The sequence below is a fragment of the Aegilops tauschii genome, chromosome 6 (genome assembly GCF_002575655.3).
Source record: "Aegilops tauschii subsp. strangulata cultivar AL8/78 chromosome 6, Aet v6.0, whole genome shotgun sequence".
Lineage (NCBI taxonomy): Eukaryota > Viridiplantae > Streptophyta > Magnoliopsida > Poales > Poaceae > Aegilops > Aegilops tauschii.
The window spans coordinates 316507356-316579444 of NC_053040.3; positions in this window are offsets into that span (position 1 = coordinate 316507356).

Below are 72089 nucleotides of genomic sequence, written 5' to 3' on the forward strand. Positions count from 1 at the left end.
CCCTCATAAAGGCTTTATAAAGTAGGACAAAAACTCCTCGGCTGCTGGCCGAGGAGGTTGAAGCCGATGGTCGGTCAACAAAGTTTTGTACAATGCGGATCCGAGCATTAATGATGTAAAGTACTTGGATACATAGAGTCATTACACATAATTTGTGATTTTACTATGGATATCGATCCTTAATTCGGCCTCCCGTGCCCGCATTAAGGCTCGGGGGCTACTAGGCTTCAGGCTTATTATTTAAAAAATATTAAAAGGGCACATCGATCCCCTGATCTGGTGTTGCCACCCAACAAGTGTCTCGGGGGCTACTGCATTGACAATCCAATGCAGAAAATTTAAAGTGCAATATAGTTTTCGAGGAGATTATTATCCTCAGGTTTGTCGGCCGCACCCAACCTGAGTCTCAAGGACTTTGCACACCGCGTTTCGATTCCGAAGTATGCTACCGAGCTGGGAATTGATCCTCAGGCTGATTTTATGAATTGACCTGAGTCTCAGGGGCTACTAGGGTCAGCGGTTTGATTTTTTTCCTTGAGGTGCATCCCGGATATTAGGCCAACACGCACCTTGAGGGCTACTGGCTATACATCTCAGCAGAGATTACATTGCACAATTCGAGATTAAATTCATAAAAATCAGCCCATGGTCGAGGTGGTGTACTACCTCAGATATAGTCCGACGTTGGTGCTCGACTACAATAGACACCCCGGAAGCAGTCCGGCATAAAGCTCAGACGCCAGTGGTTGGCTCCGTAGAGGGCATTTCTGGCATTAAGCTTGGCTAAACTCCTTCGACCTTTTTGAGCCAAGGTGATCTATGACACCTCGGATATAGTCCGGCGTTGGAGCTCGGATAGTCTCCGGTGTTGGAGTTTGGATTCAGTCCGGCGTTGGAGCTCGGCTACAGTCCGACGTTGGTGCTCGGCTGCAAAATATACCTCAAATGTAGTTCGGCGTTGGAGGTCGGATGCAAGAGGACACCGCCGCACGGGGACAACTTCAAACCCGAGGTGGGCGTGAAAATAACAAGGCATTGATAAAGGCCGGAAACTTAAAGGGACTCCTCGGATACCCGACGTGTAAACTCTTCGGATGCACTTTGGCGATCCTCAAGATCGAAGATGGGAAGATTTGTTGAACCAGTTTTCAAGACCAACGACCAAAGACGAAGAACAGTTCGGAAGAATCGAGGAGCGTCCCCAACTTGAAGACCGGTTCAGGGGGCTACTGACGGTGTCCTGGACTAGGGGGTACTCACCACGTCGTCTCCCAATCAGTTAGATTGGGTCGAGGACCCCATGGCCGCATATTCGTGGGCCAGTTCGGACAACCCCTGCCGCATACAAGGAAGACTCCACAAGACTTGGCGCCCAAGACAAGGACTCTCCTAAACCCTAGGCCTCCGGTGTCTTATATAAAACGAGGCCAGGCTAGTCAATAGACAATCTCATTCATTACTACAATCTCGTGGTAGATACGTGTACTCTGTACTACACCCATATGAATACAATCAAAAGCGGCATGTAGGGTATTATCTCATCAAGAGAGCCTGAAGCTGGGTAAAACCCCGTGTCCATGTTACCATCGCTCCAAGACGCCTAGCTTAGGACCCCTACTACGAGATCCACCGGTTTTGACACCGACAACAACCGAGGTCGAGGCCCTGAAAGAGGCCCTGGCCGAAGCCGAGGGGAAGGCTGTCAAGGAGCAGGCCACCCATAAGAAGCTCAAGGCCCGTGTCAACGAGATTCAACAAGAGCTCCAGGACGCGGTGAGGAAGTGCGAGACCTTGGAGCGCGACGCGTCGGTTCGAGAGACCGAACTCACCAAGGCTCGTCAGAGCGCGGAGACGTCCCAGAATGAGGCCCAGGGCGCCCTCCAGGAGATCCATGAGGCCAGGAAGATCGCGACGGGTAAGGCATTTAGTATGCAAAGCAAGTGTATGAAGAAGAAGTATTTCTTACTAACCCGGATTCGGAGTTCTCCAGGAGCCTACGCAGATTTGCCGCGCAGTGTGTCCGACGCCGCGGAGTTCTTTCGAGCCGAAGAAGGGAGCTCCACGGAGAATTGTTCTGGTCACAGTATCTTGCGCCAGAGCATCCCGTGCCCTTCACCGATCAGCTGAAATAGCTGGTGAAGTTGCATAGGGTGGCTGAACTAGCCATGAAGGATTTGACAATCCGGCTATGGCCAGCCGAAGCTATGCCCGACAGCTACTTTGGACTCGTGAAGCGGCTGGTGAACGCCTGTCCTAGGCTGGACGTCGTCAAGCGATCGGCCTGTATTGAAGGTGCGCGCATGGCCTTGGCCCGTTGCAAGATGTGGTGGGCGAAGATGGACGCCGTCGAGCTGACCAGGGGGCCGCCAGAGGGCAAGGAGCACCGCGCACCCAAGCGCTATTTTGCGGATGTCCTAGAGGGGTCTCGCATTGTGGCAACGCAGTGTGGGCAAGACATTTTTTTCGAATGAATATATTCGTGTTGTCTTTGCCTTGTATGATGAAACAAAGTTGGTTTGTAATATAATGCTTGTTATCTTTTAATTTTTTCCTCCTGTGCAGCCGTCTTGTATGAAATCTGAGGGTTGGCCAGTCGTCGGCTTCTGCCCCCACGTAGGTAGTACGGAGGTGTTCGGGATGGAATCTAAACAATCTTGATCCAATTATATGGTCCTTGAAGGAGTTGTTTAGCGCAACAAACTAGGCAATCAGACTATGCGGCTTAAACGCCCTCACCTAGCCATAGGAGTTTTATAATAAAACTTGGGCGCAGCCCCTGGTATCCAAACCAGAGTGCTATGAGCGTCTAATCGGGAACTACCGATCCTTCGTGTAATGCGGAAAAAATCTCCAACGATTTGCAACCTCCGAACAGCTGACCGGCTCTCGCCGTATCATGACAGTCAGTTTTCGGCTTTCTCTACTGAGGTGCTCCTTTGGATAAACCAGGGCACAATCGCAGTAGTTCTCCCTTTACTACCTTAGCCGATATAGCGAAACGTAAGGTAGCAAGCACAGGAGCCGGGCAACCCAACTATTGACCAAAGACATGATTCGGAGGCAATGCATATAATGCTAAATTCGGGGTGCCGAACTGTACTGTAAAAGTGTTCAGACTTTTGTTGCCATGTTGTGGGGTGCTATGAAGCCCCTGGCAAGGTGGAACACACCGAGTGTATGGGTGTTATCCGATAGAATTACCAGGAAGAAAAAGGCAAAAAGAAAGAAAGAGGAAGAACCAGTGGTAAGCTAAAGCCGTGGAAATTTAGGCCGCAAACTGTTTCTATTATAATTTCATTGGTGCGTTAAAGCGCGTTCATACAAGTGGTGCAATAAGCAGAAAGGCTATTTACTATGACTTCACCAAGAGAGAGCTGCGTATGGGTCCTGAAAAACAGGTAGAGTGATCGTTTAACGAATACCACCTAGAGAAGTCCCCCATATGTCCGCGGCTCTCCCGTGCCGAGCTTGTATAATACCATCCGACAGGGTCAACTGACCGCTCTTATTCTTGCCGTCTTGGTGTGCTTGTCCTTCGAGAGGATCCATGATCAGGCCATTGGATGGGATCTGCGGGATTGAGACCTGAATGGAAAAAGTAAAAGTGAAAGTATGTGTGTATCCGGTGCCGGTTGAGCTGCACTGTGGATCACAAGCTAGCTGTGCCTCAGTCGATGCCCATGGAATTTCGAGTGCGTAGTTATGTACGCACGGAGCGAATGCCACCGCTTGATCGGGACAGAGACGGAGGCCGGATTGCTAATCGAGCTCCTGACGAGCCGAGCGGTCCTGCTGCGGGGTAGTTCGGACCCTCTTAACGGTGTCCGTGGGCTTGACAGCCGCATTAGGGTTCTGCTTGAGAAGGCCGCTCTGTACTTCTGCTGCTAAGGCAGCTGTGTGCTCTTCTGTACGGAGGGAGCATTCCGTATTTCCGTTAACCGTGATGACGCCGCGTGGACCAGGCATCTTGAGCTTAAGATAAGCATAGTGTGGCACTGCATTGAATCGAGCGAATGCGGTTCATCCCAGCAGTGCGTGATAGCCGCTGCGAAAGGGGACGATGTCAAACATTAACTCCTCACTTCGGAAATTGTCCGGAGACCCGAAGACAACTTCCAGCGTGATTGAGCCCGTACAGCGGGCCTCGACACCTGGTATGACTCCTTTGAAGGTAGTCTTTGTGGGCTTGATCCGTGATGGATTGATGCCCATTTTTCACACTGTATCCTGATAAAGCAGGTTGAGGCTGCTACCTCCGTCCATAAGGACGCGCGTCAGGTGAAATCCGTCAATGATTGGGTCGAGGACTAGTGCGGCTGAACCACCATGACAGATACTAGTCGGGTGATCCCAACAATCAAAGGTGATCGGGAATGACGACCATGGATTGAATTTTGGGGCGACTGGCTCTATCGCATAGACGTCCCTTAGTGCGCGCTTGCGTTCCCTTTTAGGGATGTGTGTGGCATATATCATGTTTACTGTTTTGACTTGGGGGGGGGGGCTTCTTCTGCCCCCCTGTGTTCGGTTGCCGGGGCTCCTCGTCGTCGTCCTCGCTTTGTGATCCCTTTTCCCTGTTCTCGGCGTTTAATTTGCCGGCCTGTTTAAAAACCCAACAATCTCTGTTGGTGTGATTAGCTGGTTTTTCTGGGGTCCCATGTATCTAGCACGGGCGATTGAGTATGCGGTCTAGGCTGGATGGTCCCTGATTATTTCTCTTGTACAGTTTCTTCCGCTGGCTAGACTTGGAGCCGCTGAAACCGGTGTTGACTGTAGTGTCGTCAGTATTATCACTATTGCTTCGGTGTTTGTGTCTGTTATGTCGGAGCTTGCCGTTACTGTTCTTAACCTCAGAGGGGCCTGCCTCGCTGGCTGTGTTTTTGCTACGAGCCAACCAACTATCCTCACTCGCGCAAAAGCGGGTCATGAGTGCCGTGAGGGCTGCCATAGATTTTGGCTTTTCTTGGCTGAGGTGGCGGGCGAGCCATTCGTCGCGGATGCTATGTTTAAAGGCCGCTAGGGCTTCGGCATCCGAACAGTCGATGATCTGGTTCTTTCTAGTTAGGAACCTAGTCCAGAACTTCCCGGCTAACTCCCCGGGCTGTTGAACTATGTGACTTAAGTCATCGGCATCTGGTGGCCGAACATATGTACCTTGGAAGTTGTCGAGGAAAGCTTCTTCTAGGTCCTCCCAGCTGCCAATAGAATTCTCGGGCAGACTGTTTAGCCAGTGCCGGGCTGGTCCTTTAAGTTTTAGTGGGAGGTATTTGATGGCATGAAGATCATCCCCGCGGGCCATGTGGATGTGGAGAATAAAATCCTCGATCCATACCGCGGGATCGGTTGTTCCATCGTATGATTCGATGTTTACGAGTTTAAACCCTTCTGGGAATTCGTGGTCCATTACTTCATCAGTGAAGCAAAGAGGGTGTGTGGCGCCTCTATATCGGGCCGCATCGCGACGTAGCTCTGATGGAGTCCGTCTGCGGTTTTCGGCCCGGGCGTGACTAGGTTTGTCACGCCCGAATAGATAGCTGTCCTCGCGCGTTAAGGCACGTCCTCGCCATCCGTAGATCGATCTTGTATGTTCTGCTCTACTGTCCAGGTCTTCACGGAGGTCCTATGTATAGCCCCGAGCTGTCTTATCCCTGCCTTTACGGTGGGGTGGGAAAGTCTGGTTTTCGGCTCGTGTTGCTGTTTTATCCCGACCACGCGGTGGCCGATCAACCGCATTGCGTGATGCTGGTGCATGGTCTGGCGCCTCATCGTCGATCTGAGGTAGTAATCTGCGCTTCGGGTAACTTTTGGCTGGGCGTTTAAGGCTGTATTCCTCGGCTGCTAGGACATCGGTCCATCTGTCATTGAGCAGGTCTTGATCAGCTTGAAGCTGCTGCTGCTTCTTTTTCAGGATCCTCGCAATGGCTATTAGCTGAAGCTTAAAGCGCTCCTGCTCCAGAGGCTCCTCAGGCACGATGAAGTATTCATTGCCAAGGCTCACCTCCTCCTCGGAGGGTGGACGGTAACTACCGTCCTCCGAGTCTTCTTCTATGGCCTGTTCGTCAGGGCTGACATGCCCTGATTCCCAATTGTCTTGTTAGGCAGTTTGTTCATCGGGTTCTTCTGTGTCTTCGGCACCATCCGGAGTGTTGTCGTCTCCTGTGTCGGTGTTGCTGTCCCTGCTGCGGTGGGATTTAGAGCGGCGCCGCTGACGCCGGAGCTTTGGTTTGTGTTTTAGGAGGATCCTCCTTTGCTGGGTTTTCCTTGTCATCGCCGCTATTATTTTTCGGCGTATCTACCATGTATACGTCATATGATGAAGTGGCCGTCCATCGTCTAGTGAACGGCGGGTTTTGGGCCTCCTCGTCTCCGGCATCATTGTCCATACCTTCGATGTCTTCGGAGTCATAGTCAAGCGTGTCGGTTAAGTCTTCGACAGTGGCTATGAAGTGGGTGGTGGGTGGGAAGCGATCATCAGCCTCCAGCTTGAACCGGACATAATTCGGCTGTGAATCCCCTGCCAAGGACAGATTTCTTAATGAATTTAGCACATCGCCCAAGGGCGAATGCTGGAAGATGTCTGCGGCGCTAAACTCAAAGATCGATAAGCGATCAAGTTCGGCGTCCGCGGATGCACATGGCTCGGAATTTATGACCAGGGACGAGTCCGGAGTTCCGGTGACAAAGACGTCGTGTGACTTTAGGTCTATGTTTGGCTCCAACGCCGTGGAATTTGTGGCCTCCGCGGTGGGGTTGAGCCTCCCGTCCTTTGATGGCGCAGTATGCTCCGGATCTAGGGCCAGAGCGGTTACAGGAGCTATCTCCTGGATGCGGTCTGACGATAGATTTAGGTCATGTTCATCAAGGTGACCAGGAGCGGTTGCCGCGGTCTCGAATTCGGCGAAGATCAAATCTCCACGGATGTCCACGACGTAGTTCAAGCTCCCAAATCTAACCTGATGGCCAGGGGCGTAGCTATCAATCTGCTCCAGATGGCCAAGCGAGTTAGCCCGCAGTGCGAAGCCGCCGAACACGAAGATCTGCCCGGGGAGGAAGGTTCCTCCTTGGACAGCGTCATTGTTGACGATTAAAGGGGCCATCGAAACCTTTTCGGGGACGGCACAGTGGAACTCTCAATGAAAGCACCAATGTCAGTGTCAAAACCGGCGGATCTCGGGTAAGGGGTCCCGAACTGTGCGTCTAAGTTAGATGGTAACAGGAGACAGGGGACACGTTGTTTACCCAGGTTTGGGCCCTCTCTATGGAGGTAATACCCTACTTCCTGCTTGATTGATCTTGATGAATATGAGTATTACAAGAGTTGATCTACCACGAGATCGTAATGGCTAAACCCTAAAAGCCTAGCCTGTATGACTATGGTAATGAGTCTCTCTCCGGACTAAGTCCTCCGGTTTATATAGACACCGGGAGGATCTAGGGTTACACAAGGTCGGTTACAAAGAAAGGAATCTACATATTCGGCCGCCAAGCTTGCCTTCCACGCCAAGGTGAGTCCTATCCGGACACGGGTACAGTCTTCGGTCTTGATATCTTCACAGCCCATCAGTCCGGCCCATGGCTAACAGGCCGGACGCCCGAGGACCCCTTAGTCCAGGACTCCCTCACCCCCTGCACCTATTCCTACACACACACACACTTCTTCCTCCAAAAAAATCACCAACCAACTCAAGCACAAGTTCTAGCTCATCTTGTTGCCATTTTCTATCTCCTTGCTCAAAGCTCCACTCACAAAACTACTTTGGGGGATTGTTCTTCGGTATGTGACTCCTCCAATGGTCCAATTAGTTTTTGTTCTAGTGCTTTATTCATTGCAAATTTTTTTGCTGCTTAGGTGACTCTGTTCTTGAGCTTGCATGTCAAATTTATATGGTCCCAAGTAGTCCTAATGCATGATATAGTCTCTAGGCACTTGTGGGAGTAGTTGCTATCAATTTTGTTGAGTTTAGTTCACTTTTATTTTAAGTCACTAAAAATTTCAGAAATTTTCAGAAAATGATGAAGAGATTTTTGAGGGGCTCTTCGAGCCGAAGCTCGAAGGATAAGCAAACTGAAGAGAATAAGAAGCCTAAGTATAATCTTCCTCGCACCGCGGAAGTTCGTCCTGTGAATGGCCTTGTGATGAATTCTTGAGAGCAGCCGGGATTCACGATGATTTTTATTATTTGGCTGAGAATGCGGGCCTCACCGACTTCCTCGCGACCAGCGCGAACAGTATCTCCTACTCACTAATATTTTTGTACAAAATTTTCATTTCCATGCTAGGAGATCACCACCTTCGGTGGATTTTTATTTATATGATGAGTATAAGGAGATGTCCCTTTATGATTTTTGTGAGGTTTGCAAGTTACCCTTCGCGGGCAGCATAGAGGAACCACATCATAATGATGTGGAAGGGTTTATTGATATGATTGCTGTAGGGGAAACGAGGAAAGTTTCCGATGCAAGAATCACTAGCATACACTTTCCTGTTCTACGCTACTTTGCAATATTTGCTAGTAGATGTTTAATTGGTCGCGGGAACTGTGGAAACCTTAGTGCCCCTGGTATTGTTATTTTGTGCCATGCCTTGTTTCGTGATAACACTTTTAGTCTAGGCGCTATTGTTGCCAAGCGGTTAAATCTGAACCGTACGAAGGGTCCCATCTTGGGAGGTATCTTCGCCTCGCGCATCGCTGCACACTTTAACATACCTATTAGGCATTATGAGAAAGAAGAAAAGTTGCCGCCTCCTGTTTTTCTAGACTATAAGAGTATGGTAGCACATGATTTTATTGTTAAGAATAAGAAAAAGATGCTTAACTATAGACTGATATTTGATAAAAATTACTTTGAGACTATTACTTTGCCTGCTCCTTCTTTGTTCAACTTATCTTCAGGCAAGTACCTTGTTCTGCTGGAGGCCATTCATGCCTACCGGAACCTAACACCAGCTCCAGAGCCCGAGCCAGAGCCACCACTTGATCCTCACCGTCAGTCTGTTTATCAGTGGGATTCGGAGGAGATCGCCAACCAGTGGCACCCCGAGGATCCTTCTCAGTACACCGGAGAGAGTAGCTGTGATCCATGGACATAGACCAACTTAGGCCAAAAGCCTAAGCTTGGGGGAGTACGTATTTCTCACCGACATTACATTCATGTTCACACACTCATGCTAGTTGTCGGTGCTCATACTTTTTCATTGTACTATCCATGCTAGATTATTTTCTTTTTCTCGCTTTCTTCTTGTGTGTTTGAAAAACCTTAAGAAAAACCAAAAAAATAGTTGTAGCCTTTAGCTAGTTTACTTTCCATGTCTGTAGTAGTAATAATTAAAAGAAAACCCAAAAAGATTTCTCGTTCTTCTTTTGCTTGTTGGGAGCTTTCCCGTGTAAATAGTTTTATTTCCTTTCTTTTCTTTGGGGGTCGAGAGGAGAAGACCATAATGAAAATGTTGAAGTGGCTCTTATTTGCATTATTGTTGATTTAACCAAGAGCCCATGTTACCTTGTCTTCTCCTTTGTATCAGATGCTTGCAGGTTCCAGCTTAGTCCAATGCACGTGCACTATTATTATTTTCCACATTGTTCAGTCGTGCAAGTGAAAGGCAATAATGACGATATATGATGGACTGATTGAGATGAGAGAAGCTGGTATGAACTCGACCTCTCTTGTTTTTGTAAATATGATTAGTTCATCTTTCCTGATTCAGCCTATTATGAATGAAACGTGTTTGCAATGACAATTAGAGATTATAGTTGCTTATGCCATGCTTAATTTGCTAGGAGTTTATAATGGTTTACCTTGCGTGCCAACATGCTATTAAAATGGTTGTGATGTGGTATGATAGGGTGGTATCCTCCTTTGAACGATTTGAGTGGCTTGACTTGGCACATGTTCACACATGTAGTTGAAACAAAATCAACATAGCCTCCACGATATTTATGTTCATGGTGGATTATATCCTACTCATGCTTGCACTCAATGTTTATTAATTTTAATGCATGTTCATGACTGTTGTCGCTCTCTAGTTGGTCGCTTCCCAGTCTTTTTCTAGCCTTCACTTGTACTAAGCGGGAATACTGCTTGTGCATCCACTCCCATAAACCCCAAAGTTATTCCATATGAGTCCACCATACCTTCCTATATGCAGTATCTACCTGCCGTTCCAAGTAAATTTGTATGTGCCAAACTCTAAACCTTCAAATGAAATTCTGTTTTGTATGCTCAAATAGCTCATGTATCAACTAGGGCTGTTTGTATCTTCCATGCTAGGCGGGTTATTCTCAAGAGGAGTGGATTCCGCTCCTCACTCAGGAGAAAATGGCTGGTCACCGGGATGCCTAGTCCCATGCTCAAATCAAATCAAAATAATTGCAAACAAAACTCCCCCAGGACTGTTGTTAGTTGGAGGCACCCGTTGTTTCGGGCAAGCCATGGATTGATGCTTGTTGGTGGTGGGGGAGTATAAACTTTACCATTCTGTTTGGGAACCGCCTATAATGTGTGTAGCATGGAAGATATTGAGATCTCTCGGTTGTTATGTTGACAATGAAAGTATGCCACTCAAAATATTATTTATCTCTATTTCAAAAATTGAGCTCTGGCACCTCTACAAATCCCTGCTTCCCTCTGCGAAGGGCATATCTATTTACTTTTATGTTTAGTCATCCTCCTCTTATTAAAAAGCACCAGCTGGAGAGCACCGCTGTCATTTGCATCCATTACTATTAATTTATATTGAGTATGACTGGATCTCTTTTACCATGAATTACAATGTTTAGTCAGTCCTTGATCTTCAGAGGTGCTCTGCATTTAAGGGCTAGCGAGATACCATCTTGTTATATCATATTATGATTGTTTTGAGAAAGTGTTGTCATCCGAGATTTATTATTATTGCTCGCTAGTTGATTATGCCATTGATATGAGTAAACATGAGACCTAATTGTTATTGTGAATATGGTTAGTTCATAATCTTTGCTGAAAACTTGAATGCTGCCTTTACATATTTACAACAACAAGAGCAAACAGAGTTTGTAAAAGTTTTTCTTTATCACTTTCAGTTTGTCAACTGAATTGTTTGAGGACAAGCAAAGGTTTAAGCTTGGGGGACTTGATACATCTCCATCGTATCTACTTTTCCAAACACTTTTGCACTTGTTTTGGACTCTAACTTGCATGATTTGAATGGAACTAACCCGGACTAACATTGTTTTCAGCAGAATTTCCATGGTGTTATTTTTGTGCAGAAATAGAAGTTCTCGGAATGACCTGAAACTACACGGAGAATATTTTTGGAATTAATAAAAAATACTGGCGAAAAAATCAAGGCCAGGGGCCCACACCCTGTCCCCGAGGGTGGGGGCACGCCTACCCCCCGGGCGCGCCCCCTGCCTCGTGGGCCCCCCTATTTGCTCCACCGACCTCAACTCCAACTCTATATATTCACACTCGGGAAGAAAAAATCAGAGAGAAGGATTCATCACGTTTTACGATACGGAGCCGCCGCCAAGCCCTAATCTCTCTCGGGAGGGCTGATTTGGAGTCCGTTCGGGGCTCCGGAGAGGGGAATCCGTCGCGGTCGTCATCATCAACCTTCCTCCATCACCAATTCCACTATGTTCTGAGATTGATGTTGCTATGACTTTGCTATACTTAATGCTTGTCACTAGGGCCCAAGTGCCATGATTTCAGATCTGAACCTATTATGTTTTCATGAATATATGTGAGTTCTTGATCCTATCTTGCAAGTCTATAGTCACCTATCATGTGCTATGATCCGTTAACCCCGAAGTGACAATAATCGGGATACTTACCGGTGATGACCGTAGTTTGAGGAGTTCATGTATTCACTAAGTGTTAATGCTTTGGTCCGGTACTCTATTAAAAGGAGGCCTTAATATCCCTTAGTTTCCAATAGGACCCCGCTGCCACAGGAGGGTGATACGTCTCCATCGTATCTACTTTTCCAAACACTTTTGCCCTTGTTTTGGACTCTAACTTGCATGATTTGAATGGAACTAACCTAGACTGACGCTGTTTTAAGCAGAATTGCCATGGTGTTATTTATGTGCAGAAACAAAAGTTCTCAGAATGACCTGAAACTCCACAAAACTTATTTTTGGAAAATAATAAAAATACTGGAAGAAGAATCCACGTCAGGGGGCCTCCACCTGTCCACGAGGGTGGGGGGCGCGCCTGCCCCCTAGGCGCGCCCCCTCCCTCATGGGCCCCCTGTTGCTCCACCGACCTCAACTCCAACTCCATATATTTGTGTTCGGGGAGAAAAATAATCAGGGAGAAGGATTCATCACGTTTTACGATACGGAGCCGCCGCCAAGCCCTAAAACCTCTCGGGAGGGCTGATCTGGAGTCCGTTCGGGGCTCCGGAGAGGGGAATCCGTCGCCATCGTCATCATCAACCATCCTCCATCACCAATTTCATGATGCTCACCGCCGTGTGTGAGTGATTCCATCGTAGGCTTGCTGGACGGTGATGGGTTGGATGAGATTTATCATGTAATCGAGTTAGTTTTGTTAGGGTTTGATCCCTAGTATCCAGTATGTTCTGAGATTGATGTTGCTATGACTTTGCTATGCTTAATGCTTGTCACTAGGGCCCGAGTGCCATGATTTCAGATCTGAACCTATGATGTTTTCATGAATGTTTGTGAGTTCTTGATCCTATCTTGCACGTTTATAGTCACCTACTATGTGTTATGATCCGGCAACCCCGAAGTGACAATAATCGGGACCACTCCCGGTGATGACCATAATTTGAGGAGTTCATGTATTCACTATGTGTTAATGCTTTGGTCCGGTACTCTATTAAAAGGAGGCTTTAATATCCCTTAGTTTCCATTAGGACCCGCTGCCACGGGAGGGTAGGACAAAAGATGTCATGCAAGTTCTTTTCCATAAGCACGTAGACTATATTCAGAATACATGCCTACATTACATTGATGAATTGGAGCTAGTTCTGTCTCACCCTATGTTATGACTGTTACATGATGAACCGCATCCGGCATAATTCTCCATCACCGATCCAATGCCTACAAGCTTTTCATATATTGTTCTCCGCTTATTTACTTTTCCGTTGCTACTGTTACAATCACTACAAAACCCCAAAAATATTACTTTTGCTACCGTCACCGTTACTTCCATACTACTTTGCTACTAAATACTTTGCTGCGAATACTAAGTTATCCAGGTGTGGTTGAATTGACAACTCAACTGCTAATACTTGAGAATATTCTTTGGCTCCCCTTGTGTCGAATCAATAAATTTGGGTTGTATACTCTACCCTCGAAAACTGTTGCGATCCCCTATACTTGTGGGTTATCAAGACTATTTTCTGGCGCCGTTATCGGGGAGCATCGCTCTATTCTTTGAGTCACTTGGGAATTATATCTGCTGGTCACTATGAAGAACTTGAAAGACGCGAAAACAAAAATTTATCCCTCAACTACGAGGGGAGGTAAGGAACTGCCATCTAGCTCTGCACTTGATTCACCTTCTGTTTTGAGTAAGCTTGCGACACCTAAACCCGCTTCTGCTATTAATTCTGATATGTCGCATGTTATTGATGATGCCACTTCTGCTATGCATGATACTTATGATGAAACTACTTCTATGCTTGATACTACTGTGCCACTTGGTGAATTTCTTGACGAACAACTTGCTAGGGTTAGAGAGAATGGAATTATTGAAACTGATAATATTGAAGATAGTGATGATGAAGACTCCCCCCTAATAAATATAGTAATTACCTGTTGTTCCTGAGGGTTATGTTATGGATGAAGAAGCTGCTAGAGCTATTTTAGCTTGCAATGATAGATATGATCTTAAGAAGTTATTAGCTAAATGGAAGCAACAATCTCTTAATGCTAGAATGAAACCTAACCCTGCTTTTGCTACTTCACCTATCTGTGTTACTGATAAGGATTATGAATTCTCTATTGATCCTGATATAATTACTTTGGTTGAATCTAATCCTTTTTATGGCTATGAATCTTAAACCGTAGTGGCACATCTTACTAAATTAAATGATATAGCCACCCTGTTCACTAATGATGAGAGAACTCGCTACCTTTATATCCTTAACATATTTCCGTTCTCATTAAAGGGTGATGCTAAGATATGGTTTAATTCTCTTGATCCTGGTTGTGTGCGTAGTCCCGGGGATATGATTTATTACTTCTCTGCTAAATATTTCCCTGCTCATAAGAAACAAGCTACTTTAAGGGATATATATATATATATATATATATATATATATATAATTTTGTGCAAATTGAGGAAGAGAGTCTCCCACAAGCTTGGGGGAGGCTTCTCCGATTACTTAATGCTTTGCCTGATCATCCTCTAAAGAAACATGAAATACTTGATATCTTTTATAATGGACTAACCTATGCTTCCAGAGATTACCTGGATAGTTGTGCTGGTTCTATTTTCAAGGAAAGAACACCGGATGAAGCTGAGATTCTATTGAATAATATGTTGACAAATGAAAATAATTGGACACTTCCTGAGTCAACTCCTGAGCCTATTCCTAAACCTACTCCGAAGAAGAGAGGTGTTCTATTTCTCAGTCCTGAAGATATGCAAGAGGCAAATAAATCTATGAAAGAAAAAGGTATTAAAGCTGAAGATGTTAAGAATTTACCTCCTATTGAAGAAATACATGGTCTTAATTTACCGCCTGTTGAAGAAACATATGATCTTAATTCATCACCTATTGAAGAAACTCATGGTCTTGATAACCCGACACAGGTAGTAAAGGTAAATTCTCTCTATAGATATGATAAAGCTGAAATCCCTCATTATAAGTTTGCTAGCCAATGTTTGGATGAATTTGATAACTTTATGGTTAAGCAAGAAGACTTCAATGCTTATTTTGGTAGACAATTAAAACAAAATGCTTATATGATTGAACACTTGGGTGATTATATGTCTAGAGTTAAAGGTGAACTTAAACTCATTAGTAAACATGCTTCTATGGTTACCACTCAAGTAGAACAAGTACTTAAGGCTCAGAATGACTTGCTCAATGAATTAAATAGTAAGAATAATGATTATGTTGTTAGAGTGGCTACAAGAACCGGTAAAATGACTCAGGAACCTTTGTATCCTGAAGGCCACCCTAAGAGAATTGAGCAAGATTCTCAGAGAAATAATATAGATGCACCTAGTCCTTCTAAAAAGAAGAAAAAGAAAAATTATAGGACTTTGCATGCTTCTAGTGAACCTATTGCTGAAACACCTAAGAATCCAAATGATATTTCTATTTCTGATGCTAAAACACAATCTGGTAATGAACATGAACCAAGTGAAAATGTTAATGATAATGTTCATGATGATGCTCAACCTAGCAATGATAATGATGTAGAAATTGAACCTGCAGTTGATCTTGATAACCCACAATAAAAGAATCAACGTTATGATAAGAGAGACTTTGTTGCTAGGAAACATGGTAAAGAAAGAGAACCTTGGGTTCAGAAACCCATGCCTTTTCCTCCCAAACCATCCAAGAAAAAGATGATGAGGATTTTGAGCGCTTTGCTGAAATGATTAGACCTATCTTTTTGCGTATGCGTTTGACTGATATGCTCAAAATGAATCCTTATGCTAAGTATATGAAAGAAATTGTTACTAATAAAAGAAAGATACCGGAAGCTGAAATTTCCACCATGCTTGCTAATTATACTTTTAAGGGTGGAATACCAAAGAAACTAGGAGATCCAGGGGAACCCACTATACCATGCTCCATTAAAAGAAACTATGTTAAAACTACCTTATGTGATCTTGGAGTCGGTGTTAGTGTTATGCCTCTCTCTTTATATTGTAGACTTGATTTGAATAAGTTGACACCTACTGAAATATCTTTGCAAATGGCTGATAAATCAACTGCTATACCTGTCGGTATTTGTGAGGATGTGCCTGTTGTGGTTGCAAACGTTACTATTTTGACGGACTTTGTTATTCTTGATATTCCCGAGGACAATAGTATGTCTATTATTCTTGGAAGACCTTTTTTGAATACTGCAGGGGCTGTTATTGATTGCAACAAAGGCAATGTCACTTTTCATGTTAATGGTAATGAGCATACGGTACACTTTCCGAGGAAACAACCTCAAGTCCACAGTATCAATTCTATTGGAAAAACTCCATCGATTATTATTGGAGGTTTTGAATTTCCTCTTCCTACTGTCAAGAAGAAATATGATATTCTTATGATTGGGGATGTGCATATCCCCATTGAGGTAACATAGTGTCATTCGAAATTTCTCCGGTTTCATGCGATTCGGAATGAGTATGTTAACAAAACCTGACCAACCTTGTTAGTGGATTCCTTTTGATGAGCATGAGATGGATGAAACTAGAAGGCACAACCTTCTGTATCCTCCTTTTACCTTCTGTTATTTATTTGAAATAAAGTAAAAATAGCACTTTCGTGTCTGTTTTCTGAATTATCCGTGCAATATAAAAATACCCCAAAAATAAAGGTTCTCCAAATGCCCTGAAAATGGAATATGATTTTTTCTGCAATATTTGAGAATATCTGGCACTGAGAACACAGCAGGGGGAGCAAGCACCTGGCCATGAGGGTCCAGGGCGCGTCCACCCCTACAGGGCGCGCCCCCTGCCTCATGGGCCCATGGTGGCTCCCCTCCACTTATTCCTGCACCCACACACTTCTTCTTCCTCCCAAAAAAATCACCATCTAGCTCAAGCACGAGTTCTAGCTCATTTTGCTGCGATTTTCGATCTCCTTGTTCAAAGCACCTCTCGCAAAACTGCTTTGGGAGATTGTTCCTTGGTATGTGACTCCTCCATTGGTCCAATTAGTTTTTGTTCTAGTGCTTTATTCATTGCAAATTTGTGCTGCCTAGGTAATCATGTTCTTGTGCTTGCATGTCAAATTTATACGGTTCCAAGTAGTTCTAATGCTTGATATAGTCTCTAGGCACTTGTAGGAGTAGTTGCTATCAATTTTGTTGAGCTTGGTTCACTTTTAGTCGAAGTTACTAAAAATTTCAGAAATTTTTCAGAGGAAGAAATATGCTTAGGAAAATGTACCAAGGTGGTCCTTCAAGGAAGCAAGGACCCAGGCTCGGAATGCGCGATGCCGATGATGAGCCACCAAGGAACGCTCCAGTGCGGCCTTGTGAATGGCCTTCAGAAGGCTTTATGGATCGAGCGAGAATCAAGGAAGAATTTAACGCGTATTTGCGTAACGCTGATCTTGTAAGCTTCGAGGGAGAAAAGTGCCGCCAGTACCACTATCTCACTAGTTCATTTGTGAGGAGGTTTGAATATTCATCTTCACGTAATTCTCAAACTGTCCTATTTGATCTCTATGAAAAATCTTACACTATGGACTTAGAGGATTTCACCAATGCTTGCAAACTTCCACAATGGGGTAGTACTAGTGAACCTTGCAAATCTGAATTTAGAGAATTTCTTGCTAGTATAACTGTGGGAGAATCTAGAGACATAGCACAAGCTACCATAGGGAGCATTCATTTTCCTGCTATACATTATTTTGCTCTCTTCATAGGTAGGTGCATAAATGGTAAGGATGAAGCATGTCATATGTGTGTCCCTGACCTCAGTATTCTTAGGAGTCTGTGTTAGGAGACAAATCTTATAATTTGGGAGCCATTGTTGCGCGTAGGTTGCATCACAATAGATTTAATGGAGATTTCTCTGGTGGAATTTATGCAACCCGCTTAGCTGATTTTCTTGGTGTAACCATACGCGATGATGATATTGAACTGCCTCCTACTTATCTAGACTTTAATGTTATGGTTCATCATCAGGTTGTCGAGAGGAATGAACCACCTCTCCAGTACAGACTAATCTTTGACAGGCATCACGCCGTCAATATTGTTCTTCCTGCCCCTACTCTCTTTGACTTTCAGGAAAAAGGGAGACATTACATAACCAGAGAGGAGGCGGAGGAGTATAGGAGGAGGGCCGAGATAGCTCGCCTCCAAGCTGCAGCACACGATGCAATGACCGCTGCATCTCAGTACGACCCCAACTACAACTTTGGATATCCGCCAGGCCAGCCGTGGCAATAAACCAACTTAGTCCAAAAGCCTAAGCTTGGGGGAGTACGTATTTCTCAGCGACGTTACATTTCATGTTCACACACTCATTGCTAGATGTCGGTGCTCATACTCTTTCTCTGTAATATCCATGCTAGTTTATTTTCCTTTTTTATGCTTTCTTCTTGTGTGTTTGAAAAACCTTAAGAAAAACAAAAAAAATAGTAATAGCTTTTAGTTAGTTTACTTTTCTTGCTGTAGTAGTAATAATTAAAAAGAAAACCCAAAAAGATTTCCCGTTCTTCTTTTGCTTGTTGGGAGCTTTCCCGTGTAAATAGCTTTATTTCTTTTCTTTTCTTTGGGGGTCGATAGGAGAAGACCATGATTAAATTGTTGACGTGGCTCTTATATGCATTATTGTTGATTTAACCAAGAGCCCATATTGCCTTGTCTTCTCCTGTTTATTGAATGCTCGCAGATTCCAGCTTAGTCCAATGCACGTGCACTCTTATTATTTTCACATCGTTCGGTCGTGCAAGTGAAAGGCAATTATGACGATATATGATGGACTGTTTGAGATGAGAGAAGCTGGTATGAACTCGACCTCTCTTGTTTTTGTAAATATGATTAGTTCATCGTTCCTGATTCAGCCTATTATGAATAAACATGTTTGCAATGACAATTAGAGATCATAGTTGCTTATGCCATGCTTGATTAGCTATGAGTTATAATGGTTTACCTTGCGTGCCAACATGCTATTAAAATGATTGTGATGTGGTATAGTGGGGTGGTATCCTCCTTTGAATGATTTAAGTGACTCGACTTGGCACATGTTCACACATGTAGTTGAAACAAATCAACATAGCCTTCACGATATTTATGTTCATGGTGGATTATATCCTACTCATGCTTGCACTGAATGTTTATTAATTTTAATGCATGTTCATGACTGTTGTCGCTCTCTAGTTGGTCGCTTCCCAGTCTTTTGCTAGCCTTCACTTGTACTAAGCGGGAATACTGCTTGTGCATCCAATCCCTTAAACCCCAAAGTTATGCCATATGAGTCCACTATACCTTCCTATATGCGGTATCTACCTGCCGTTCCAAGTAAATTTGTATGTGCCAAACTCTAAACCTTCAAATGAAATTCTATTTTGTATGCTCGAATAGCTCATGTATCAACTAGGGCTGTTTGTATCTTCCATGCTAGGCGGGTTATTCTCAAGAGGAGTGGACTCCGCTCCTCACTCACGAGAAAATGGCTGGTCACCGGGATGCCCAGTCCCATGCTTTATGCAAACTAAATCAAAATAATTGCAAACAAAACTCCCCCTGGGACTGTTGCTAGTTGGAGGCACTCGTTGTTTCGAGCAAGCCATGGATTGATGCTTGTTGGTGGAGGGGGAGTATAAACTTTACCATTCTGTTTGGGAACCGCCTATAATGTGTGTAGCATGGAAGATATCGCCATCTCTCGATATGTTGACAATGAAAGTATGCCGCTCAAAATACTATTTATCTCTGCTTTAAAATTGAGCTCTGGCACCTCTACAAATCCCTGCTTCCCTCTGCGAAGGGCCTATCTATTTACTTTCATGTTGAGTCATCACCCTCTTATTAAAAAGCACTAGCTGGAGAGCGCTGCTGTCATTTGCATTCATTACTATTAATTTATGTTGGGTATGACTATGACTGGATCTCTTATACCATGAATTACAATGTCTAGTCAGTCCTTGATCTTTAAAGGTGCTTTGCATTTATGTTTTGCGGTTTTAGAAAGGGCTAGCAAGATACCATCCTGTTATATCATATTATGATTGTTTTGAGAAAGTGTTGTCATCCGAGATTTATTATTATTGCTCGCTAGTTGATTATGCCATTGATATGAGTAAACATGAGACATAAGAGTTATTGTGAATGTGCTTAGTCATAATCTTTGCTGAAAACTTGAATGCTGGCTTTACATATTTACAACAACAAGAGCAAACAGAGTTTATAAAAGTTTTTCCTTATCACTTTCAGTTTATCAACTGAATTGCTTGAGGACAAGCAAAGGTTTAAACTTGGGGGAGTTGATACATCTCCGTCGTATCTACTTTTCCAAACACTTTTGCCCTTGTTTTGGACTCTAACTTGCATGATTTGAATGGAACTAACCCGGACTGACGCTGTTTTCTGCAGAATTGCCATGGTGTTATTTATGTGCAGAAACAAAAGTTCTCGGAATGACCTGAAACTCCACGGAACTTATTTTTGGAAAATAATAAAAATACTGGAAGAAGAATCCACGTCAGGGGGGGCCTCCACCTGTCCACGAGGGTGGGGGCGCGCCTGCCCCCCTAGGCATGTCCCCCTGCCTCGTGGGCCCCCTGTTGCTCCACCGACCTCAACTCCAACTCCATATATTCGTGTTCGGGGAGAAAAAAATCAGGGAGAAGGATTCATCGCGTTTTACGATACGGAGCCGCCGCCAAGCCCTAAAACCTCTCGGGAGCGCTGATCTGGAGTCCGTTCGGGGCTCCGGAGAGGGGAATCCGTCGCCATCATCTTCATTAACCATCCTCCATCACCAATTTCATGATGCTCACCGCCGTGCGTGAGTAATTCCATCGTAGGCTTGCTGGACAGTGATGGGTTGGATGAGATTTATCATGTAATCGAGTTAGTTTTGTTAGGGTTTGATCCCTAGTATCCACTATGTTCTGAGATTGATGTTGCTATGACTTTGCTATGCTTAATGCTTGTCACTAGGGCCCGAGTGCCATGATTTCAGATCTAAAATTATGATTTCATGAATATATGTGAGTTCTTGATCCTATCTTGCAAGTCTATAGTCACCTACTATGTGTTATGATCCAGCAACCCCGAAGTGACAATAATCGGGACCACTCCCGGTGATGACCGTAGTTTGAGGAGTTCATGTATTCACTATGTGTTAATGCTTTGGTCCGGTACTCTATTAAAAGGAGGCCTTAATATCCCTTAGTTTCCATTAGGACCCCGCTGCCACGGGAGGGTAGGACAAAAGATATCATGCAAGTTCTTTTCCATAAGCACGTATGACTATATTCGGAATACATGCCTACATTACATTCATGAATTGGAGCTAGTTCTATGTCACCCTATGTTATGACTGTTACATGATGAACCACATCCGGCATAATTCTCCACCGATCCAATGCCTATGAGCTTTTCACATATTGTTCTCCGCTTATTTACTTTTCCGTTGCTACTATTACAATCACTACAAAAACCCAAAAATATTACTTTTGCTACCGTTACCGTTACTTCCATACTACTTTGCTACTAAATACTTTACTGCAGATACTAAGTTATCCAGGTGTGGTTGAATTGATAACTCAACTTCTAATACTTGAGAATATTCTTTGGCTCCCCTTGTGTCGAATCAATAAATTTGGGTTGAATACTCAACCCTCGAAAACTGTTGTGATCCCCTATACTTGTGGGTTATCAGAGGATAGGACAAAAGATGCCATGCAAGTTCTTTTCCATAAGCACGTATGACTATATTCGGAATACATGCCTACATTACATTGATGAATTGGAGCTAGTTCTGTGTCATCCTATGTTATAACTATTGCATGAGGAATCGCATCCGACATAATTATCCATCACCGATCCAATGCCTACGAGCTTTTCACATATTGTTCTCCGCTTAGTTACTTTTCCGTTGGCACTGTTACAATTACTACAAAACTGCTACTGTTACTTTTGCCACCTTACCGCTACTTCCATACTACTTTGCTACTAAATACTTTGCTGCAGATACTAAGTTATCCAGGTGTGGTTGAATTGAAAACTCAACTGCTAATACTTGAGAATATTCTTTGGTCCCCCTTGTGTCGAATCAATAAATTTGGGTTGAATACTCTACCCTCGAAAACTGTTGCGACCCCCTATACTTGTGGGTTATCAATTATGCTTATGATATGCAAAGGCCCAAGCTTGGGGATGCTATGTTTGATGAGAATGACATGTTTGAGAATTTATTTGCTACAATTAATGTTTGTCCCAAGCTTTGGGGTGCTATGCTTGATGAAGATGATATTTTTAGTTCCCCAAGTTTTGAAGTGCAAATTTATTATGATGATAGCATGCCTCCTACTTATGATGATTGCAATATTTATGAAAGTGGGTTTGGAAGAGTGTCAACTTTAGATAATAATTATCCCACTATTTTGAGGGTGTTGAATCTTATTATAATGATAAAAGTGAATTTGGAGAGGTCATGACTTTATTTAGTAATGATTCCACTATCTTGGAAGAGGTTTCAATTGATTTTGATGAGAAGAAAGTTGCTACTTATGATGATTATTGTGATGACACTTATGAAAGTAGTGATGATTATATTTATAAAACTTGTCATGATTATGATTACCCTTTTTCTGAACATTACTCCTTTAATGTGGAAACAATTCATAGTATTCGAGTCTCTTATGATACTCCCACTATGCCGAATGAGAAGAATTTTTCTTATGTGGTGAGTAGTAAAATTTCTATGCTTGTAGATCATGGAAAGAATGATTTATGTGATGGTTATATTGTTGAATTAATTCATGATGCTACTGAAAATTATAATGAGGGAGGAATATATGCTTGTAGGAGTTGCAATAATATCAAGTTTCCTCTCTATGTGTTGAAAATCTTGAAGTTATGTTTGTTTTGCTTTCCTACGCTAGTTGATTCTTGTTCCCATAAGTTGTTTGCTCACAAAATCCCTATGCATAGGAAGTGGGTTAGACTTAAATGCGCTTGCCACATATGTTTCATGATGCTCTCTTTGCGTTTCAATTCTTTACTTTTATGCGAGCATCACTGAAATCATCATGCCTAGCTAGAAAGGCATTGAAGAAAAGCGCTTGTTGGGAGAACACCCAATATTTACCCCTGCTGTTTTTGCATTTTCACATGATTAAGCTACTTCATTAATCATGTTTTATAACTTTTGTTTCAATAAAGTGCCGAGTAAAGCCTTTAGGATAGCGTGGATGATAGTTGATTCAATTCTGTCCAAAAACAGAAACTTTTGCGCCCAGTCACAAAATTGTTAAAAATCACTGGAGCGTCGAATAATTCTGAATTTTATACAGTATATTGATATACAAATTTTCTCTATTGTCCTAAGTTTTCAGAATTTTTGGAGTTACAGAAGTATGATCTCAATTCAGATCTTTACAGTCTGTTTTGTTTTTGACAGATTCTGTTTTCGATGCATAGTTTGCTTGTTTTCTAGTTTCTATGGCTTATATTGCTTAATATAAATTGTAGAAATGATAGGGTACAGTAGGAATCATGTGAGAAAAATTATGAATCTTGTCTTGACAGTACCAAAGTGAATGATTTGTTTTATTATACTAACGGAGCTCACGAGTTTTCTGTTAAGTTTTGTGTTGTGAAGTTTTCAAGTTTTGGGTGAAGTTTCGATGGACTACGGAATAAGGAGTAGCAAGAGCCTAAGATTGGGGATGCCCAAGGCACCCCAAGGTAATATTCAAGGACAACCAAGCATCTAAGCTTGGGGATGCCCCGGATGGCATCCCTCTTTCGTCTTCGTTCATCGGTAACCTTACTTGGAGTTTTTTTATTCACCACATCATATGTGTTTTGCTTGGAGCGTAATTTTATTTTGTTTTGTTTTGCTTGCTGTTTGAATAAAGTACTTAAGATCTTAAATTTTATTTATGAGAAGGAGTCTTCACATAGTTACATAATTATTCGGCTACTCATTGATCTTCACTTATATCTTTTGGAGTAGTTTGTCATTTGCTCTAGTGCTTCACTTATATCTTTTTAGAGAACGGAGGTAGTTTTATTTTGAAGAAATTGTTGAACTCTCATGCTTCACTTATATCATTTTGAGAGTCTCTCTAAACAACGCGGTAATTTGCTTTGTTTATGAGTTTAGTCCTAATATGATAGGCATCCAAGAGGGATATAATAAAAACTTTCATATAAAGTTCATTTAATACTATGAGAAGTTTGATTCCTTATGATTGTTTTGAGATATAAAGATGGTGATATTAGAGTCATGCTAGTGAGTAGTTGTGAATTTGAGAAATACTTGTGTTAAGGTTTGTGATTCCTGTAGCATGCACGTATGGTGAACCGTTATGTAACGAAGTTGGAGCTTGAGGTATTTTTTGATTGTCTTCCTTATGAGTGGCGGTCGGGGACGAGCGATGGTATTTTCCTACCAATCTATCCCCCTAGGAGCATGCGCGTAGTACTTCGTTTCGATAACTAATAGGTTTTTGCAATAAGTATGTGAGTTCTTTATGACTAATGTTGAGTATGCACTCTCACCCTTCCACCATTGCTAGCCTCTCTAGTACCATGCAACTTTCGCCGGTACCATACACCCACCATATACCTTCCTCAAAACAGCCACCATACCTACCTATCATGGCATTTCCATAGCCATTCCGAGATATATTGCCATGCAACTTTCCACCGTTCCGTTTTACTATGACACGTTCCATCATTGTCATATTGCTTTGCATGATCATGTAGTTAACATCTTATTTGTGGCAAAGCCACCGTTCACAATTCTTTCATACATGTCACTCTTGATTCATTGCACATCCCAGTACACCGCCGGAGGCATTCATATAGAGTCATATTTTGTTCTAAGTATCGAGTTGTAATTCTTGAGTTGTAAGTAAATAAAAGTGTGATGATCTTCATTATTAGAGTATTGTCCCATGTGAGGAAATTAAAAAATAGAGAAAAGGCCAAAAAAAGAGAAGGCACAAAAAAAGAGAACAAAAAAGAGAAAAGGAGAGAAGGGGCAATGTTACTATCCTTTTTCCACACTTGTGCTTCAAAGTAGCACCATGATCTTCATGATAGAGAGTCTCCTATGTTGACATTTTCATATACTAGTGGGGATATTTCATTATAGAACTTGACTTGTATATTCCAACGATGGGCTTCCTCAAAATGCCCTAGGTCTTCATGACCAAGCAAGTTGGATGCACACCCGCTTAGTTTCTTTTTGAGCTTTCATAAACTTATAGCTCTAGTGCATCCATTGCATGGCAATCCCTACCACTCACATTGATATCTATTGATGGGCATCTCCATAGCCCGTTGATACGCCTAGTTGATGTGAGACTATCTCCTTGTTTTTGTCTTCTCCACAACCACCTTCTATTCCACCTATAGTGTTATGTCCATGGCTCACACTCATGTATTGCGTGAAAGTTGAAAAAGTTTGAGAACATCAAAAGTATGAAACAATTGCCTGGCTTGTCATCGGGGTTGTGCATGATTTGAATATTTTGTGTGATGAAGATGGAGCATAGCCAAACTATATGATTTTGTAGGGATAAGCTTTCTTTGGCCATGTTATTTTGAGAAGACATAATTTCCTTGTTAGTATGCTTGAAGTATTATTGTTTTCATGTCAACATTGAACTTTTGTTTTGAATCTTATAGATCTGAACATTCATGCCACAATAAAGAAAATTACATGGATGAATATGTTAGGTAGCATTCCACATCAAAAATTCTGTTTTTATCATTTACCTACTCGAGGACTAGCAGGAATTAAGCTTGGGGTGCTTGATACGTCTCCAACGTATCTATAATTTTTGATTGTTCCATGCTATTATATTATCTATCTTGGATGTTTTATATGCATTTATATGCTATTTTATATGATTTTTGGGACTAACCTATTAACCTAGAGTGTTGTGCCATTTTCTGTTTTTTCCTTGTTTTTGAGTTTCGCAGAAAAGGAATAGCAAACGGAGTCCAATTGACCTAAAAATTTACGGAGAATATTTTTGGGAAACATAAAAAATATTGGAACGAAAAGATAGCGGAGAAGAGTCCTGAGGCCACCACAAGGGTGGAGGGCGTGCCCCCCTAGGGCGTGCCCCTCCTTGTCATTGCTTCGTGGGCCCCCTTGGCTTGTCCCCGACGCCAACACCTCTATAAATCCCAAAACCTCCAGAATATAGCCTAGATCGGGTGTTCCGCTGCCGCAAGCCTCTGTAGCCACTAATAACCAATTGGGAGCCCGTTCCGGCACCCTTCCGGAGGTGGAAACCATCACCGGTGGCCACCTTCATCATCCCGGCGGTCTCCATGATGAGGAGGGAGTAGTTCACCCTCAGGGCTGAGGGTATGTACCAGTAGCTATGTGTTTGATCTCTCTCTCTCTCTCTCTCTCTCGTGTTCTTGATTTGGCACGATCTTGATGTACCGCGAGCTTTGTTACTATAGTTGAATCATATGGTGTTTCTCCCCCTCTACCTTCTTATGATGAATTGAGTTTTACCTTTGAGGTTTCACTATTATCGGATTGAATACTATTATGGATTTGAGAACACTTGATGTATGTCTTGCATGGGATACCCGTGGTGACAATGGGGTATTCTATTGATCCACTTGATGTATGTTTTGGCACTCAACTCGCGGATTCCCGAGGTGACATTGGGGTAATCTATGCATAGGGGTTGATGCATGTTTTTGTCCTTGTTTCTCCGGTAGGAATATTGGGGCACTCTTTGAGGTTCTTTATGTTGGATTGAATATTATGAATCCGAAGTTGTTTGATGCATATCATATAATTGACCCACGGATACTTGTGGTGACATTGGAGTATCTAGGTGACATTAGGGTTGATTGATGTGTGTCATATGGTGTTATTTTACTACGAACTCTAGGGCTGTTTGTGACACTTATAGGAATAGCTCAATGGATTGGTCGGAAAGAATAACTTTGATGTGGTTTCGTACCCTACAAGCAATTTCATCTTATGTTCTCCGCGATAGGAACTTTGGAGTGATTCTTTGTTGCATGTTGAGGGATTGCCATATGATCTAATTATGTTATCATTATTGAGAGAACTTGCACTAGTGAAAGTATGAACCCTAGGCCTTGTTTCGAAGCATTGCAATACCGTTTTTGCTCACTTTTACTACTTCTCACCTTGCTATTTTTATATTTTCAGATTAAAAAAACCTATATCTACCATCCATATTGCACTTGTATCACCATCTCTTCGTCGAACTAGTGCACCTATACAATTTACCATTGTATTGGGTGTGTTGGGGACACAAGAGACTCTTTGTTATTTGGTTGCAGGGTTGTTTGAGAGAGACCATCTTCATCCGATGCCTCCCATGGATTGATAAACCTTAGGTCATCCACTTCAGGGAAATTTGCTACTGTCCTACAAAACCATGCACTTGGAGGCCCAACAACGTCTACAAGGATAAAGTTGCATAGTAGACATCAGTCACTTTGCTTGCAAGGCTTCTTATGATGTGCATTACCGAGAGGGCCCAGAGATACCTCTCCGATACTCGGAGTGACAAATCCTAATCTCGATCTATGCCAACCCAACAAACACCTTCAGAGATACATGTAGAGCATCTTTATAATCACCCAATTACGTTGTGACGTTTGATAGCACACAAGGCATTCCTTCGGTATCCAGGAGTTGCATAATCTCATAGTCGAAGGAATATGTATTTGACATGAAGAAAGCAATAGAAATAAAACTGAACGATCATAATGCTAAGCTAATGGATGGGTCTTGTCCATCACATCATTCTCCTAATGATGTGATCCCGTTATCAAATGACAACTCATGTCCATGGTTAGGAAACCTTAACCATCTTTGATTAACGAGCTAGTCAAGTAGAGGCTCACTAGGGACACGGTGTTTGTCTATGTATTCACACATGTATTTAGGTTTCCGAACAATACAATTCTAGCATGAATAATAAACCTTTATCACGAATAAGGAAATATAAAATAACAACTTTATTATTGCCTCTAGGGCATATTTCCTTCAGTGACTAGATGAAATTCCCGTGTGTCCTCAAGAACACTTTGCTTATTACAAGAGACCATTCCGGCCTGTCCTTTGCTACAAAAAGGATTGGGCTACCTTGCTGAGCTATTGTTACCATTACTATTACTTTCTCATTACATATTAAATTGCTATCAAACTATTTGTTACCGACAATTTCAGTGCCTGCAGAAAATACCAAGATGAAAACCGCTTGTCATTTCCTTCTGCTCCTCATTGGGTTCGACACTCTTACTTATAGAAAGGACTATGATAGATCCCCTATACTTGTGGGTCATCAAGGCTCTTTTCTGGCGCCATTGTCGGGGAGTGAAGCATTGTTGGTAAGTGGAATTTGGTAAGGGAACATTTATATTACGTGCTGAAATTTACTGTCACTTGTTACTATGGAAAATAATCCTTTGCGGGGTTTGTTCGGGGTATCTGCACCTCGACCGGAAGCATAAAGAGTTTCTCCTCAACCTACTGCACCTACTGAAAATATTTATTATGAGATTCCTTCAGATATGATAGAGAAACTGCTAGCTAATCCTATTGGGAAACGTAGCATGCAATTTCAAAAAAAATCCTACGCTCTCGCAAGATCTATTTAGGAGATGCATAGCAACGAGAGGGGAAGAGTGTGTCTATGTACCCTCGTAGACCGAAAGCGGAAGCGTTTGACAATGTGGTTGATGTAGTCGAACTTCTTCTAGCTCCGACCGATCAAGTATTGAACGTATGACAACTCTGAGTTCTACACACGTTCAGCGCGATGACGTCCCTCGCCTTCTTGATCCAGCAAGGTGTCAAGGAAGTAGATGAGTTCCGTCAACACGACGATGTGGTGACGGTGATGGTAAAGTGATTCTCGTAGGGCTTTGCTACCTCTTGAGCTTGCGTTGGTTTTTCCCTTGAAGAGGAAAGGGTGATGCCGCAAACTAGAGTAAGTATTTCCCTCAGCTTTTGAGAACCAAGGTATCAATCCAGTAGGAGACAACGCGCAAGCCACCGAATACATGCACAAACAAACACCAACTTGCATCCAACGCGATAAAGGGGTTGTCAATCCCTTCACGATTATTTGCAAAGTGAGATCTGATATAGATGGATACACGGTAAAGTAATATTTTTGGTATTTTTGGTTTATGGAACGGAAAGTAACAGATTGCAAAGAAGGTAAATATGAAACTAGAATTGTAGATCGGAAACTTATATGATGGAAAATAGACCCGGGGGCCATAGGTTTCACTAGAGGCTTCTCTCAAGATAGAAGTTATTACGATGGGTGAATAAATTACTGCCGAGCAATTGATAGAAAAGCGCAAAGTTATGACGATATCTAAGGCAATGATCATGAATATAGGCATCACGTCCGTATCAAGTAGACCGACTTCTGCCTGCATCTACTACCATGACTCCACACATCGACCGAATCCTACCTGCATCTAGAGTATTAAGTTTATAAGAACAGAGTAGCGCATTAAGTAAGATGACATGATGTAGTGGGATAAACTCAAGCAATATGATGAAGACCCCATCTTGTTATCCTCGATGGCAACAATACAATACCCGTGGTTCCGCTTCTGTCACTAGGATTGAGCATCGCTAGATTGAACCCAAAGATAAGCACTTCTCCCATTGCAAGAAAAACCAATCTAGTTGGTGAGGAAGTCCTGGACTAAGGGGTCCTCGGGCGTCTGGCCTGTTAACCATGGGCCGGACCGATGGGCTGTGAAGATACGAAGACCGAAGACTGCACCCGTGTCCGGATAGGACTCTCCTTGGCGTGGAAGGCAAGCTTGGCGACCAATTATGAAGATTCCTCCCTCTGTAACCGACCTCGTGTAACCCTAGATCTCTCCGATGTCTATATAAACCAGAGAGCTTAGTCCGGATAGAGATAGACTCATTACCATAGTCATACAGGCTAGACTTCTAGGGTTTAGCCATTACGATCTCGCGGTAGATCAACTCTTGTAATACTCATATTCATCAAGATCAATCAAGCAGGAAGTAGGGTATTACCTCCATAGAGAGGGCCCGAACCTGGGTAAACATCGTGTCCCCTATCTCCTGTTACCATCGACCTTAGACGCACAGTTCGGGACCCCCTACCCGAGATCCGCCGGTTTTGACACCGACATTGGTGCTTTCATTGAGAGTTCCACTGTGCCGTCCCCGAAAAGGTTTCGATGGCCCCTTTAATCGTCAACAATGATGCTGTCCAAGGAGGAACCTTCCTCCCCAGACAGATCTTCGTGTTCGGCGGCTTCGCACTGCGGGCTAACTCGCTTGGCCATCTGGAGCAGATCGATAGCTATGCCCCTGGCCATCAGGTCAGATTTGGGAACTTGAGCTACGTCGCGGACATCCGTGGAGACTTGATCTTCACCGGATTCGAGACCGCGGTGACCGTTCCTGGTCACCTCGACGAACATGACCTAAATCTGTCGTCGGACCGCTTTCAGGAGATAGCTCCTGTAACTGCTCCGGCCTTAGGTCCGGAGCATACTGCGCCATCCAAGGACGAGAAGCTCAACCCCGCCACGGAGGCCACGGATCCCGCGGCGTTGGAGCCACGCATGGACCTAAACTCATGGGACATCTTCGTTACCGGAACTCCGGACTCGTCTCCGGTCATAAGTTCCGAACCATATGAGCCCGCAGACGCCGAACTTGATCGTTTATTGATCTTCGAATTTTGCGCCGCAGACATCTTTCAGCATTCACCTTTGGGCGATGTGCTAAACTCATTAAAAAACCTGTCCTTGGCAGGGGACTCCCAGCCGAACTATGTTCGGTTCGAGCTAGGGGCTGATGATGGAGAATCTTGCTTCCCACCCGCCACCCACTTTATAGCCACAGTCGAAGATTTAACCGACACGCTTGATTACGGTTCCGAAGACATCGACGGTATGGACGACGATACCGACGAGGAGTAGGGCCAAAATCCGCCATTTACTGGACGATGGACGGCCACTTCCTCATACGACATATACATGGTAGATACGCCCAAAAATAACAGTGGCGACGACAAGGAAAACCCAGCGAAGGAGGACCCTCCTGAGGCACAACCAAAACGCTGGCGTCAACGACACCGCTCTAAATCGCACCGCAGCAGAGATAGCAACACCGGCACAGGAAACGACAACACTCCGGATGGTGCCAAAGATACAGAGGAACCTAATGAACAAACTGCCGAACGAGACAATAGGGAAGATAGGCAAGTCATCCCTGACGAACAGGCCAGGGAAGAAGACTCGGAGGACGGTAGTTACCATCCGCCCTCTGAGGAGGAGGTGAGCCTCGGCAATGAAGACTTCATCGTGCCTGAGGAACCTCTCGAGCAGGAGCGCTTTAAGCTTCAGTGTAACATCCCAAATTTTCAATTTGGAATGTTATACATTAGATCATCATTGCATATCATATTTTATTTCATTTTGGCTAGATCCTAGAAATTCTACGCAACTCAAGGACCCACCGGAGAGAGAGTTGGGGATTTCGTTATTTTTAAAATTTGGGTTTTCTCAAATTTTGAAAATAGGATCATTTGGTTTTACTTATTTTATCTTCAAATTATTCCAATTATAGAAATATGAGAGAGGGAATAAAATGACTTTCCCAAAATAAAGGAATAATGAGGATTTAATAAAAAAATCAAATAAGATTTCATTTTGGAGTTTTTCGCTATTTTATTTGGATAGGAAAAAATGCGCGTTTTTCAAAATTGCACTTGGCCCCAACTAAATGTTCATCTTGTCCAGCTTGATTTTAGAAGTCGGGGAAACTTTATTTCGGAATTTTTGGAGTTCGTTTAGTATTTCTTTTGTTTATTTTTCTGCGCGTATTTATTAAAAAAACGAAACCGACTATGGGCTGTGTTTGTCCAGGACTCCCCTGGCCGGGTCCTTTATAAGTCGCGGCCCGACCCCCGCCGTTGGCCCAAGTCGCCCGCCGCCCCCGAACCCTAACCCTAGCCGACCCCGCCGCCGACGTCGCCCGCCCCGTCGCCCGACGCCCGCCGTCGCCCCGCCGCCCGACGCCGTCCGACGCCGACCCCGCCGCCCGTCGTCCCGCCGCCGCCCGACGCCGACCCCGCCGGAGCCCGCCGCAGCCGCCGCCCTCGCCGAGGTAGCCGCCGGAGTTGTCGTCGCCGCCGCCGGTTTTCTCTAGAAAGCCGCCCGGTTTTTTTAGATCGGTTTTTTTCTCGGTTTAATTAATTAGCGAGCGTTCGCCCGTTCCTTCGTTTTAACGAACGTGTTCATCGTTTAGTTACAGTTAACGAACATTCGTTCGATAAACTGTTCGTCAGTTTTTCTCTTTCTCGGATTTTCCGCGATTATTCCAGATCGCGATTTCTGATCCGATTTTCGTTCTAGTATATCTTTTCGCTCGTTTATCGGAATCAGGCGATTCAAGCGCCTAGAGTTTTGTCTCGAAATTCTCTTTCCGTTTAACAAACTCAAACAAGTTTTTGCTACTATAAAATTTGACTTAGATCCAGATTAGTAAAAACGAAGCTTGTTTCTTTCGTGATTTGACTTTCGTTGCTTCGTTTGATTTGATTCTTTTTGCAAACCGGAGTTCTTAAGTTGAACTTTCTGGTTAGATATTTTATTTGAGTTTTACCTGTGCATTAGTTCAGTGCTTACTTATGCTTGTTTGTTTGCGATAGAGTACCCGGAGTGCGCCGCTTGCTACTTCGAATCTCTAGGTTTCACGGATCATCAGCAAGGCAAGTAACACTTTGATCATACCTCTTTACTACCCAGTTTTATTGCATTAGACCAATCCTCAAACATTGCATGATTAGGATCTAATTAAATTGTGGGTATTGGGAAGTAGATGAGGTAGTACCTATTACCTGTTTTGTTATCAAACCCCGGGAGTTACTTCTACGTTTGCTCATATTGCTATGCTATGCTAGTAGACGTGGATTGGGTGAGTGTATCCATGACAGATGTGAGATTGTTAATTTAATGGTTTACTTAAGGTGGCAACATAAACACACATCTGGGTGGATTGAGGCACCTGGGTATTCCAGTGATTGCCTGTTTTCTTTTGGACCGCCACCCAGGCTCAAAGGGATCATGAGATTATTCATGCTAGAAACTTCCGTGTGCAGCCACAAGCTATTATGGGCTCTAGCATAGTTGAATAAGTTGTGTGAACTCTTACAGTGGTAGACTAGCAGATGTAGGGGAAAGTAGGTGTAACTGTCTACCCGTTCGTAAGGTGCAAACACTTCTGAAAGACTATGTCTCGGTCATCCGTCACTCAAACACCATGTAGTGCGAGTAATCCAATGGAGGAGATCGAGTCTTGTGGGGAAAAGTGCACAAACCTCTGCAGAGTGTATAAACTAATCATGGTTAGCTGTGTCCCCGGTTATGGACATCTTGAGTATCTAGTACTTGGATTATCATGTGAATCTCATCATGTTACTCAAATTAATTTTGTTGGGTTAAGGATGATACTTAATTGGGATTGAGATGCCGTCAACCATTCTCAATGTTTAACAACCACCATGATAGTTAAATAAAATTTATTCCTTTGCTGTAGGGAAAATTGGCTTTTCGCAAAGCTGTAACCATAGAGCTTAAACACCAGCCAAATATGCATGTAGTATAGTTTTATTCTGTTCATTACTCTCTATGTGTTTTTTTGCCAGCATATTCCATGTGCTGACCCGTTTTCGGGCTGCAACATTTCATGTTGCGGACTTTTCAGACGACGAGTAAGGTGCCTTAGGTCGTGGTCTTATACTCAGTGATGCCGTTCGAGTTGATGGACTCACTTATCTTCCAAGTCTTCCGCTGTTATCGTTTTAGATGGCCTTAAGCCATATTTGTCATGCTTATTTCTCTTTTGAGATACTAGATGTAATAAGTGTGTGATTGCTACTGTGTTATAAATCCTCCAAGTACTGTGCGTGTCAGCATTACTGATCCAGGGATGACACTGGTGCATGGTAGATCAGAATGTTTGAGGTCTGGTCGCTACAAAGGTGGTATCAGAGCACACGCTGACTGTAGGACACGACCACTAAGCTTAAACCCTAGAACACTACTCTCTTCTCATTTCTGACTCCTCTCCATTTTCTACTCTTTTAGGAATGGCAGATGCAAGGAACAAGTTCATGCAACCGGATGAAGATACACCTTTTGGAAGACACTTGAAGGAAGTCACTAAGTACCTGAACATCGGAATACCAAGCTTCACCGGGACCTACAACGCCACACTACCAGAAGAAGAGCGGTGGAAGATTCAAGTTCAAGTTCCAGGAAGGACGTTTACGCCAGTCACTGAGCCTATAGAGTTTTCCTTTGATGCACCAACCTGGAGTTTAGGGAAGAGCATGGCAGCCCACATCACTATGGGACGCATTGGAGAAGTCTACCACAGGGAGCTTAAGGATACTATTTATCAGATTTGTGGGCGCTGAGATGAGCAATGGGAGATGATCAACACCAAGAAGGATGGATCAATTGCAGCTTTCATCCAGGAGCAAAACCAACACATTCGTCGCCAGGAGAACCAGATGTGCGCAAACATGATAGATCTGAAGAAGGCATTGACCAAGATCACGGAGTTGGAGGAAGAACTCAAGTCTACGCGTGAGGATTATATGGAGGAAATCGTCGCATTGGTGGAGAAGAATGACGACCTGATAAAGAAGATCGGAGTATTCATGGGAGACCCAACACCAGGAGGAGAAGATGATGATTGCTCTTGCCCGGATAACTACATCATCATCGACGACACCGACTCAGACCCCAGTGAAGATGATTTTGTTGATGAAGCTGGAGCAGATATCATGGAGTCTTCGACCGATCAAAATTTCTAGTAGACCACCATAATCAGTAGTAGTATTTCCCCATGTATATAGTATAGTCCGAGCACTTTGTAACGATAGTTAGATCGATTGTATGCCTTGTTTGAATTGATTGAGTGATATTGATTGTGTTTGTCTCATGAGCATATGGGTTGTGTTTTCTCTCTAGACCTCATTCTATTCTAAATTCTCATCTTTTCTAACCTATCAGATGCCTCCGAGACGCGACACCGGATTTGTTTTCCCACCGGAGATCACTCAGTTGATTCAGCAGCAGAATGCCCTGATGCAGGTGTTAGTACAGAACCAAGGCAACAACAACAACAGCAACAACAACCCACCACCACCACTTGTTGATCACTTAACCCGTTTCTTGAGACTGAATCCGCCGGTGTTTTCCAGCAGCACCGAGCCGATTGTTGCAGATGATTGGCTCCGCAAAGTTGGAAGGGAGTTGACCACTGCAGGATGCACAGATGCGGAGAGAGTGCGTTTTGCCGCACATCAGCTTGATGGACCCGCAGCATCATGGTGGGAGAATTACACAGCCACACACCCTGTTGACACTGTCACATGGGACCAGTTTCAGCAAGCTTTCCGTACTGCCCATGTTTCAGCAGGAGCTATGGCTATGAAGAAGCGTGAGTTTCGCAACCTACGCCAAGGAGGACGCACCGTAGGCCAGTATGTGGAGGACTTTAGTAAGTTAGCACGTTATGCTCCAGATGACATTGCTACAGATGCAGCCAAGCAGGAGAAGTTTCTGGAAGGACTGAATGATGAGCTGAGTATGCAGTTGATGGTAGCAACCTTCACCAACTACCAGGAGTTGGTAGATAGAGCTCTCATGATTGAAGGGAAGCAGCAGCAGATTGAAAGCCGCAAGAGGAAGTATGGACAAGGGAAGTACAATTCTGGAGCTCATCAGAAGCCACGTTTTACCCCAAATTCGGGAGGATCTTTTCAGCATACCCATGGAGCAGGAGGTTCGCACAACCATACTGGACCCAAGAATGGTAATGGGAATGGAGGAAGCAACGGACAGAACCGTAATAACCCATCTACCCCAGTTAAGAGAGATCTGAGCCAAGTCACTTGCTACAAGTGCCAGGAGACTGGACATTATACTAATGAATGTCCCGAAGCTAAAAATGGAAATGGCAATGGAAGCTCTGGGAAGAAGCCTAACCCTTTCAATAAAGGACATGTGAACCACGTTTACGTGGAGGAGGTTGAAGCACAGCCTGATGCAGTAATAGGTAAGTTTTTGGTTAAGTCATTTACTGCACTCGTTCTTTTTGATACTGGTGCATCGCATTCATACATATCAAGGGGATTCATGGATAAGTATAAACTGCCCACCAAAGTTCTTAGAACACCTATGTTAGTGAGTTCACCAGGAGCAGAGTATATGGCAAGCCAAGGATGTTTTCAGATGCCATTGTCCATAGGTAGGCATGTTTTCCCCTCAGACTTGATAATCTTGGAGTCGCAAGGTTTGGATGTGATTTTGCGTATGGATTGACTATCGATGTGCGGAGGAAACATCGATTGCGCCAGTAAAACAATTTCGCTTACCACCCCTGAAGGAAGAAGGATTAAGTATGTAACCCGGCATGTGCCGAAGAGGACTCAAGTAAATTCCTTATTAGGAGTTGTACAGGAGGAAGTACCAGTGGTGAAGGATTACCCAGATGTATTTCCAGAGGAGTTGCCAGGCATGCCACCGGATAGAGACATTGAGTTTTTGATTGAGCTTTTGCTAGGCACAGGGCCAATATCAAAGAGACCGTACAGGAGGCCTGCAAAGGATTTAGAAGAAATTAAGAAGAAGATTAAGGAGTTACTGGATAAAGGCTATATTCGCCCAAGTTTTCACCTTGGGGATCACCCGTACTTCTAGTGGAGAAGAAAGATGGATCGTTGAGGATGGTTGTTGATTATCGTGGATTGAATGAAGTGACCATCGAAAATAAGTACCCACTGCCGATGATCAATGATCTGCTTGACCGATTACAAGGAGCTAAGGTATTTTCCAAGATCGATCTACGATCAGGATACCATCAGTTGAAGATTTGAGAGCAGGATATACCTAAGACGACTTTTACCACCAGGTATGGGCTGTACGAGTATACCGTTATGTCATTTGGTTTGACTAACGCACCTGCCTATTTCATGAACCTGATGAACAAAGTGTTTATGGAGTTTCTAGATAAGTTCGTCGTAGTATTCATTGATGATATTTTGATTTACTCAAAGAATGAAGAGGAACATAAGGAGCATTTGCGTTTGGTACTTGAGAAGCTCAGAGAACATCAGTTATACGCCAAGTTCAGCAAATGTGAGTTTTGGTTGAAGGAAGTTGGATTCCTCGGACATGTTATATCCGGAGAAGGAATATCAGTAGACCCCACCAAAGTCGACACTGTGACAAACTGGGAATCACCCACATCAGTTGAAGAGATCCGGAGTTTTCTTGGACTTGCAGGATACTACTGGAGGTTCATTGAGAATTTCTCGAGGATTGCTAAGCCCATGACAGAGCTGTTAAAGAAGGACACCAAGTGGGTACTTAAGGTGGCAACTTAAACACACATGTGGGTGGATTGAGGCACCTGGGTATTCCAGTGATTGCCTGTTTTCTTTTGGACCGCCACCCAGGCTCAAAGGGATCATGAGATTATTCATGCTAGAAACTTCCGTGTGCAGCCACAAGCTATTATGGGCTCTAGCATAGTTGAATAAGTTGTGTGAACTCTTACAGTGGTAGACTAGCAGATGTAGGGGAAAGTAGGTGTAACTGTCTACCCGTTCGTAAGGTGCAAACACTTCTGAAAGACTATGTCTCGGTCATCCGTCACTCAAACACCATGTAGTGCGAGTAATCCAATGGAGGAGATCGAGTCTTGTGGGGAAAAGTGCACAAACCTCTGCAGAGTGTATAAACTAATCATGGTTAGCTGTGTCCCCGGTTATGGACATCTTGAGTATCTAGTACTTGGATTATCATGTGAATCTCATCATGTTACTCAAATTAATTTTGTTGGGTTAAGGATGATACTTAATTGGGATTGAGATGCCGTCAACCATTCTCAATGTTTAACAACCACCATGATAGTTAAATAAAATTTATTCCTTTGCTGTAGGGAAAATTGGCTTTTCGCAAAGCTGTAACCATAGAGCTTAAACACCAGCCAAATATGCATGTAGTATAGTTTTATTCTGTTCATTACTCTCTATGTGTTTTTTTGCCAGCATATTCCATGTGCTGACCCGTTTTTGGGCTGCAACATTTCATGTTGCGGACTTTTCAGACGACGAGTAAGGTGCCTTAGGTCGTGGTCTTATACTCAGTGATGCCGTTCGAGTTGATGGACTCACTTATCTTCCAAGTCTTCCGCTGTTATTGTTTTAGATGGCCTTAAGCCATATTTGTCATGCTTATTTCTCTTTTGAGATACTAGATGTAATAAGTGTGTGATTGCTACTGTGTTATAAATCCTCCAAGTACTGTGCGTGTCAGCATTACTGATCCAGGGATGACACTGGTGCATGGTAGATCAGAATGTTTGAGGTCTGGTCGCTACAAAGGTGGTATCAGAGCACACGCTGACTGTAGGACACGACCACTAAGCTTAAACCCTAGAACACTACTCTCTTCTCATTTCTGACTCCTCTCCATTTTCTACTCTTTTAGGAATGGCAGATGCAAGGAACAAGTTCATGCAACCGGATGAAGATACACCTTTTGGAAGACACTTGAAGGAAGTCACTAAGTACCTGAACATCGGAATACCAAGCTTCACCGGGACCTACAACGCCACACTACCAGAAGAAGAGCGGTGGAAGATTCAAGTTCAAGTTCCAGGAAGGACGTTTACGCCAGTCACTGAGCCTATAGAGTTTTCCTTTGATGCACCAACCTGGAGTTTAGGGAAGAGCATGGCAGCCCACATCACTATGGGACGCATTGGAGAAGTCTACCACAGGGAGCTTAAGGATACTATTTATCAGATTTGTGGGCGCTGAGATGAGCAATGGGAGATGATCAACACCAAGAAGGATGGATCAATTGCAGCTTTCATCCAGGAGCAAAACCAACACATTCGTCGCCAGGAGAACCAGATGTGCGCAAACATGATAGATCTGAAGAAGGCATTGACCAAGATCACGGAGTTGGAGGAAGAACTCAAGTCTACGCGTGAGGATTATATGGAGGAAATCGTCGCATTGGTGGAGAAGAATGACGACCTGATAAAGAAGATCGGAGTATTCATGGGAGACCCAACACCAGGAGGAGAAGATGATGATTGCTCTTGCCCGGATAACTACATCATCATCGACGACACCGACTCAGACCCCAGTGAAGATGATTTTGTTGATGAAGCTGGAGCAGATATCATGGAGTCTTCGACCGATCAAAATTTCTAGTAGACCACCATAATCAGTAGTAGTATTTCCCCATGTATATAGTATAGTCCGAGCACTTTGTAACGATAGTTAGATCGATTGTATGCCTTGTTTGAATTGATTGAGTGATATTGATTGTGTTTGTCTCATGAGCATATGGGTTGTGTTTTCTCTCTAGACCTCATTCTATTCTAAATTCTCATCTTTTCTAACCTATCAGATGCCTCCGAGACGCGACACCGGATTTGTTTTCCCACCGGAGATCACTCAGTTGATTCAGCAGCAGAATGCCCTGATGCAGGTGTTAGTACAGAACCAAGGCAACAACAACAACAGCAACAACAACCCACCACCACCACTTGTTGATCACTTAACCCGTTTCTTGAGACTGAATCCGCCGGTGTTTTCCAGCAGCACCGAGCCGATTGTTGCAGATGATTGGCTCCGCAAAGTTGGAAGGGAGTTGACCACTGCAGGATGCACAGATGCGGAGAGAGTGCGTTTTGCCGCACATCAGCTTGATGGACCCGCAGCATCATGGTGGGAGAATTACACAACCACACACCCTGTTGACACTGTCACATGGGACCAGTTTCAGCAAGCTTTCCGTACTGCCCATGTTTCAGCAGGAGCTATGGCTATGAAGAAGCGTGAGTTTCGCAACCTACGCCAAGGAGGACGCACCGTAGGCCAGTATGTGGAGGACTTTAGTAAGTTAGCACGTTATGCTCCAGATGACATTGCTACAGATGCAGCCAAGCAGGAGAAGTTTCTGGAAGGACTGAATGATGAGCTGAGTATGCAGTTGATGGTAGCAACCTTCACCAACTACCAGGAGTTGGTAGATAGAGCTCTCATGATTGAAGGGAAGCAGCAGCAGATTGAAAGCCGCAAGAGGAAGTATGGACAAGGGAAGTACAATTCTGGAGCTCATCAGAAGCCACGTTTTACCCCAAATTCGGGAGGATCTTTTCAGCATACCCATGGAGCAGGAGGTTCGCACAACCATACTGGACCCAAGAATGGTAATGGGAATGGAGGAAGCAACGGACAGAACCGTAATAACCCATCTACCCCAGTTAAGAGAGATCTGAGCCAAGTCACTTGCTACAAGTGCCAGGAGACTGGACATTATACTAATGAATGTCCCGAAGCTAAAAATGGAAATGGCAATGGAAGCTCTGGGAAGAAGCCTAACCCTTTCAATAAAGGACATGTGAACCACGTTTACGTGGAGGAGGTTGAAGCACAGCCTGATGCAGTAATAGGTAAGTTTTTGGTTAAGTCATTTACTGCACTCGTTCTTTTTGATACTGGTGCATCGCATTCATACATATCAAGGGGATTCATGGATAAGTATAAACTGCCCACCAAAGTTCTTAGAACACCTATGTTAGTGAGTTCACCAGGAGCAGAGTATATGGCAAGCCAAGGATGTTTTCAGATGCCATTGTCCATAGGTAGGCATGTTTTCCCCTCAGACTTGATAATCTTGGAGTCGCAAGGTTTGGATGTGATTTTGCGTATGGATTGACTATCGATGTGCGGAGGAAACATCGATTGCGCCAGTAAAACAATTTCGCTTACCACCCCTGAAGGAAGAAGGATTAAGTATGTAACCCGGCATGTGCCGAAGAGGACTCAAGTAAATTCCTTATTAGGAGTTGTACAGGAGGAAGTACCAGTGGTGAAGGATTACCCAGATGTATTTCCAGAGGAGTTGCCAGGCATGCCACCGGATAGAGACATTGAGTTTTTGATTGAGCTTTTGCTAGGCACAGGGCCAATATCAAAGAGACCGTACAGGAGGCCTGCAAAGGATTTAGAAGAAATTAAGAAGAAGATTAAGGAGTTACTGGATAAAGGCTATATTCGCCCAAGTTTTCACCTTGGGGATCACCCGTACTTCTAGTGGAGAAGAAAGATGGATCGTTGAGGATGGTTGTTGATTATCGTGGATTGAATGAAGTGACCATCGAAAATAAGTACCCACTGCCGATGATCAATGATCTGCTTGACCGATTACAAGGAGCTAAGGTATTTTCCAAGATCGATCTACGATCAGGATACCATCAGTTGAAGATTTGAGAGCAGGATATACCTAAGACGACTTTTACCACCAGGTATGGGCTGTACGAGTATACCGTTATGTCATTTGGTTTGACTAACGCACCTGCCTATTTCATGAACCTGATGAACAAAGTGTTTATGGAGTTTCTAGATAAGTTCGTCGTAGTATTCATTGATGATATTTTGATTTACTCAAAGAATGAAGAGGAACATAAGGAGCATTTGCGTTTGGTACTTGAGAAGCTCAGAGAACATCAGTTATACGCCAAGTTCAGCAAATGTGAGTTTTGGTTGAAGGAAGTTGGATTCCTCGGACATGTTATATCCGGAGAAGGAATATCAGTAGACCCCACCAAAGTCGACACTGTGACAAACTGGGAATCACCCACATCAGTTGAAGAGATCCGGAGTTTTCTTGGACTTGCAGGATACTACTGGAGGTTCATTGAGAATTTCTCGAGGATTGCTAAGCCCATGACAGAGCTGTTAAAGAAGGACACCAAGTTCAATTGGACTGAGGAATGCGAAGCTAGTTTCCAGGAGTTGAAGAAACGTTTGGTTACATCACTAGTGTTGATTCTGCCAGATCAACGCAAGGATTATGAAGTATATTGCGACGCTTCACGTCGAGGACTTGGAGCAGTGCTAATGCAGGAGGGAAGAGTTGTTTCATATGCTTCACGACAACTTAAACCCCATGAGAAGAATTATGCCCTGCATGATTTGGAGTTAGCAGCCGTAGTGCATGTGTTGAAGACATGGAGACATTTTCTCCTCGGAAATCACTGTGAGGTGTACACGGATCACAAGATTTTGAAGTACATTTTCACGCAAAAGGAGTTGAATCTCAGGCAGAGGAGATGGTTGGAACTCATAAAGGATTATGATATGAGCTTGCATTATCACCCCGGAAAGGCTAACGTAGTAGCCGATGCGTTGAGCCGCAAAAGTCATGTCAACACACTCATGATCGGAGAATTACCCAAGAAGTTAGCCGAGGATCTTCGTGAACTACGTTTGGAAATAGTTCCGAGAGGCTATGTAGCAACATTGGAGATTCAGTCTACCTTGATGGAAAAGATCAGGGAAGCTCAGAAGACAGACAAGGAGATTGACGAGATAAAGAAAAGGATGAGTAAAGGAAAAGCTAAAGGGATTTCGTGAGGATGAGCACGATACCTTATGGTTTGAGTACCGCGTTTATGTGCCCAATGATCTGGAGATCAGGAAGTTGATCTTGCAAGAGGCCCATGATTCGCCGTATTCGATTCACCCAGGAAATACCAAGATGTATTTGGATTTGAAGGATACTTTCTGGTGAACCAGAATGAAGAAGGATATTGCGAAGTATGTAGCAGTTTGTGATGTATGTCAGAGAGTGAAGGCAGAGCATCAGAAGCCAGCAGGACTGCTACAGCCATTGCCGATACCCGAATGGAAGTGGGATAAACTAGGCATGGATTTTATCACGGGATTGCCCAGGACTCGTTCAGGCTATGACTCGATATGGGTTGTAGTCGATCGTTTGACGAAGGTAGCTCATTTCATCCCAGTAAAGACCACTTACACCAGTGCTAAGTTGGCAAAGATATACATGACTAGGATCATATGTCTGCATGGAGTTCCGAGGACCATTGTATCAGATAGAGGAATCCAGTTTACTTCAAAGTTTTGGAATCAGTTACATGAAACTTTGGGTACCAGGCTAGAGTTCAGTACAGCCTTTCACCCACAGATAGACGGACAGACCGAGAGAGTCAATCAGATTTTGGAAGATATGCTGAGAGCTTGTGCGCTAGATTATGGATCTAGTTGGGACGACAATTTGCCGTATGCAAAGTTTTCTTACAACAACAGTTATCAATCCAGTTTGAAGATGGCCCCTTTCGAAGCTTTGTACAGAAGGAGGTGTAGAACACCATTGTTATGGGACGAAGTTGGAGACCGCCAGTTGTTTGGACCAGATTTGATTAAAGAGTCTGAACAGAAAGTGAAGTTGATTCGCGATAGGCTCAAGGTAGCCCAGTCCAGGCAGAAGAGCTATGCAGATTCTAAACGCAAGGAGACAGTTTACGAAGTCGAAGACAGAGTTTATCTACGAGTATCACCACTTCGAGGAGTGAAGCGCTTTGGAGTTAAGGGAAAGTTAGCGCCACGTTTTGTAGGACCATACAAAGTTTTGGAGCGTATGGGAGAAGTTGCTTACAAGCTGGAATTGCCTGAAGGATGGTCAGGAGTTCATGATGTATTTCATGTTTCCCAGTTAAAGAAGTGCCACGCAGAGATGGCTGAGATACCACTGAGAGATACAGTGCCATTGGAAGCGATTCAGCCGGATAGTGACTTGACCTATGAGGAGAAACCAGTTAAGATTCTTGAGTATGCCAGCCGAGTCACCCACAGCAAGGTTATCAAGTTTTGCAAAGTTCAGTGGAGTCACCATACCGAGGATGAAGCCACCTGGGAGCAAGAGGAAGATCTACGGAAGGACCACTCTCACCTATTTTCTAGCCACCCCGAATCTCGAGGGCGAGATTCCTCTTAAGGGGGTAGGTTTGTAACATCCCAAATTTTCAATTTGGAATGTTATACATTAGATCATCATTGCATATCATATTTTATTTCATTTTGGCTAGATCCTAGAAATTCTACGCAACTCAAGGACCCACCGGAGAGAGAGTTGGGGATTTCGTTATTTTTAAAATTTGGGTTTTCTCAAATTTTGAAAATAGGATCATTTGGTTTTATTTATTTTATCTTCAAATTATTCCAATTATAGAAATATGAGAGAGGGAATAAAATGACTTTCCCAAAATAAAGGAATAATGAGGATTTAATAAAAAAATCAAATGAGATTTTATTTTGGAGTTTTTCGCTATTTTATTTGGATAGGAAAAAATGTGCGTTTTTCAAAATTGCATTTAGGCCCCAAATAAATGTTCATCTTGTCCGGCTTGATTTTAGAAGTCGGGGAAAATTTATTTCGAGATTTTTGGTGTTCGTTTAGTATTTCTTTTGTTTGTTTTTCTGCGCGTATTTATTAAAAAAAACGAAACCGACTATGGGCCGTGTTCGGCCAGGACTCCCCTGGCTTGGTCCTTTATAAGTCGCGGCCCGACCCCGCCGTTGGCCCAAGTCGCCCGCCGCCCCCGAACCGTAACCCTAGCCGACCCCGCCGCCGCCGACGTCGCCTGCCCCGTCGCCCGCCGCCCGACGCCGACCCCGCCGGAGCCCGCCACAGCCGCCGCCCTCGCCGAGGTAGCCGCCGGAGTTGTCGCCGCCGCCGGCGGTTTTCTCTAGAAAGCCGCCCGGTTTTTTTAAAAAAAAACTGCGGTTGTTTTTTTAGATCGGTTTATTTTTTCTCGGTTTAATTAATTAGCGAGCGTTCGCTCATTCGTTCGTTTTAACGAACGTGTTCATCGTTTAGTTACAGTTAACGAACGTTTGTTCGATAAACTGTTCATCAGTTTTTCTTTTTCTCGGATTTTTCGCGATTATTCCAGATCGCGATTTCTGATCCGATTTTCGTTCTAGTATATCTTTTCGCTCGTTTATCGGAATCAGGCGATTCAAGCGCCTAGAGTTTTGTCTCGAAATTCTCTTTCCGTTTAACCAAATCAAACAAGTTTTTGCTACTATAAAATTTGACTTAGATCCAGATTAGTAAACGAAGCTTGTTTCTTTCGCCATTTGACTTTTGTTGCTTCGTTTGATTTGATTTTTTTTCAAACCGGAGTTCTTAAGTTGAACTTTCTGGTTATATCTTTTATTTGAGTCTTACCTGTGCATTAGTTGAGTGCTTATTGTATGCTTGTTTGTTTGCGATAGAGTACCCGGAGTGCGCCGCTTGCTACTTCGAATCTCTAGGTTTCACGGATCATCAGCAAGGCAAGTAACACTTTGATCATACCTCTTTACTACCCAGTTTTATTGAATTAGACCAATCCTCAAACATTGCATGATTAGGATCTAATTAAATTGTGGGTATTGGGAAGTAGATGAGGTAGTACCTATTACCTGTTTTGTTATCAAACCCTGGGAGTTACTTCTACGTTTGCTCATATTGCTATGCTATGCTAGTAGACATGGATTGGATGAGTGTATCCATGACAGATGTGAGATTGTTAATTTAATGGTTTACTTAAGGTGGCAACTTAAACACACATCTGGGTGGATTGAGGCACCTGGGTGTTCCAGTGATTGCCTGTTTTCTTTTGGACTGCCACCCAGGCTCAAAGGGATCATGAGATTATTCATGCTAGAAACTTCTGTGTGCAGCCACAAGCTATTATGGGCTCTAGCATAGTTGAATAAGTTGTGTGAACTCTTACAGTGGTAGACTAGCAGATGTAGGGGAAAGTAGGTGTAACTGTCTACCCGTTTGTAAGGTGCAAACACTTCTGAAAGACTATGTCTCGGTCATCCTTCACTCAAACACCATGTAGTGCGAGTAATCGAACGGAGGAGATCGAGTCTTGTGGGGAAAAGTGCACAAACCTCTGCAGAGTGTATAAACTAATCATGGTTAGCCGTGTCCCCGGTTATGGACATCTTGAGTATCTAGTACTTGGATTATCATGTGAATCTCATCATGTTATTCAAATTAATTTTGTTGGGTTAAGGATGATACTTAATTGGGATTGGGATGTTGTCAACCATTGTCAATGTTTAACAACCACCATGATAGTTAAATAAAATTTATTCCTTTGCAGTAGGGAAAAATTGGCTTTTCGCAAAACTGTAACCATAGAGCTTAAACACCAGCCAAATATGCATGTAGTATAGTTTTATTCCGTTCATTACTCTCTATGTGTTATTTTGCCAGCATATTCCATGTGCTGACCCGTTTTCGGGCTGCAACGTTTCATGTTGCAGACTTTTCAGACGACGAGTAAGGTGCCTTAGGTCGTGGTCTTATACTCAGTGATGCCGTTGGAGTTGATGGACTCACTTATCTTCCAAGTCTTCCGCTGTTATCGTTTTAGATGGCCTTAAGCCATATTTGTCATGCTTATTTCTCTTTTGAGATATTCGATGTAATAAGTGTGTGATTGCTACTCTGTTATAAATCCTCCAAGTACTGTGCGTGTCAGCATTACTGATCCAGGGATGACACTGGTGCACGGTAGATCAGACTGTTTGAGGTCTGGTCGCTACATTCAGCTAATAGCCACCGCGAGGAGCCTGAAAAAGAAGAAGCAACAGCTTCAAGCTGATCAAGACCTGCTCAACGACAGATGGACCGATGTCCTGGCAGCAGAGGAATATGGCCTTAAATGCCCAGCCAAAAGTTACCCGAAGCGCAAATTGTTACCTCAGTTCGATGATGAGGCGCCGGAGCCCGCACCAGCATCACGCAATGCGGTTGATCGGCCACCGCGCGGCCGGGATAAAACGGCAACCCGAGCCAAAAACAGACTGTTCCACCTCGCCGTAATGGCAGGGATAAGACAGCGCGGGGCTATACATATGACCTTCGTGAAGACCTGGACAGTAGAGAAGGACATACAAGATCGATCTACGGATCACGAGGACGTGCCTTGACACGCGACAACGGCTACCTATTCGGATGTGACAAACCTAGTCACGCCCGGGACGATAACCATAGACGGACTTCATCGGAGCTACGTCGCGACGCGGCTCGATAGAGGCGCCGCACACCCTCTCTGCTTCACTGATGAAGTAATGGACCATGAATTCCCAGAAGGGTTGAAACCCGTCAATATTGAATCATACGACGGAACAACCGATCCCGCGGTATGGATCGAGGATTTTCTTCTCCACATTCACATGGCCCGCGGAGATGACCTCCAAGCTATCAAATACCTCCCACTAAAGCTCAAAGGGCCAACTCGGCACTGGTTAAATAGCCTGCCTGAAAATTCCATCGGCAGCTGGGAGGACTTGGAGGAAGCCTTTCTTGACAACTTCCAAGGAACATATGTCCGGCCACCAGACGCCGATGACTTAAGTCACATAGTCCAACAGCCTGGAGAGTCAACCAAGAAATTCTGGACTAGATTCCTAACTAAAAAGAACCAGATCATTGACTATCCGGATGCTGAAGCCCTAGTGGCATTTAAATATAGCATCCGTGATGAATGGCTCGCTCGCCACCTCGGCCAAGAAAAGCCGAAATCTATGGCAGCCCTCACGGCACTCATGACCCGATTTTGTGTGGGTGAGGATAGTTGGCTGGCTCCTAGCAAAAACACAGCCAGCGAGGCAGGCCCCTCTGAGGTCAAGAACAGCAATGGCAAGCTCCGACGCAGCAGACACAAACGCCGAAGCAATGGCGACAACACTGATGACACTGCTGTCAACACCGGATTCAGCGGCTCCAAGTCCAGTCAGCGGAAAAAGGCGTATACAAGGAACAATCAGGGACCATCCGGCTTGGACCGCATACTCGACCGTCCGTGCCAAATCCATGGCACCCCAGACAAACCAGCCAACCATACCAACAGAGATTGTTGGGTTTTTAAGCAAGCTGGCAAGTTAAATGCCGAGACCAAGGAAAAGGGATTGTAGAGCGAGGACGATGACGAAGAACCCATGCAGAAAAACACAGGGGGACAGAAGAAGTTTCCCCCTCAGGTCAAAACGGTGAACATGATATATGCTACACACATCCCCAAAAGGGAGCGCAAGCACGCACTATGGGACGTTTATGCGATAGAGCCAGTCGCCCCAAAATTCAACCCATGGTCATCGTGCCCGATCACTTTTGATCGTCGGGATCATCCGACCAGTATCCGGCATGGCGGATCAGCCGCACTAGTCCTGGACCCAATCATTGATGGATTCCACCTAACGCGAGTCCTCATGGACGGTGGCAACAGCCTCAATCTGCTCTGTCAGGATACAGTGCGCAAAATGGGCATTAACCCATCACGGATCAAGTCCACAAGGACTACCTTTAAAGGAGTCATACCAGGTGTTGAGGCCCGCTGTACGGGCTCAATCACACTAGAGGTAGTCTTCGGATCTCTGGACAACTTCCGAAGCGAGGAATTAATATTCGATATCGTCCCCTTTCGCAGCGGCTATCACACACTTCTTGGATGAACCGCATTTGCTCGATTCAATGCGGTACCTCACTATGCTTATCTTAAGATCAAGATGCCCAGTCCATGCGGCGTTATAACGGTCAACAGAAACACAGAACGCTCCCTCCGTACAGAGGAGCACACCGCGGCCCTAGCAGTAGAAGTACAGAGCGGCCTTTTCAAGCAGAACCGTAATCCGGCTGCCGAGCCCCTGGACACCGTTAAAAGAGTCCGGACTATGCTGCAACAGGACATCTCGGCTCATCAAGAGCTCGATTTGCAATTCGGCCTCCGTCCCAGCCCCGATCAAGTAGTGGCATTCGTACCACGCATACATAATTACGCACTCAAAATTCCATGGGCATCGACGGAGGCACAACTAGTTTGTGATCCATAGTTTGGCTCGACCGATCCCGGACACACGTATACTTCCACCATTTGCTTTTTCCTTTTTTAGATTTTCATTTTCATAAGCCTTCTTCGACGGCCGGATTACTGGCCCTGTCAAAGGATGAAATACACCAAGGAAGTGTTGGGGATCGTTGCAGAAATTAAAAAAAAATCTACGCATCACCAAGATCAATCTATGGAGAGACTGGCAACGAGAGAGAGGGGAGTGCATCTTCATACCCTTGAAGATCGCGATGCGGAAGCATTACAAGAACGCAGATGAAGGAGTCGTACTCGTAGCGATTCAGATCGCGGTTGATTCCGATCTAAGCGCCGAACAACGGCGCCTCCGCGTTCAGCACACGTACAGCCCGGGGATGTCTCCTCAAGAAGCAAGGGGAGAGGTGAATTTGAGGGAGAGCTCCGGCAGCATGACGGCGTGGTGGTGGAGCTTGCAGTTCTCCGGCAGGGCTTCGCCAAGCACTACTACTACTACGGAGGTGTTGGGGAGGGAGAGGGCTGCGCCAGCGGAAGGGCTGCGGCTCCCATGCGCCTCCCCACTATATATAGGGGTGGAGGGGGCTGGTTTCTTGCCCTCCAAGTCCATTGGGCGTTGGCAAAGGTGGGGGAAAGAAATCCCATCATTTCCCTTCCCCACCGATTGTTATCCCCCTTTTTTAGGGATCTTGATCTAATCCCTTCGGGATATGATCTTATTCCTTCTAAGGGGGGATCTTGGTGCGCCTTGACCAGGGGTGTGGGGCCTTGCCCCCACTACCCACGTTCATGTGGGTCCCCCCATGCAGGTGGGCCCCACTCCGGAAGCTTCTAGAACCTTCCCGGTACAATACCGAAAAATCCCGAACATTTTCCGGTGGCCAAAATAGGACTTCCCATATATAAATCTTTACCTCCGAACCATTCCGGAACTCCTCGTGACGTCCGGGATCTCATCCGGGACTCCGAACAACATTCAGTAACTGCACACTAATTCCCATAACAACTCTAGCGTCACCGAACCTTAAGTGTGTAGACCCTACGGGTTCGTGAATCATGCAGACATGACCGAGACAGCTCTCTGGCCAATAACCAACAGCGGGATCTGGATACCCATGTTGGATCCCACATGTTCCACGATGATCTCATTGGATGGACCACGATGTCGGGGATTCAATCAATCCTGTATACAATTCCCTTTGTCAATCGGTACTTTACTTGCCCAAGATTCGATCGTCGGTATCCCAATACCTCGTTCAATATCGTTACCGGCAAGTCACTTTACTCGTTTCGTAATGCATGATCCCGCGACTAACTACTTAATCACATTGAGCTCATTATGATGATGCATTACCGAGTGGGCCCAGAGATACCTCCCCGTCATATGGAGCGACAAATCCCAGTCTCGATTCCACTACAAAAAAATACACTTCCGTGATGATACGTGTTTGTCACAGTAGGTCACGTTTTTTGTCATGCATGTACATCCATGACAAATTTATGACAGAATCAAGATAGTCATACCTGTGCTGTCGTAGAAGTGTTCCATGACATTACCAAAATTATCATCACGGAAGTGTCCACTTCCATGATGATAAATCGCGCGTCACAGAAGTGCTTTCGTCAAGGGTGACCGACATGTGGCATCCACCATAACGGAACGCCGTTAAGCTATCGGGTCGGGTTTTGGATCCGATAACCCATTAACAGCCCCTACCAATGGGGATTTTCCACGTGTAAAATCATCATTGGCTAGAGGAAACACGTGTCGGCTCATCGTTGGGACAGATGTCATCCACTCACTGGACAGAAGGAGCCTATGATACGTCGACACGTGGCACGGCCCAACAGTGGCCCATTCATGTGAAAAGGCCGGCCCATTTGACTTGGTCAAAAGCTGGCGGGCCGGCCCATGGAAAGCCTGTTAACGGCCTATTCGCATATAGCCCATTGACATCCCGCTAACCCAAGGCCCGTTACGCCCTATCCGAATTAGGCCCAGTAGCGTCATCTGGGCCATCCAATATGATTCCAGCCCGTTTTCACTTCTGGCCCATGTATAGCCCATGACGTCTTTCGGCCCATATGAGGCCCTTTGTAACTCTTGGCCAATTAGCGGCCCGTGCTGAAACTGGCCCGTAATGAATAGTGTATTACTTTACACCGATTAACGGCCCGTGGTGAAACTGGCCCGTAATGAACAGTGTATCACTTTATACCCATTAACGGCCCGTTATTCCATTGGGCCGTTTCCAGCCCAAGTTAACTTTTGGCCTTCTGAGGGCCCATTTATTCTTGGGCTCATTTGCAGCATTCGGTTACTTATGACCCGTTACTGTCATTTTCTGCTTGTGGGCCAAATTCAGCCCGTCGTTACAGTCGGCCCGTTTGTGGACCGTTAGTCTGTTGGGCCATTTTCATAGCACCACCAAATACGGCCTATTAACGGCCTATTATGGTCAGCCCATAAAACATACGATTTCCATTAAAGGCCCATACAAGACCCATAAATGAGTCGGCGGCCCATGGATCCTACGAGACGTAGAAGGCCCATGGATCCTATGAGACATAGAAGGCCCATGGATCCTATGAGACGTACAAGGCCCATGGATCCTACGAGACGTACAAGGCCCATGGATCCTACGAGACGTAGAAGACCCATGGATCCTACGAGACGTAGAAGGCCCATGGATCCGACGGCCCGTGAAGGGCCATGGTCAGGCAAGTTGGCCCCCGTTTGAACGATATAGCATACCCAAAGAATGATCCTACTCAATACTATCAGCTCTAAAAAGCATACACTATACAACAAAGAGATCAAGGCATAGAAAGGTAGAATAATCCTACACTATACAATAAAGAAATTACAGCCGATTATACCCATTGGGCATTATGGTTCGGCACAGGTGATAATAAAGCATACACAAACAGCAAATTACATACACTGGGCAAATACAGCTCATACATCATGGACGCGCATCAAGTTAACTCCATTTGAACTATAATCTCTTCATAAAATAGGATTGGCCAGATTCAGATAGCACAAATTTCAGTCTGCAAAATCTCCAATTCCTTCATGGTTACCTAAGTGTCTTGTTTCATTTTTTTGACTCCTGCATCTAATACCTGCATGTCCAGTCTCAACTTGTTGATTATACGTTGGCAATCATGTACACGTTGTCTTGCCACCTCTAGTTGATGCTCGAGAACATCAGCACATTCCAATTCCAATCCATAATCATTCGGTAACGGCCATGCCGCACTGCTCGCAGATCTTTGTGTTGATGTCACTTCATCCTGAAATGTTTCTGTAAGTACACATGAATAGGGCAAAAATATAGTTACAACAGTGAAGCGAACAAGACACTATTTTGTACTACATGGCAAAACAGGACTAACAATAATGTTACACGTCACTTTCAAAAAAAAATGTTACACGTCATGAAGCATAAGCAGGTGATATTTTAAAAATTATAAAAAAGATAGTCTGTGCAGCCTGCATACAGAAGTCCCTCTTAGCTCACCAGAGGAGCATGATGTTGGGGCCCAATCGAAAACACAGACAAGTTACAAATTTAGACAGCACATTGCGTATAAGTAAGCAAGTCGTTGGCCATTCTGTGCCACAATTAAAGTCTTAGGGAGCATAATGAACAGCAGAGGGTTTCATACAAACATACTACAGCAGGCAAAACTATGCAATCATTAGCGTAGTATAAACTAGATTGTGAGCCTCATGCAATAATAGTTGGTTAATAGACTTCAAAGCTTCAGGCACACTTCGGCAGAGTAATTAAATGGTAAGGCCTTTAATTATGTCAACTAATAGTGATACAAGTACCGAACATCAGGCATGATTATTTGGGCATCTCATTAACTGAGGACAAATAAAGCAATTGAAAAGAGAAAATTAACTATGCCTGAAATAAACAAGGAATTGAACTGTTGAGTTGCATACAGTGACTTACCTTAGCAGGTTGAAGAGGCTCAGCGCAGCTCCTACTTCTCTTGCAAGGCTCCTTCCTAACATCTTGTACTTGGAAATCCTCAATCTTATCTTCATTGCACCCCCTCTGCAAGGTGACACAAACTAGTTACTCGTCTCCTTGGAAGATAAATATGCATACTTTCCAGTCTGTGAACACAAAAGGATGAGATTATAACAAAACAACACCACATAATGAAACATGCCGCATCTCTTGCACTTGCACACAATGAAATGAGCATTTACTATGTCTGCACTATGTAAAAACTAGGCATACCTTCGAACTGGATCTCCAGGTACTCTTGGAGAGCCTACTGTAGTGTACAACCAAACCTTTATGTCACCTATGAGTTAGACAAGGCCCCACTACAGCAGCCCTTAGTGTTTAAATCGTTGACAAGCTCTGTTAGAGTGTTAGGTCAAGAACAGCAAGTAATCAAAGCAAACAGTCCTAGTATGGCTGGCTGATGCAAACAAGCAATTGAACAGATGTGTGAGCAAATCTTACATATCAAGAAAAGAAGCAAATAAGGAGGCTTAAAGACCATCACTTGACTGACCAGATTTAAGGGGCATTTAAACATCATGTGCAACGTGTGAATTAACATAAACATTGCATATTCCAGATTCTACAATGGAATGCACATGTATTAGGTTATGCCATGTATGATGATGCCTAAATGTATAGATAGCAGGCATGAGTGATTCATCATTGCACGCACAATTGAATTGCAGGTTAAGGGCCAGTTCGATTCTGCCTTTTCAGGGCATATTGTCAAAATAAGCCATAAAAGATGTAAAGAAGTCATTTTTGAGTTATGGGCTTGGGCTTAACTAATTTCGCTTTGGTGGGGGTGTTGCGGGTAGGACCTCACTAAAAATTGAAGGGAAGGGGAATAGTGAAATGACTCTGTTGTCTGCCTATATTACACTCAAAATGCAACTGCTAATGCCCGTGTCACACCTGACCCTCAAGTAAAAACAAACATGCAAGCATTCATTGCCCTGCCCACTTGCATCTCCTCTCCCCTTTCCCTCTACCTCGATCCCCTGCCTGCAGCACTAGGGTTCCTCCAGCGAGCCATCACCACTAGTCCCATCTGGCCTGGTCCTCGACGATGCTATGTCTAGCTAGGCTACATGGCCGGCGGGTAGGGGCAAATCTCCCTGGCTACTCCTCCCTTTGGCGTCGCCCCTCATTCTCATGGTCTCCAGCAGCTGCTCCACTGTGGTTCGTCCAACGCACTACTCCGGCGGGCGCTGCACAACTACGGTTGATGCCACACTGCGGCAGAAGGCACCTTATTCCCCCTCCCCTCCTCCCAGGCCATGGCCTTGAGGTGCTGTTGAAGGATGAGCTCATCCAACAAGGTGAGGATCTCCTCTGTTTTTTTGCCAAATTTTCATTCTGATCCACTATACGATGAATTGCTATGAGCTACTTCTGCTGCTGCTATATGATGCATTGCTATGAGCTGCTCCTGCTATATGATGAATTGCTATGAGCAGCAGCTGCTGCATGATGAGTTGCTATGAGCTGCTGCTGCTGCTGCTGCTGCTATATGATGAATTGCTATGAGCTGCTGCTATATGATGAGTTGCTACAAGCTGCTCTTGCTGCTGCTATATGATGAATTGCTATGAGCTGCTCCTGCTGCTGCTATATGATGAATTGCTATGAGCTGCTCCTGCTGCTACTATATGATGAATTGCTATGAGCTGCTGCTGGTATATGATGAATTGCAGACTGCTGCTGCTGTATGATGAGTTGCTATGAGCTGCTGCTGCTGCTGCTATATGATGCTTTCAGGTGGTGCTGCTATACGATAATAACCAGCCACTTGGACCATCGAATTTCAATAAATAATTGTTCTTCATTTAAATGTGGGTCATGCGTTCTTCGTTTAAATTAGGCAATGAGATCTCTATGGAAAACATTGACCAAAGTAGATTGTGCCAAGTAGATGGTATCTTTGTATTTGCATTTTGAGCAAATAGTGATGGTCTGTTTTCCTATCATATTAATTACTGCACTGGGTTCAATTTGTGATGTTTGGAAGTCAAATTAATTTCCATATGGGCAGCAAAATGAAAAAATATAATGCAATCTAGACTTTCCACTGATCATACCAAAGATAAGCTGAAAACGCAATGAAAAGAACTGGTTGGCTTATTACATGGAGCTTATATTCACAGGTGCTTATTTTCTTAGGATAACTCGTAATAACTGTCCCTAAGAAACTTGGCTAATAGAACTGGCATACAAATAACATGTCACGATGATTGCAATGGAGGAGTGACGTACCATAGCACACTGTATAGGCTCACCACTGCCTCTCCTTTTTTGGCGATGTTCCATGAAATTTCCACATACATCTTGTACTTTTTCATTGTGTAACCTTATCTGCAAGTTGACACGGCTAATTTCAGACATCTCTACATGATACTACATTGCATATCCCTTGCGCATATTTAAACCACCAATTAACGATTGTGTGCGTACCATAAACTAGCCATGACTCTGTATGCTGGACTAGCAGGCACTCTAAGGGAGCCTAATGTAGTGCACTGGAATTCCTACATGCCACCTACGATTTTGTGTAATGTACTGCCCCTGTTCCTAAATATAGGTCTTTGTAGAGATTCCAGTATGGACCACATACAGATGTATATAGATGCATTTTTGAGTGTAGATTCACTCATTTTGCTCCGTATGTAGCCTATAGTGGAATCTCTAGAAAGACTTATATTTAGGAACGGAGGTACGAGGTAGTATCATGTATGACATCTACATATCTAATTTAGCAGCCAGTAGTAGAAATCATTGTCTGCACAAAGGGATTACTGGTCGAAAATCCTAGCAAAGCACGCTGGCAGGCACAGAACAATACAAGAGAGAGAGAGACGCGCTTACAAGATCATAGCAATGCCTCAGTCCAGGATCTTGGTTGGCCAAACTGTTAGATCCAGAAGAAACATCGTCCTTGTAGTTTTTGCTAGCTGCATAACAGGTAACAGCGATCGGTTAGTATATTTGAAGTACATCGGGCAGGTGATGCTGGACGGGTTTAAAGGTGACAAGTACCTAGGCCGTGGCGGGTGCTTGGCATCTCTCCAGACGGTGGGAATCAGGTTAGAAACGTCGAGGGTGATGACGATGCGCTGGCTGTCGGGGTCCGGTAAGGAGATCTAGAACTGTCGAGTAGGGTGTTTGTGGAGCGGCTCCGGTAGGGTGGACTACGGTGTGGGCGAAGCGGATCTGTGGCCGTGGACGAGGGTGTAGGTGAAGCTGCTCCGGTGGTTGGGTTAAGGATGGTGTCGACGACGTGGATCTGCGGCCGTGGACGGGGCGTCAGAAGCTTCTCCGGTGGTTGGGTTAAGGATGGTGTTGACGATGTGGATCTGCGGCTGTGGACGGGGCGTCAGAAGCTGCTCCGGTGGTTGGGTTAAGGATGGTGTCAACGATGCGGATCTGCGGCCGTGGACGGGGCATCAGAAGCTGCTCCGGTGGTTGGGTTAAGGGTGGTGTCGACGATGCGGATCTGCAGCCATGGACGGGGCGTCAGAAGCTGCTCCGGTAGGTTGGATGAGGGTGCGAGGAAGCGGATCTGAGGCCGTGGACTTGTGAGTTGGCAAAGTGGCCCCGAAGCTACTCCGGTAGGGTTGACGATGGTGTCGGCGAAGCGGCTCCGGTAGGGTTGAGGAAGGTGTTGGCGAAGCGGCTCCAGTAGGGTTGAGGAAGGTGTCGGCGAAGAGGATCAGAGGCCGTCGACGGGGGCGTCGATGGGGCGTCTCCGGGGGGTGTGGACGAAGCGTCTCCGGTGGGGAGTACGAATGAGCCGCTGCAGATGCGCGGCGGTTGACGAGAGTACCGGCGAAGCAGATCCGGCGCCGTGGACAAGGCCAGCACTGAATGGGCTATGGTACAGTGGTGGATGAGCAGTCTACTTGTTTCTAGGGGAGGTGGGAGGGGTAGATGCGGCCGCAGAAGCAGATCCGGCGAGGTGGACGCCGCTGGCAGTGACTGGGCTATGGTACGCCGGTGGATGAGCAGTCTAGGGTTTTGAGAGGGGAGGGGAGAAAGGGCGATGAAGTACGGACGGCGTGATGTAAGATGCTCTGGTGTTGTGGAGTTAGTCGTTTTTGCGGGAGGGGGAGAGGAAATGGGGGTGCCGTGTAGTGGGGGAACCGGAAGTTACCAAAGCAGCCCCGACCTATCATGTAGATGAGGGCGGTATTGTAACTGTTGGTCTCCGTGCACCAAGGACAAAAGGGGGATTTCGCATGCTAAAGACTAAGGTGGCGGAAATTTTAGAAGGAGGCGGGAGATTTTGCCGCCCGCGGGATCATTCGTATCCAGTTTCAACTAAATTTGGACCGTGCTAGCGGGAAGGTCATGCTAGACTGTGTACACGGGGCACGCGTCAGCAGTTAATAACTGGTGTGAAGTCCTCCCCAAAAAAAAGACAATAACTCGGGATGATGCACCGATAACTTGGACGTTCACACGGGCGCGGCCAATCGTACGGGTGTGGTGGCGCGTTCACAAAAAAGGGATCAAACACTCAGCCTATGTATTTCTCGTGTAAATAGATAATTTAGTGCCATTGGTTATTTACTTTAAACATAATGCATTGACGTGTTAGTGTAGAGGCGCACAAAAAGAAATGGATATTGTAGTCAGCTACTTAAAAGTGTTACCTCATATGATTACATAGCCTCCATTTCATAAATTGCGTACCCGTTGAATTCATATATGAATATTACATATATTACTTCAAAATAGAAACTTAAATCATCCAAGACTAATGAATTTGAATGCAAGAGTAACAATGGTGCATATACATGATTGCTACATTGGTTGTTTGAAGAAACATCACTGTAATTTTGGCATGCACAACTGAAAAGGTTTATTTAAATAGAAAAAAATGTGATATGTGAGTGTCCAATCTTTATAGCGTTGAATCGATATTGTACCTTTGGCCACGATACGAAGTAGATATTGACTTATGTTCAAGCGATGCACGTCCACGATCGCTAGATAGTGATACGTGAATGAATTGTGCAATCTCTCTCACACGCATACATATCTCATTTCCCTGTGGGCATCGGAATCACACACGCGCACTTCATGTATTTCTCTCCCTCCGTCAGGGTTAAATTCGTCTTTCTACCCCGTCCTACAAGTCTCTCACACAGAAACACACACACTCTCTATGTCTAACACGCCCACCCCTTTAATTCGGCCCACCCACAGCCACTAATGTCTCAAAGTATAATAATGTCTCTCACACATATGCTATCTACCTATCCCTTAATATAGCTAGATATGTGTCACACAAACTCCTTCTCCCTACTAGCAATATGCCCATGCGTTGCACGGAACATCAAGATGCATTTGTATGAGAAATTTATCTTGTGGGAGAAAAGGATGAACGAGGGAATGCCTTATTTGCAAATGCGGAGAGGGGTGTGGGTATCTTTTTGCAAAATTGCCATAGTTTCCTTCCTGTCTGTCGGATATAAATCGGATGGCCTATATTGCAGGATGGCAGGAACACCATCATCACCAACTCTGTTTTTTTATAAGAGTAGAGATATGTGAGTGTCATTGCCCCCCACAGACACCCACACTTCCTAACACCGAAGGAGTAGGGTGACACCTCGATCTTGATACTAATCCATCGACTGGCTTCTCTCTCAAACATACACACACACACACACACTACCCGGCACCGAAGGAGTAGGGTGGCACATCGATCTTGATAATAATCTATCTACTCCTCTTTCAAACACACACACTCGCTAGTTGTGCCTCTGTGCCTACCGCGCACACTCTCGATACGTCTTTCTCTCCCTCCCCCCAACAATGACAGCAGAAGGGTGACAACTCGATCTGATCATAATCTGTCAATTGGTTTCTCTCTCAAACATTGTGTCTCGGTGCCTCGCTCGGTAGCCCCCTCGATATGTAGACTTCTCGCGCGCGCACAGCTGTAGTGACGATGACGCTGAACCCAGTGTGCCTTGTTTTTACCGGTCTCATGTGATAGTTTTCACCCTGTTTTCTGTTAATTAACAAGGCAACCTTTTCTTTGTTACTACTAGTGAATCTGAAATCATTGGGGGCAGACATAAAATATATCACTTCAACCCAATTATCGCAGCAACTATTTTAAAAGAAATTAGCTAGCTGCTCGTGCGTTGCACGGAACATCAAGATGCATTTGTATGAGTAGTTTATCTTGTGAGAGAAAAGGTTGAACGAGGGAAGGCCTTATTTGCGAACGTGGAGAGACGTGTGGGTATATTTTTGCAAAATTTCCATGGTTTCTTTCCTATCCGTTAGATATAAATCCGACGGCCTATATTGCAGGATGGCACACACACCATCATCACCAACTCTGTTTTCTACTCCCTCCGTCCGAAAATACTTGTCATCAAAATGGATAAAAAGAGATGTATCTAAAACTAAAATACGTCTAGATACATTTCCTTTTATCCATTTTGATGACAAGTATTTCCAGACGGAGGGAGTATTTGTCTTTTTAGAGATTTCAACAAGTGACTATGACCAGACCTTACCAACATACTCAAAAAAGTAGTCCGTAATTTTGATGTTACCCTCTTTTCTTGGCGGTGCAGTGCCATCTGGATACCTCATAAATAAATCAAGGACAAATCTGACCCCTTCCTGAAAAGACATACAGAGCAAAATGAGTGAATCTACACTCTAAAATATGTCTACATACACATCCGTATGTGGTAGTCCATTTGAAATCTGAAAACGACAAATATTTAGGAACGAATGGAGTATATATAAGAGTAGACATGGAGATATATCTCTAGCATGGTCTACAAAAAAAATGTGCTGGGCTGGTTAGCGCCGGATGCTCGCAACGCGATGACATGAGTTCGAATTCTATCTTTTAACTTTATATTTTTATATTATATATTACTCTACTTATTTAATATATACTTCTTTCGCTACTGTACTGACAGTGGAACCCACAGAGTACTTAGAATACAAGATTAAGGATGGACTTGTTTCTTTTTAACTTTCTGTACGAAGCTGTAGCCACCCTGCAAGTCACGTGTACACTGTACATGCAATTAACTTTTTATAGAGGGACAATCATACAGGCAATTAACTCAAATGGATTGGATGTCACTCTATTATTTCCAGCATAAAGAGCATCTCCAACGGCAGCCGACAAATTTCCTCCCGCTTCCTTAAGCGGAGGACGACATCAAACGCCAGCGGCATACATTTTTACAACTCTAACCAACCAGATGAAATTCGTGCAAACACGGACTGATTTCATATAAGCATGAAAGATTTCGTATAAAAAAGCCGGATCTTCATATAAACATGATGGATTTCATTACATTTACATGAACTAAGAGGTGCCAATCTGGCTCTCTTGTATAATTAATACTCCCTCCGTCCGGAAATACTTGTCCTAGAAATGGATGTATCTAGACTTATTTTAGTTCTAAATGGCCGCCCGCGGATCCCTTTGTCTTCCTCATGTCCGTCAGATACTTGCGGGGTCGATGAAGGTCCTCGGAAGAGACGAAGCAGCAAAGAAACCACCTGAATCCGCGATCGTCGCCTCGGCGGTGGCCTTCATGGGTACCAAGTGGCGGCGGCCTCCCGTGTTCTACTTCTCCTCGATGATGGCGGCGGACACGGAGAAGCTGGCCACCGACTCGTTGCTATCCACGCACCCGGCTTCTGTCTTTGCCTGCATGGCACTGCCGCAGGCATGGGAGGCGCGCCCACAGACACGGGAGGCGCGGCCACCGCAGACACTGGTGGCGCGGTACGACGCGGCAGCGACGGCTTCCGTACCGGCGTGCTAGCCACCGTGCCGGCGTGGAGCAACTCGCCACTCCTCATCGAGCTGAACTGGAGCGGCGAGTTGCTGAACCACGCGCCTGCTTGGGGCGGCAACTGGCTCCGTCGGGCCAAGCGAGGTTGGTGAAGCACCGAGCGGCCTCGCCCGTATCCGGAGGGCTCGGCGGGCCACCCAGCCGGGTAATATGCCGTAGAATGGCTCATCGGAAGCCATCGGAAGAGTGGAGAAAATGGTGAAGGAGGAGATGGGGGAGCGGCGGAGGGGTGCGATTCTTGCCCGCTGTCTGTCTGGCCTCGTGTAAATAGAGGGCGGACGGTAGGAGCTTGGTCGGCGTCTGGCCTCGTTTAAACTGAGGGCGGACGGGAGGAGCTCGGCCGGTGTTGCGTTTAATTCCGGCCTGCTCATGAACAGACGTGTGGCAGGAGTAGGATTCTCGGTTTGCATGCGGGTTTAACGGAGGGGTTTAATGGAGGCGCCGGGCATGCAGCGGGCGGCGCAGTACTATTCGATTTGACAGCAGTAAGGAGCCGTCAAATCACAAAGGCCCTCGCCTCTCGTGAAACCGACCGAGCTAGACTGCCCCGCCCTCTAGCCTTTTAAAAAATGTATATACTCCACTTTTGTATAGTAGTAGTATCGATGGATTGCGCCATGGAGCAAAACTTGAAATTAAAAAAAGTTGGTACATATAGAGAGCGCTCGTCGCCAAATTATGCATATAGTACTATTAAAAAGGCTTGTCACAATAATGGTGTCCAGCACAAGTGCACAACCCACCCCTCAAATGAAACTAAGCACCCTGGAATTCTTTGACAAAACTAAGCACCCTGAAATTCTTTGACAACTAAACTGCTGGCTATATGATGTTGGCCATATATATTGTACGTATATAATGTGAAGAAACGAGTGGTAGTACTATACCAACTAAAAGATGAAATGTAAGAAATACTAGTATGTACGTACTGAAGAGTTAAAGTAACAAGAAGAAACATAACATAGTTCTGCTGGGGGCTCAGCACAACACACCCCTCAAATTAAATTAAGCACACCTGAAATTAAACTTTGCAACTATTCCGGTAGACACTGCATTAGAACCACCATGAGCAACGACACTGCCACCTTACTCAGAGTCCTCGTCCACGTCCTTGACTTCGTCCTTGTCCCTCTTCCTCTTGGTTGATACTTCTTTGCTTGAACCGCACACTTGGTTGTTGCTCTTCATCCAACCCTTGTAGATATTGAAGCAAAGGTAGCCATCCATTGCAGCGTAGTGGATGTGGTCTATATCTAGTACATTCCGCTGCCATGCATGACGATGAAACGTGTATCGAGGTTTCTCCAGTTTACCGTATGAAGGATGAACCATGGCTCCTGCCAGGGTCAGCATTGAAGGCTGCCGAGAGGACACCAGCCGATTCTTCTGGAGGTCGAAGGTGTTGCCTACAATGAGGCATATCCGACGCAGGACTTCTTTGTCGTTACCAAAGTCTACAGTAACGAATTTGACTAGGTTGCTCTCGAGGAAGTCCTTAAAATCCTGGCACTCAACGTCGGCATGGCATATGTGGTAGACCAAGCATAAGTCATGCACGCAAACCTGGATCACGGCGGGCTTCTTCCTCTCTTCGTCCTTTAGATCCTTCTCTCGTCCCAGGACTGTGGTGTACTCAACATCTAGCCCAGCGACCCACTCATCATCTGAGTCTTCGAACATGCGTCTGAAGCGAGAAAGGCATCCTTTCACCGTCGCGGAAGAACGGGTGTAGATGACATCGAACTCATCGCCGGTGATGGTTCTAACCTTGTACTCACCGCCGATCAGGGAGATTTGGGACGCCATGGATTTGGGAGGAGGGTTAGGATTAGTGGAACTGCCGTAATGTGAATGGACGGGACGACTAGGAGCGAACCGCCGTAGTATTGAAGGACGTGCGGGGACGAGTAGGAGCGAACTGCCAGCGTGCGAACGGCAGGGTAGTGCCTTTCCATTCTCCCATGATACGGGCTTCCGAGAGCCCTTGGATCTGAGATCGAACGGTTGCATGGCGTGATTCTAGACCTATGGGTGAATATCCTATCCTGGAGGGTTATTCTGCAAATTTTCAGCAACTTAGCATGCGACCGTTTGATCTCAGATCCAAGGGCTGCCAGCAGCCCGTATCGTGTTCACGCCTACCACGACCGTCGCGTCGCTCGTGCGGTCGCGCCCTTGGAGATTTAACACGGTGCGTTAGGCTATCTGATGTTGGCATGTCATACATAGTCATCACTTAGTCACTCATACTACAAGAAGGTTTTGGCTATAAGGTTGGCTATAAGTGTATTTTTTTACTTCTCTCTATCTCTTTCTTCGTACTCCCTCTGTCCCATAATATAACAACGTTTTTGACACTAGTGTAGTGCCAAAAACGTTCTTATATTATGGGACACAGGGAGTACTAGTATTTATTGCATTTGCCAAGGAGTGACCTCTTCCAATGAAATGGTGTTGCTAAGTTTGCTTCATTTAATTAGCTATAGACTCAAAATTGTCTTTTCACCTAGGTACACGCGCTTAGCACCGTTTCTTCCTTGGGTCACCAAACTAGTCTCTCTCTTCTTGATTAACTTGCCACATCAGACTTTATGCCTATGTGGCAAGCTTAAGCACCTGTAGGAGCAAGTAAGTACAATAGTGCGCTTTACATGTCATTTTTGCATATGTGGAGGAAAGAGAGGCAAGGAAAAAGTGGAGAAGTGGGCTCTCATGCAAGAGCCAGCCTCTACTACATGGTGGAGCATTGGGAGAGGCACCTGTATGGAGGTGGTCAGGAATCGGGAGACTCACGCCGGTCGTAGCGCCGCAGTTAAAATGATAATGGCAATTCAAATCACGGGGCCCCACCTGTCCAGCAGTAACTAGCTGTCAAATCACACAGCCCTACGTTTGCAGCAGCCTACTCCCTCGTCTTCTCGCGTCTCTGTCGAACCGACTAGGCGGAACTGCCCCGCCTACCGCGCAGGAAAAGCCCGCGTAGTATACTCCCTCCGTCTAGGTGACCAAGGTGGAGAGGAAAACGAAAGAACTTAATATTTAGTATTTGCTAAGGCTGGTTGTAATGGTACTAGCCTTAGCAATTTTGATGAGGTGTCATAGAATTAAATGAAGAAAGAGAGAGAGTTGAGTACTATGTGTCATACATGGCAATAAATAAAGTACTACATGATACTAATATATGATACATGGCGCAGGAGTACTAAGTATTATTAATACAGTTTTGCTAGAACTCATCTAGATGAGATATAATTTGGTCTCATTCATCTTTTATAGCCATTGGATGTGATGCTATATAAGATGCGTGTGTGCTGATGTGGGTTGTATTTGTTCTTGTGCAACGAACTGACCATTGCATGTCATGTTTGATAGTCTCAAGTCATTACAAGCATACAAGCCCCACATCTCTTCTTGGTTGATTCCTCTATTTATGTCAAAAAATAAGAAACAACGTGAGAGTTAATGCACCATGCCTATGTGTTTACTATTTGGTTTTCGTAAGATGACTTAATACTCACCTAGACGGAGGGAGTATTCGATTTGACAGCGGGCGGCGCAGTTCCCGATACGGCTTTAATGCAGACGAGGGAGGGAGTAGCGGTTCCTGATATGTTGAACGACCAATGCATCCTCCTTCAATTAATGCATGAGGGAAGTAATGGGAGGAGGTCCGGGAAAAGAGGCTGCACGATGTGAATGCAATGCAGTTTGCCCTCAGTGCCCTCATATAAAGGCGCCCCTCCATTCCAATGCATCTACCACATTGTACGCACCTAAGCATTTGCCTAAGCACCTATACTAAGCGCAAAAGAGCTCACTCCAGACCCATGGCGGCGATGCGCGTGAGCGGCCAGCGGCTGCGCCAGATGGTCCACGACGCCGGCCTGCGGCATGGCGCCGAGGATCGTCTCCAGACGGTGTTGGAGACCGGCTAGTGGATGGCCGCTGTCGATGCCAACTATGACTCTCAGTTGGACCAGATGATCGTTGCCACCAGCAACAAGTTCACCATCCTCAAGAAGCTCGCGGACGACATCGCCGTACTCCTCCAGCCCACGCGCCCGGGCTCCTCATTGCCTGCCACCCTAATCGGCCTCCATGGTCGGAACCTCTTTCAAGCACTAGTGGCCCTGTGACTGCCCGCCGACGTCACGAAGAATGTCCACCTGGAGGTCGCGCTCGCCGCGAGGCGCCTCGCCCTGCAGGAATTCGTCGACCTACACATCCACGTGTACGAGCAAATCGTGTACATAGGTATCTACAAGGCCAGTGAGGACGCTATGATGTTGGCCTTCCTCAATCGGCTGGAAGCCTTGGATGCCTTTGCTGAGAAGCACCTCGACCTCGCCACAAAAGCCACCGCTCCTTAGCCGCCGGTCGGTGGCCCGACGCACTAAGTTGAGGAGGAGGAGGTCCTACGTTCGTGGATCCATCTTTCTTCTTGCCTTCTGTAACCACCACTGCGGTTGCATCATCGTGGCCTTAATTCTTATTGTGCTGTTGCATTCTCGTTCCAGTCAATACCGACATGTGCGATCCCTTTGCTTAATTATATGCATCACTGTAACTAGTACTCCATCCGTCAATTTATAAGTTGTGCTTACCTTTTCCATCAACTTCGTGCAACGCGCGGGCATCTTGCTAGAAACACTATAATATATCTATATATTCCATATGTGATAGTCCATTTGAAATCTCGAAAAAGACAAATATTTAGGTACGGAGGGAGTAATATGTTAGGAGTATATCAAAACAATAGTGATTTCTTTCAAGTTTGTGAACAAATACTACTATTCTACTACTTTGGATCCGTGGCAACGGACGGGCACATTGCTGGTAAAAGGAAAAGGCCTGCCGCGTTCGCATCGCACCCCACACGCCCGGGAATCGGGAGTACAACACGGCCTGTCCGGCACGACACATAGCTTAGGGAAGGCGTGTTGCCTATCATTTTCACTTTCATGTGGGACCGCCGTTGAGCAAACTGACACCCAGCCCGCCGCCGGGTTGGAAAACAGAAACGAGGGGAAGATCTAGCTGTAGCACGGAAGCCAAGAAATTTGGTGTCAGACGGGGCTCGTTGATAGAGTAGGAGCATTCCGTACAAGTACTACTCCTACTAGTACCAAGTTTGTACTCCTAATACTATATTACTAGTACTACCACTATACAACTAGTAGGTACGTGCACAACACAACATCGTAGGAACAAAAAACGGGAAGATCTTGTTTTGGGTGATTTATCTTTTTTTCAATCAATGTAGTATGAATAGTATGATGTGGGGGGCACCCATGAAGCTTATGTGGCTTGGTTGCATGGCTACGGAAGGTTAGAGAAAAATAAATAGATAATGTGTTTAGAGTGCACTCCACTAAATAGATATACTTTGGATCCATTGCAACGGACCGGCACATCTATATCTATACCCCCTATATAGTGTGTGAAAAACTTTGAAAGTTGGTCATTGGATGAAGCCAATCCGACGGTACAAAGATGGCAAATCCAAGCACTACTGGCCGTTGGATATCATCCACCAGTTCTGCCACATGTATAATCTAGAAGACTCCATGGTTGAACTTAATTCATGACTAACTTTGCCACAACTAAGCTTAGGCAAAGTTATTAGTTCTTCAAAATGAGAGCCACAAGTTGGCAAGCCTAAGGGAATCTTGCCACATTTTTTGTGTGTATGTCATGTGGGGCCTTAGTGTGGCTTGCCTAAGGTGTGGCTTGAACCAAACACTCACCTAAGTTAATCAAACTTGCCTAACCTTACATTCCACCAGATTTTGCCACATGTTAGAATCCAGAAAGCTCCACATGTAGAAGCATAATGCACAAACCACCAGAATCTCATGCGTGCAATGCACGTGTACCTTACTAGTACTAGTTGGTAGTAGTAAGAAACAAATTCCAGTTTTGGCACGAGCTCGTACCGCGGGAGCACCACAAGGCCTACCGCAGGAGTTAGATTTCCCTCTCGGGGCCCACGGGACCGAACTTCAGTGGCTTAGTGCCCGGCCTATGAGACAATGACATGCGGACCTTAAATGCGGCTGGCCCACATGTCATTCTCATGGTGGTGGCATGGTTCACGACTCACTCGTTCGAGATGAACCGGCCGGTGGTGGCGTGGCCGTGGCGAGGGTGCCACAGCTGGGCGTCGGGGCGTTACGAGGCGTAGATGGCCACACCGGTGGGTACTACCTGTAGTACATAAGTACTCCAGCTGAGGATTGATGCCCGGGACGAAATGTGTCACAGCCGCTGGATGAAAATTCGATGGTGCGGGAGTACGGATCGGAGCACAACAGCGGAGCAGGCAAACCGCGTCCAATCGGGTGTGTCTGTGGTAGAAAGTTGATGGTCGCCGCAGTTCAGCTGGCCCGCATGTCATGCACACAAAGGGAGAGGAGCGGTGGGGCTGAGAGGGATGAGGGGCACGTCGGGGGGTTGAGGATCCCCTGACGCGAACAATCCTACCATTCTGTCACTGACATGTGGGCCCATAAGCGTGGGTCCCACCTGTCAGCGAAGGAAAGGCAGGGCAAGGCAGTGATAGCCACGTCAGAGGATCCATGTCCACGTCGGGGGACGTCGTGCCGTGGGTTGGAGCGGCGTCGTGGGAATCGCGTGTGGGTGTGGCAGTGGTAGAAACAATAAACGTGATGGTCGCCGTGGTTCAACTTCCATGGACAAGTTGTCATTTCTGCTGACACATGTATATCAAAACTAGAGTGTTTATATTTCAAGCACGTGAACAAGTGTTATTCTACTACTTTGGATCCATTGCAACGCACGGGCCAGCACATTGGTAGTAGTAGTGTCCATCTCTATCTCTAGAGGCCTTCCCTCATTCATCCTTTTCTCTCACAAGATAAGCTACTCATACAAATGCATCTTGATGTTCCGTGGAACACACGAGGATGTTTCCTTGGGGGTCTCTCCAGCGCGGCGTGGCCGTAGTTGCAAGTTGACGCCGCTTGAGATGCCGACGTTGAGGGGCACTCGGATTTCCTCCGATGAGCAGGTAAGATGAGTTTGATCACGTAGTAAATGCATTCTAAAGACTACTTCCGTGTCCATTTCCTAATTCTCCCCCTGCCCACTGTTTCACAGGTTAGGCTCGGTGCGAGTGGAGATTGGCTTGCATATGTACGGGAGGGTACCAACATCAATTTGCACAACATTTACAACGGTGACACCGTTCCCGTAGAACCTTTGTCCAACATTGGGATCAGCCATGCAACGGGCCACCGCATGAATTGGTACGATGGAACCATGGTGAGATTGAATAAGATAGCACGAACCTTGCACATGGCGGTCAAAGGCGGACCATGCTGTCTGCAGCCGATTTGTTGCCGTACGACTAGGAAGACGCTGTGCTCCTTTCTGACCGCATCTTCACGGTGACAAACCAGGGGACTTATTTTGTATGGGACACATCCTACGATATACTCCCTCTCTCCCAGTTTATTTTTTTTGAATCTTTTCGTTTTATAAGTTTCAAATTCAAATTTAGAGCTCCCCATCACATGTTGAGATTACAATGTCCATTAAATCGTTGCGTGCATGTATAGTAAAGAAACAAATCTCGAGTTTGGCACGAGTTCGTGCTGCGGGAGCACCACAAGCCCTGGCGCAGGAGTTACATTTCCCTCTCAGGGCCATCGGGACTGAGCTTCAGCGCCTTAGTACACCTACCTTTGAGTCAATAACATGTGGACCCGATAGGTGACTAGTCCACATGTAATGCTCCCGTAGGCAGAGGGGCAGTGGGGCCAAGAGGGGTGAGCCGCAGGTCGGGGGACGTGTGGTTTCATGGGTTCGAGCGGCGTCGTGGGAATCGCGGGTGGCTGTGGTAGAAACTTGATGCTTGCCGCATTTTAGGTGCCCCACATGTCATGCACACAAAGGCAGAGGGGCGGTGCGGCCAAGAGGGGTGAGGTGCACGTCGGGGGGCGTGGTGTCGTGGGTTGGAGAGGCGTCGTGGGAATCGCGAGATGAAACGTGATGGTCGCCGTAGTTGAACTTCCATGGACAAGATGTCATGTCTACGGACACATGCACTGCATACCGATCACTGGAAGGAGTAGCAGAGAAAGCTAAATATGCGGATAAATAGTTCCGTATAGTCAGGCGGACCCACGCTACTACTTTGTTCCAAAGACATGCACACCATCGAAATAGTCCATCTATATCAATATACACCAAGAGGGAATAAATTTTTTTACAAGAGAGGAAATAGTTCATCCATCCATAATGCCCTCCTGCTGGTGCAGCCTTTTCTTCTTCTTCTTCTTCTTCTTCTTCTTCTTCTTCTTCTTCTTCTTCTTCTTCTTCTTCTTCTTCTTCTTCTTCTTCTTCTTCTTCTCATTCTCTGTGGGAGACGGCTTCGCAACAAGCTCTTTGGACCTTGCAGCTATCTCGAAACTCACACGGGCATCGAGGGCAACATATTTTATCCGCTCGTACGTCAAGGGATAATTCTCCCATCCAGACGACTTAATGCCACCGTCTCGTCACCCTTCTGAAGATTTGTACCGAGCACAAAATTTGCTACGTCGAATAGGGATGGTGTCTGTTTATCACAATCTTCTACATGAATTTTGATTCTGGTTTCTAGGTCAGCGATGCTTTTCAAATCAAGGTTGTACGGCTCCAGCTTCTGTTTGTCCCCTTCGATGGCTACCCCACAGAAGTATACGTCCTCCCGAGACACCAAAACATCATCTTCGAGGCACAGCTGAAGGACGGCGGCGCGCTGGATCTTCCCAGGGGCACGCTCCGTGTACTCTGCGTCGAGACCGATGACCCTCGTCTCTACCTTTTTGAGGGAGTTGGATACATTGTTGATCCACTGCCGAACAACCCTTGGGTGGACGATGACGGTGGCAACTATGCGCATCGATCCTTCGACGAGGACATGTTGGACACTAAAAACCTGCATCTCGTTCTCTTTCGCCATTTGGAACCGCTGGAACGGAGGGCTATGGTTTGGAGAATTAGGATTAGATGGCTAGTCTAACTGAAGTAGTAGATGATTATTTAAAGAGGTTAAAACAATGTGAACACAGTGGGGTTTGGATGCAAATGAAGATGAAGGGGAGGTGAAGAAGCCGAGGAGAATCGGTTCCCGATGGAGAAGTAAATGGGAGAAGTGGCGTGCAGGCAGTTGATTAGACGGCTAGGTAGACTAAACGAAAAGGCTATGCGGGTAGACTGATGAGTCATACCTGTTCGTGTACGTGCCCATCCTTCCTGATAGGTGGGACCTATGCAAACAGATAAAAAATGTGTCATAGTTTTTTTTTGAGCGCGTGAGTGGGAGACACAACATTCTCTAGTTAAGGAATACTCCCTCCGTTTAGGTGAGTATAAGTCACCTTATGAAAATCAGGTTTTCCCAAAACCTTTAGGTGTGGAGCATTAACTTCCTGCTCGATCCCCTCCCAGCCTCGTTAGCCAGTGTTCTCTTCCTCTGCTGCCGCGTTCTACCTTTCCATTTTTCCTCTTCTCAAGTGTGGAACGATCTGCATGCCGTCCTTGATGCACCAGAACGACCACTGCATGCATCGCGGCACGGCGTTGATTGGGCATGCACGAGAATTTGGTTCTGCTCGCAATATGGATGATACCTGAACGATGAAGTGAACAGGCATGCTAGCACGGGATACCTATTTCCGCTATACAATACTGGAGTACTCATGTTCCTACTAGTAGTAGTAGTAGTACAACTGTGGTACACTTGATGGTCAAAATACTATTCATCCGGTCCTCACAGTGAAGTGACAACACCCTGCGCCTGACACTAGTCCAGGCGGCGTGTTCGGGTTACCAAAGTCAGCCTCACCCTGTGCACTGTGCAGTCTGTCACCGCCGCTGTACAGCACATTGGCGCCTCGTCTCCCTCTCCGCTCCCATAGCACCACTCCATCTCCATATCCTTCTCCGTCTCCGTCTCCGTCTCCGTCTCCGTCTCCATCTCACTGTGCCCCCGTGTACCGTGGCCTCACTCGCCTCCCCTAGTACTACTATTCCCTCGCTAGCCGCTCCAGCACCGACATCCTTCTCCCCCGTAAATCAAGCCCCCTTCCAAACTCCACCATCGCCGAACGCGAACCGCGCAGGATCCATATGAGCCGCGATTGGAGCAATCTCCCAAGTGACATCCTCGACCTCTGTTGTTCGTGTATGGATATGTTGAGCGCCCTGTGGCTGGCTGCATGCTCGAGGAACATGCACACGGCCATCGTCGAAGCGAGGCCTAAGCTTTTCAAGACACCCTGCTTGCTGCTATTTGGTCTTGCGAGATTGGCTCACCATGATACGGTGGCGTGCATGATGCCCCTCAACTTCAATCCGATCTCCATTAGCCGAAACTTCTTTGCAGGTATGTAGTGGGTCGCCGTACATCATTTCCCTCGACATCGATCCGATCACCATCGCCGAAACTTCTTGGCAGGTATGTACTGGGTCGGCATGAACTCCCACTGGATGGCTGCCTTCAGAGAAGACGGTAAAAAGTTGGTGCTCGTGAACTTCCAGACCTCCCATGAGATTATCCTTCCCCCGTTGGATTATATAGAGTATTACCATCACGGTCCAAGTCATCTAGATTACTACGTCAGTTGGACGGACCTTGTTTTGCAGAAGATTGTAATCTGCCAAGTGCCCACACGACATGCGAATTACGCAGACTTCAAGCTAATTGCCTTGTTCGACCGCGGACTCGCCTATCTTTACGCCGGTGCCTTCTTTAGCTGGAGACAACTCGGCTCGCAGTGGATCATCGTCAAAGCTGATACACACTTCTGTGATGCTATTGAACACAATGGCATCATCTACGCGATCGACAAAGCAGATGGCACCACGTATTGCTGGGACGGCGCGTGTAAGTTGTTTCCATCTCATGTTAATGATGACACCATGACACTGTTTGAACTTTTTGTGATGATTGGCATATCCCTGTTTGAGCAGAATTTGAGTAGAACTATGGCAATGTATTAGAGACGCCGTAAATTAGCTATATTTGGAATGAGTTAATTCATGCGATTGTGACCATGTCATTACAACCAATTTGTGCCCTGAATAATCAAACGGTTCGGAATATATGGATATTATCCTTATTTTACAGTAATCTATATACTACTACTAAATATGAGTGTGTATCAATGACCATGTTAGTTTCCTCATTTTCATGATGTAGAAACATGCACCACACTGTTGGTTTCATCTAACCATACATTAGGGAAGTAAATGTGCATATGGAGAACTCTATATTTGGAGGTAGTGAAATCCTGCAATGCTTACCATGTGTACATACCTATATTCGCCCTTCAGCAATCAATGGCTAGAATAATATCCTCACAAAATTTTTGCCCACAGAACACGAGTATATAACAATGCATGGTCTGTTAGTTACCTTGAAGAATTTGTTTGTGAGGACATAACATGATTACTCCCTCCGTTCCCAAATATTTGTCTTTCTAGAGATTTTAACAAGTGCCTACATACGGAGCAAAATGAGTGAATCTACACTCTAAAATATGTCTACATACATCCGTATGTTGTGTCTATT